The 72089-nt window shown below is 38.0% G+C and overlaps 5 protein-coding genes and 2 long non-coding RNA genes across 7 annotated transcripts in view; 5 read left to right on the forward strand and 2 right to left on the reverse strand.

Moving 5' to 3' along the window:
* Nucleotides 1–6529: 6529 nt before the first annotated feature.
* Nucleotides 6530–13739, forward strand: LOC122305480 (receptor-like protein 7). Its single transcript, XM_043118042.1, has 2 exons — nucleotides 6530–7634; nucleotides 11680–13739. Exons 1-2 carry the CDS (start codon nucleotides 6625–6627, stop codon nucleotides 13664–13666), a joined length of 2997 nt encoding a protein of 998 aa, XP_042973976.1. The 5' UTR covers nucleotides 6530–6624; the 3' UTR covers nucleotides 13667–13739.
* A 4160-nt stretch (nucleotides 13740–17899) lies between these two features.
* On the forward strand, nucleotides 17900–18604 carry LOC122305006. The gene has a single exon (XM_043117268.1). The coding sequence runs from the start codon at nucleotides 17900–17902 to the stop codon at nucleotides 18602–18604; it is 705 nt and encodes a 234-aa protein (XP_042973202.1).
* Nucleotides 18605–24646: 6042 nt separating this feature from the next.
* On the reverse strand, nucleotides 24647–26916 carry LOC122302806. The gene is made up of 3 exons (XR_006240523.1): nucleotides 26735–26916; nucleotides 25640–25886; nucleotides 24647–24935 (listed from the first exon to the last, which is right to left on the reverse strand). It is a non-coding gene; the product is annotated as an uncharacterized LOC122302806 (long non-coding RNA).
* A 3127-nt stretch (nucleotides 26917–30043) lies between these two features.
* On the reverse strand, nucleotides 30044–37089 carry LOC122302885. The gene is made up of 3 exons (XR_006240539.1): nucleotides 37002–37089; nucleotides 30466–30568; nucleotides 30044–30277 (listed from the first exon to the last, which is right to left on the reverse strand). It is a non-coding gene; the product is annotated as an uncharacterized LOC122302885 (long non-coding RNA).
* Nucleotides 37090–53706: 16617 nt separating this feature from the next.
* On the forward strand, nucleotides 53707–68316 carry LOC122305007 (receptor-like protein 7). The gene is made up of 3 exons (XM_043117269.1): nucleotides 53707–53806; nucleotides 54281–54405; nucleotides 66295–68316. Exons 1-3 carry the CDS (start codon nucleotides 53707–53709, stop codon nucleotides 68314–68316), a joined length of 2247 nt encoding a protein of 748 aa, XP_042973203.1.
* Nucleotides 68317–68344: 28 nt separating this feature from the next.
* LOC122305481 (putative receptor like protein 25) lies at nucleotides 68345–68965 on the forward strand. Its single transcript, XM_043118044.1, has one exon. The coding sequence runs from the start codon at nucleotides 68345–68347 to the stop codon at nucleotides 68963–68965; it is 621 nt and encodes a 206-aa protein (XP_042973978.1).
* Nucleotides 68966–71416: 2451 nt separating this feature from the next.
* LOC122305008 (receptor-like protein 6) overlaps nucleotides 71417–72089 on the forward strand; it is a 2871-nt gene continuing 2198 nt past the window's right edge. The window contains exon 1 of the mRNA XM_043117270.1: nucleotides 71417–72089. This exon is cut by the window's right edge and continues 2198 nt beyond it. Within this exon, the coding sequence (XP_042973204.1) occupies nucleotides 71417–72089 (673 nt within the window).

Raw genomic sequence — 72089 nt, forward strand, 5'->3', positions numbered from 1 at the left:
CCAGCCGTGTCATTTAACCAGATTAAGACATCCTGACCCTCATTCCTCCTAGCCAAAAAATTACACAATTCAGAAGCTTTTTGGGTACCCAAAAGCCTCTCCATGAGAGGAACATCCCAACCATTGTCAAGGCGACATTCTTTAATTTCCAGCAAAGATTGCTCAATAACCGGATAAAGACTGCTGAGAGGGCCACCTTCAACCCAATTATCATGCCAAAAAGAGATATTACCATCTCGAACGAGCCACTTAGAGTTGTTTAAAACATCAGGAATACTTCTAACAATAGATTTCCAAAACCGAGTACCCATATTGGGCGCTAGTAGAGAGAGATGAGTACCCCTAACATACTTACCCCTAAAGAAATCCACCTATAAAGACTGTCCCATAACCATGCGCCAGGCAAGTTTCAAATGTAAAGCCCTTTGAGTATCACCAAAATCCCAGATACCCAAGCCACCTTCCTTAATAGGCCTACAGATATTATGCCAAGCAATCCATTTGCTCTTACTTTTACCTTCTGAATCACCCGGAAAGAAAGAACTCAGGAGTCTATTCAAAACTATAAGCACAGTTTTAGGAACATGTAAAACAGCTAAAAGATGGGTTGCCATACTCGACAAAACATGTCGAAGCAGAATAGTACGACCACGAACAGAAAAGCATTCTCATCTTCCAACCCACAATCTTCCGTTTAATCTTACCAAGCAACTCACCAAAATCACTAACTTTAAGCCTGCCATCCACAATCGGAACCCCCAAATATTTAAAAGGAAAAGAACCTTTATAAAAACCAGTGATACGAAGAATTGAAGATTTTCTAGAAAGAGAAATTCTTTTAGAAAAAAAGATAGCACTTTTTTCTCTACTAAGAACTTGCCCCGACCAAGTTTCATAAATATTCAGAACCTCCATCAAACCCCTCATGGACCTCTTACCACCATTACTAAAAATAACAATATCGTCTGCATACATAAGATGAGAAATAAGGGGGGTACCACGAGCTTGAACAAACTGACCAATTTTTCCGTTCCCGAAAGAAATCTTAAGAAGGCGAGAAAGCACCTCTTGCATAATGATAAATAAATAGGGAGAGAGCGGGTCTCCTTGTCTCAAACCACTCTCCCCTTTGAAGAAACCCAAAGAGGTGCCATTCATCATAACGGAATACCAAGGAGTGGTAATACAAGCCTTAATCAAAGTACAAAACTAAGAAGAGAAACCAAAGGCATCCAAGACATGTAAAAGAAAATTCCAATCAACACGGTCATACGCCTTGGACATATCAAGTTTAACCAAAACATTCCCTCCATTAATATTTTTATGAATAGAATGAACCATCTCTTGGGTAAGACTAATGTTCTCAAAAATACTATGCCCAGGAATGAACGCCCCTTGCTCCTGAGAAATAATCTTACTATGTAAATTCGTAAGACGGCCCACAATAATTTTAGCACAAATCTTATAGATCACCGAGCAGAGATTAATAGGCCGGAATTTATCGAAACCAGGGGGTTTATCCACCTTAGGAATTAAAACAATGAAAGACACAATATAAAATTTGGGGAGAGACTTATAATGAAAAAATTCAAAGATAGCACCCAACAAATCATCTTTAACCAAGTCCCAACAAACTCTATAGAAATCTGAGCCAAAACCATCCGAACCAGGACTACTGTCAATGGGAATACTGAAAAGAGCATCCTTAATTTCCTTAAGAGAAGGAGCTCGACAAAGTACCCTGTTCTCATCAATAGTAATCATAGGAGCAATCAAATCACTAAGATTGGGCAGCTCACTATGACCCCCAACCCCCAAGAAATTACTAAAATAGTCAACAGCAGCTTTATGAATTTCAAAAGGAGAATTTAAACAAGTACCATCAACCAAACGCATCTCTTTAATCTTCTTATGTTTTGGCATTCAGGTAAGCATGGTAAAATTTAGAATTTTGATCCCCATCTTTCAACCAACTTTTTTTAGCCATATGAGCGAGACGAGTATCTTCTCTATCCAGCCAAGTAGACAGATCCATTTTAGACATCAAGAGAGCATTTTCATCCTCTTGATTGAAACATGTTTGAAGCTGAACTTCCAAACTCTCAATGCGGTGCTCTAATTGATTGATGATGACCTCAATCCTGCCAAAAACAGTCCTATTCCAATTATTTAAAGCAACCTTGACCCTTTTCAATTTAATAGAAAGATTCACAAGGCCATGACCATACCCCTCTAATCTCCACATGCTCTCCACAAGGCGAAAAAAAATCACTATGATCAGTCCACATAAACTGAAACCGAAAAGGGCTAGGACCATACCTAAAAGGATCCTCACCCATTTGGATTACCAACAGAGAGTGATCAGAAGTATTACAAACCAAGACCTGAAAAAACACATTAGGAAAATAGTTAAGAAAATTAGAATTGATGAAACATCTATCTAACCTTGCCCAACTACAAGCCAATCCGCCTCGACCATTACACCAAGTCATACTCGGGCCCTTAGAGCACATGTCCAGCCAACCGTTATTATGAATGCACAGGTTAAAATCTTCCATAGCTGCAAAAGGACGTGGATGACCACCTCTTATTTCCGAATCATTTTTGATAATGGTGAAATCTCTGCATATGAGCCAAGGAAGATTATCACACCCAGAAGTTTCTAGGTCCTCCCACAACATTTTCCGTTCTAATTGAGTGCACTTAGCATACACAGTGGTAAGAACATAGACATGCCCATTATCTTCTATTTTTACTAACATAAATTGATTAGAAGCAGCCAACCAATGCACAGAAACTGCAGACTTCCAAAGTAACCAAGTTTTCTCATTTTGCGCTTCATTAGTGAGAAAAAACTCACACTTGAAGCGCCCCAACAAATTAGGAATTTCATCCGCCGTCACAAACTGTTCAGCCAAAGCAATAATATTAGGCCTAAATTTTTTTATAAGTTTCTTCAAACGCATGAAAGACGTACCAAGACCCCTAATATTTCAAAAAATAATTGGACTAATCATAAGTGCAATTTAGAAGGGCGAGTGACCACCCTAGTGGAGCTTCGTTTTTGAAACTTACCAACCGCATTATTTGGGCCTTTCGAATCAGAGTAATAATTTTTTGTCAGGTCACCTTTCAGCTTGTCACACTCACTTTCACAATCTGAATGAATGGCAATGCTCACGTCTTGCTCATCAACAACTACGCACCCCTCATGGACTATTTCTTCGTCACCTGCACCTTCAAGCTCCTAAATTTCAATCAGTTCCAATAGAACCTTACAATTAGGCCCAGTCTCAGCAGGACCCATGGCAACAGCCACAAGTCTAGAGCTCATTGAAGTCAATTCATTTGAACAACCCAGAGTCAGGTCAGCACTCGGATGAAGCTGCTTCCTTTCATGGTGGGCATTCACACTAAGACCCAAGGACATTATCTTCCTCATGCAACCCAGACGTAGACCTGCACGCAAGCCCTAGACTTGCATCACCTTCCTCGGCAACCCTTTCCAATGGTAGATCATCAAGTTTAACAGAATTCGGTACACCCTCTTGAATAGCTACAGTCAAGGACTCTCTAATCAACGTAGAGCCAACCTCAATCCCAGACTCCTTCTTAGGAAGAGCTTGCACCTGTTCAGAAACCCCCGAGCCATGGAGGCTTTCTGAATTAACCATGCCCAGCAGTGCTTTGCCATCAAAAACAACCGTATTAGAAAGATCCTCCCAATGTGCTTCTTTACTAGATTCTCCATGTTCAGTTATCACAACACAAACAAAAGGTTCCAAATTCTTCTCATGGTTGTCAGGCTTGTGCAAAACAGGTACAATCGGTAAACTTCCAGCCACGTTCTCCCCCTTGTCAATCGGTTTTTCAAGTTTCTTCAACCAGATCTTCCATCCTTTCACCTTTTGTTTTTTATCACTTTCATACCTGCAAGTCCTTTGGCTATGGCCTTGGCAGCAACATGTCAAACAGTAAGCCGGCAAAGTCTCGTAAATAATCTCCTGCCTACGGCTTTTTGGCATCCCAGGGATACTAATCCAAAAGTGAGAAATAGGCTCATGTGAAGCATCAATTTCTAAGCAAACCCGAGCCCCATCTATACGAGTAGCACAGGTCGTAGGATTGTCACGGCGGATATACCTCCCTATCGGTGATGTGAGTATCTTTAAGAGAGAAGAATGATAGAAGTTAGGCGGGAGGCCCAGCAAAAGAACCCAAACTAGAACAGAAGGCGGCTCACAGTCCTCATCAAACTCTAGTGACCAGGCAAAGGGGTGGTAAGGGACACCCTCGATATCACACGACTCCCTTGACAAGGCCTTATGAAAGTTAGATTCATTGGTCTCTGTTGTAGAAATTTCACTACCATTGAAAACCTAAATGGTTATGCAGTTTTAACAAACTCCTCGGATGAAAAAGTGAAAAACACTTCTCCATCCACATATTTCGGTTGCTAGAAAGGAACAACCATCTCCGGCAGTGGTTGGGGCACTGTCGAGACAAGATCAGAAAACAACCGAAGAGGACCTGCCATGGGAGGCTGGCCATCAACGGCCGCCATGTAGCATACGTGAAGTCTTATGAGAAAGAAACGGTGAAACCCTAGCAGAGCAATTTTTATGACGTTTAGGACATGTAAAAAAAATGATCGTTAACTAATACTTACTTGTATGTCATGTATTAATTGTTTAAGGTTTCGTTTGGAAACGTAAATCATTTCATCTTATCTAAATTAATTTTTTTTTTTTATAATTTTCTTTACAAATATTACTCAAAGACCATTTCGAATTTTCAATTTTTTTTCATTTGATTATTACCTAATCATTACAACTTTTTTAAATTTTTAAATAAAACATAAAAAATAATACAAATTTGTTAAATCTCAAAATAAAAATAATATTAAAGAATTATATTCTAACAATATTTTAATTTTATAGTATTTTTATTCAACTTATACTCTCACATTTTCCAAAATCCATTTAATTAATATTCACAAATCATTTCATTACAATTCACAAATCATTTTACTATTATTTACAGATTTCTCATCTCATCTTATTATCCAAACAGATCTAAACATTTTTTCATAAAATGTAAAAAAATATAAAAATAAAAATATTCTTTTAATCTTGAGGAATGATAACCTTTATATCTCAATTAACACCAAAATTAACTAGAGAGAATACAAAAAGTTAAAAATGGAATAATTAAGAGGCGAAATGAGTAAATGCCCATAAGTTAATAGCTATAATAATTACTTTAAAAAAAAAGAATTAAGGGGGTGGGAAAACGGAAAAGACAAAAATAATGAGAAATAATATATTATTTCTAAGACTAAGGCGGCTTACTTTATCATTTCATTTCATTCTATTTAATCATGATTTTAGAACTGTCCATTCCATCGGTCACCAGACACCATTTCTCAGTAATATATTTGAAATAATTTGTTGACCGTAAATATATATATATATATATTTCGGACCTGATTTGCAATCTCATGACTTCTCTTCAAGTCCTTGATCATGAATGCTTGCACGCACAACTGAAGTGATTATCTATATATCAGTATTAATATTCGACTTGCAAAGAAACGAATTTCATGTATGCATTCCACAAATTTGTACAACTGGAAGCAAAATTAAATTTGAGTTGGAACAACAAAGTCCAAGGGCAGCTACCAAAGTCATTGACCATTAATTGTACGTAAGTACGTGCCATGGTATGCATAACTGCTCCCTACTTTCCCTTCATTTTCTTTGGTCTAAGACTCTAATTCAAGTCATCAAACAAACTTTGAATAATGGTTATAACTCTATTCAACTCGTCGACTAAAAGAAAGTAGGACGGAAAACTAAGATCTCGTTTGTTTTCATATCCGTTCTCATCTCATCTCATATAATAATTACAATTTTTTTAAATTTTTACACAAAATAAAAAAAAAAAACAATTCAAATTTTTACAACAGTGGTAGTCTAAGGCTATCTAACACTCATAAGAATCGTCGGTTGTTTCCAACCATTGCTCATGATAGAGATTAATGTGTCATATAAGTTGCATACCCAATCTTTAGACTTTATTCTCGGTCACAAAATTAGAACAAAATTAATGGGCCTATACGCATTGATATTGAAACTTTTCTTGAAACTTTTTTAGAACAGATCTGTGCAAAATCAAGGTTTTCATTTCCCTTCATTTTCTTTAGGGCTAGATTGGTTCTTTAACCTATCTCAACTCATTTCATCTAATTAATAAATGAATAATTTAATATATGAATTTGATATAAATAGAATAGTTAAAATTAAATTAATCTCATATTAGCTAAAATAAGAGTTTGACTTTAGCTATTTTAATGAGAATGGTCTTTCAGCCCACTTTCCCTTCATTTTCTTTGGTCATCTGTCATCAAACAAACTTTGAATAATGGCCATAACTCTATTCAACTTGAACTCGTCGACTATTATTGTGCATTTGATGTTCTTACCGAAACATATATCTATTTTTTCACGTAGCTTGTGTTGTCCGAGAAATTTGGAAATCGGCCAAATGAAACAGACCCCACGCTCCAGTCTATAAAAACAGAAGCTCTGCTCTAAGATTCTATGCATCCAATAGTTCAACAATATGGGTTTATCGCTTTTCCCGTTCATGTTAATTCGTTTGCTTTTATTTTTCTCGCTGCTGCATATACTTATGCTCGCTTATGCTTCTTCTTTCACGGAAATCCTTTGCCGGGTTGATGAGAGCGCAGCCTTGCTGCAATTCAAGGAAAGCTTTGTCATCATTAATCAATCCAAATCTCACGATCCTTCTGCTTATCCAAAGGTCTCCTCTTGGACGCTGGAAGGAGACAATCGTGATTGCTGCTTATGGGATGGAGTTGAGTGCGATGAAGACACGGGTCATGTCATTGGCCTCGACCTCAGTAGCGGTCGTCTCTATGGTTCTCTTGCTCCCAACAGCAGCCTTTTCCGCCTTGTTCACCTTCAAAGCCTTAATCTCGCCTACAATCACTTTAACTACTCCCAAATCCCGTCCCAGGTAAGTAATCTTTCAAGACTCGCGTATCTCAATCTCTCTGCGTCTATGTTTTCGGGTCAAATTCCATCACAAATTTCACAATTATCACACTTGACATCCCTTGATCTGTCCGACAACTATGATCTCTATTCTGGAAAACAGCTTTTGAAACTCGAGTCTGGCCTAATAAGCCTATTTGGAAATTTGACTCGCCTACAAAGGCTTCATTTAAACTATGTGAACATAAACTCTGTGGTGCCTCGTGTCTTGGCAAGTTTGTCATCTTTGACGTCCATCCATCTTCAATATTGTGGATTGCAAGGAAATATTCCAGTAGGCATATTTAAGCTACCAAATTTGAAGGTTCTTGATGTGGCTTACAATGAAGGTCTCACTGGTTATTTGTCTGAGTTCACATGGAGTAGCGCCCTTGAGGTTTTGAACCTCGCATACACAAGTTTTTTAGGTGAGATACCCACTTCAATAGGAAACCTGGGCTCCCTGAATAAGTTGGATTTGCGAAGTTGCAACTTTTCGGGGTTCATTCCCTCTTCACTTGGTAACCTCACAAGCCTCATTTATCTTGAGATTTCAAATAATTCTTTCGTGGGTAAGTATTGACGATAATCAAGTCTTTATACCAACGGCTACAAAACCAAACATGGAAACTAAGGCAACTCAACCTCAATCTTACCAAGACCAAAGACAGCAGATCACACCAACGGACACAAAGCTATACAAGGAAACAATACTCAACGGCTACAATCCTAATATAGAAACAGAGACCTAATTTCCTTTCTAAATTCCAATTGTATAATGCCTAGTCTTTCCTACACCTTTGTACGTTATCTATATAAATGAAATGGCTCTCTAAAATGCTCTCACGCTTGGTGAGACATTGTGTCGAACAGTTTGCATTCAACTGTCTTTATGGTACTTAGAGCCTTGTGAGAGCAAGAGAGTCTTCCTCCCATGGCAGCTATTTCCCTATCTGTCAACAATTTTGTCACCCTCCGGCTCAAAATACACGGGCTGAACGTGACCCTCACCGTATACCCACTTGTCAAATATGTGGGAAACAAGGCCATACTGCGATTAAATGTTGGCACCGGTTTGATCATGCTCTCCAACCTGATGATATACCCCAAGCATTGGCTGCCCTGACACTTGAAAATAATATTCATGATGCTGAGTGGACAGCTGATACCGGTGCTTCTGCCCACATGACAGGTAATTCAGGTATGCTTTCAAATTTACGTCAATATCTTGGTCATGATGCTGTTCTAATTGGTGATGGTAGTCTCCACACAATAACTCATATTGGCGACACAATTATTCAATCTGGTCATTCTTTTATTAAATTGAAAGATGTTCTACTTGTTCCGGACTTAGCAAAAAATTTATTATCTATCAGTCAATTAACCTCAGATTATCCTTATAATTGTGACTTTTCTGGTGTTGGTTTTTCTATTAAGGAAAGGGCGACCAACCGCACATTACTGACCGGCCGACGGAAGGGTAATTTATATGTGTTGTCCCCACCCCTTGAGGCACACTTCTCGAACCGCTTTCGCACTGTTTCTGAGGAAGTGTGGCATCAACGGTTGGGACATCCTCAAGCCTCTACTCTTCAAGCTTTACATTCTAAAGGTCTTATTTCAGTTATTGGAAAAAATAAAACCAACTCTATTTGTGAGAGTTGTCAATTAGGAAAAATGAGTAAACTTCCTTTTTTACAATCTTCTAACAATATTTTTCATGTATTTGATAAAATTTATTGCGATTTATGGGGACCCGCTCCTATTTTATCTGTTGGTAAATTTCAATATTATGCATGTTTTGTTGATGCTTTCACTAAGTATATGTGGTTTATTCCTTTACGCAAAAAATCTGATTTTTTTAATGCTTTTATCTTATTTGAAAAATTAATTGAACGACAATTCAACAAAAAAATTAAAGTTTTTCAAACCGATGGTGGTGGTGAATTCACTAATCATCAACTAAACATGCATCTTCAAAACCAAGGCATTATCCATCAATATTCATGCCCTCACACTCCTGAGCAAAATGGTTTAGTTGAACGACGGCATCGTACCATTCGTGAACTAGGTATGACCTTACTTTTTCAAAGTGGAGTTCCTAAACGTTTTTGGGTCGAAGCTTTTTCAACTGCTGTTTTTTTAATAAATCGTCTTCCATCTACTACTTTGGAATTGGAATCTCCATTTTTCTTACTCTATGGCCATCAACCTGACTATACCTCTCTTCGAATTTTTGGCTCAAAATGTTATCCCTATACTTGGGATACTAAACAAAACAAGTTTGAACCCAAAACCCTTCCTTGTATTTTTATGGGCTATAGTGACAAACATCAAGGTTATAAATGTTATCATCCTATCTCTCGTCGTACTTTCATCTCACGACATGTTGTTTTTTATGAGTCCTTTTTTCCTTACAAACAACTTGGAAATCTTCATCTTCCTTCTCCTAACAATCAAATTTTATCTACCTTTATTGATTGGCGTTCTACTAATCCTATGGATGGTTCTAGTGCTTCCCCTATGCAGGTACCACTATCACCACCTACTCCCACCTCACACGAGATTGATCATATCCCTATTCCACCCTTGCCCTTTATACCCGAGGCACCTCCTATTCCTACACCAAACCCTCCACCCTCCCCTACTCATACACCTAACTCCCCCCCTCCTCCTCACCCCATGGTAACCCGATCTCAAGTTGGGATCCGCAAACCTAATCCCAAGTATGCCCACTATCACTCCCTAATTGAAATTCCCAATGAACCCAAGACTGTACGTTCCGCTCTTAAACATCCCGGTTGGACCCAAGCAATGAAGGAGGAAATTCAGGCACTTCATGCAAACAACACTTGGACTCTTGTCCCTCACCGACCAAACATGGATGTTATTGGATGCAAGTGGATCTTCAAAACAAAACTCAAGGCAGATGGTTCCTTAGATCGTCTTAAAGCTCGCCTTGTAGCCAAGGGCTTCCACCAAATTGATGGCATTAATTACACTGAGACCTTCTCTCCTGTCATTAAACCATGCACTATACGGATTGTCCTCAGCCTTGCTCTTGTTCATAATTGGGATATTCGTCAGCTCGATGTCAAGAATGCATTTCTCCATGGTGATCTCCAAGAAGACGTGTTTATGGAACAACCTCCAGGTTTTATCCATCCGACTCTTGACTCTCATGTGTGCAAATTAAATAAAGCTTTATATGGGTTAAAACAAGCACCTCGTGCTTGGTTTGATAAATTTAGTAATTTTTTAATTGCTTATGGTTTTACTTGTAGTTCTGCTGATACCTCCCTTTTTATTTACATTTCATCTCTAAGCACAATTTACTTACTACTTTATGTCGATGATATCATTCTCACGGGTTCCGACCCCACACACCTTACTACTTTTATTCATGTTCTTGGGCAACAATTTGCAATGAAAGATCTTGGTCCTTTACATTATTTTTTGGGTGTTCAAGTGACTCGCAATTCAGATGGCCTTACACTATCTCAGGCTAAGTATGCCCTTGAAATTTTGGATCGTGCTCAAATGAAAGATTGTAAACCTTTGGGTACACCTATGATGCCAAAAACTAAAGGACTCACAAGTGATGTTCCCTTTCCTGATCCGGCTCACTATCGTAGCATTGTTGGAGCCCTTCAATATCTCACTCTTACTCGCCCTGACTTGGCATTTAGTGTTAATTTTGTATCTCAATTTTTGCACTCTCCCAGTATGGCTCATTACAAAATGGTAAAGCGTATCCTTCGTTATTTGCATGGTACTCTTGATACTAGCCTTCATTTTAGTTCACATTCTACATTAAACCTGTGTGCCTTTTCCGATGCAGATTGGGCAGGCTGTCCTCTTACTCGTCGCTCTACTACAGGCTATTGCATTTTCTTAGGAAGTAACTGCATTTCCTGGTTTGCCAAGAAACAAAATACAGTATCTCGATCAAGTTCTGAAGCAGAATATCATGCGATGGCCAGCACCACTGCAGAACTCACTTGGATTTCTTTTCTACTGCGAGACCTTGGTGTTACTCTCCCTTCAGCACCAATTCTTTTTTGCGACAATCTCAGTGCATTACACATGACAGCCAATCCTGTTTTCCATGCACGCAGCAAACATATTGAAATCGATTATCATTTTGTACGCGAGCGTGTTGCTTTAGGTCTCCTCCATACTCGACACATTCCAGCCTCTTCACAACTTGCGGATATTTTCACCAAGCCTCTTGGACGTCCTGCGCTTCAATCTTTACGGACCAAACTTGGCCTTATACTTCGGCTCAGTTTGCGGGGGACTATTGATGATAATCAAGTCTTTACACCAACGGCTACAAAACCAAACATGGAAACTAAGGCAACTCAACCTCAATCTTACCAAGACCAAAGACAGCAGATCACACCAACGGATACAAAGCTATACAAGGAAACAATACTCAACGGCTACAATCCTAATATAGAAACAGAGACCTAATTTCCTTTCTAAATTCCAATTGTATAATGCCTAGTCTTTCCTACACCTTTGTACGTTATCTATATAAATGAAATGGCTCTCTAAAATGCTCTCACGCTTGGTGAGACATTGTGTCGAACAGTTTGCATTCAACTGTCTTTAGTAAGATCCCATCATCAATTGGAAACCTCATCCAACTCTCCGTTCTAGATCTCTTCATCAATGAATTGATAGGTCGAATCCCGTTTGAACTTGGAAATCTAACACAACTAAGTTACTTTTCTCTAGGCTATAACCTACTTGAGGGAGAAATTCCTTTCCCTCTAATGAATCTCACAAAGTTAACTTCATTAGAACTTGGGAACAACAACCTTCAAGGTCGAATTCCAGATTCAATCTTTAATCTCAAGAATCTTAAATACCTTGATCTTGCTAGTAACACCTTTAGTGGCAGTGTGGAGTTTGGCAAGTTTGTTAAGCTCAAATATTTAACTTTTTTGCGTCTATCGAATAATCAATTATCCGTAGAAGATGCCAGTGCCAATGCGAGTCTGCCGAAGTTCCAGCTTTTGGGATTATCTTCGTGCAACTTGAACAAGTTTCCAGATTTCGTAAAAAATCAAGATCGATTAGTGTGTTTAGATCTGTCCAACAACAACATCCATGGCATGTTACCGGAATGGATCTGGGACACGAGCAAATTGAGTCTTGTGTCTCTTTGCCTTTCGAAAAACTTTATAACAAGCTTGGGTCAATATCCAATGCCTCTTCCATGGACTCGTCTTCGTGGTTTGGACCTCAGGTCTAATTTGCTTCAAGGGTCACTTCCCATTCCACCAGCCACCATTGCTCATTATTATATTTCAAACAACTCACTGACTGGAAATATTTCGGAATTGATTTGCATTCTCACTGCTATTCGAGTCCTTGATTTGGCAAAAAACAACTTGAGTGGTTCACTTCCTAGATGTATGCAAAACTTTGGTGCTTCTCTCTTAGTGATTGACCTGGAAAGGAACAAATTTCGAGGAAGCATTCCACAAACATGGATACAAGGAACCGAGTTAAGGATAATCAATTTTAGACAGAACAGATTCCAAGGACAGTTACCAAGATCGTTGGTCAAGTGTATGAGGTTGGAGGTTGCTGACTTCAGTAACAATAAATTGCATGATTTATTTCCCTCTTGGTTGGAAAATCTTCCAAATCTAAAGGTTCTCAATTTGCGCTCAAACAACTTCCACGGTCAGATAGGAGCTTCGAAAGCTGGCTATAAGTTTCCCAACTTGCGAGTCATTGACCTTTCCCTCAATGGTTTTACTGGGAAACTGCCATTTGAAATTTTTGGAAATTGGAAGCAGCCTCGTGAATTTGCTAATTCAGATATTTTGTCATATATCCAAGTAAACTCATCTATCGTACCACAAAGATTTTTGTGTAATTCTTGGCTCTATGATTATAATTACACCATGACAATGACAAATAAGGGAGTCGCTGTCTTTTACGAGAAGGTCCTAGAATTATTCAAAGCCATTGATATCTCGAGCAACAGATTTGGTGGAGAGATTCCAGAATCCATTGAAAATTTAAGGGGGTTTCGTTTGCTCAATCTTTCTAATAATGTTCTCACAGGCCACATCCCACCATCATTAGCAAATCTTACAGAGCTGGAATCATTAGACTTTTCTAAAAACAACTTCTCTGGGGAGATACCACAACAACTAACACAACTCACCTTCTTGGGATTTTTCAATGTTTCAAACAATCTTCTCACAGGACCTATACCACAAGGGGACCAGTTTGGTACATTTGGAAACAATTCATTTGAGGGGAATTCCGGGCTTTGTGGTAGACCTCTCTCAAAGAACTGTGAGGATTCTAATGCTTATTTGCCAGCACCTCCTTCAATCTCTGTAGATCAAAGTCAAGAATCGGGATCTGCATTTGAATTTGGTTGGGAAATTCTTGTGGTAGTTGTGGTAGGTTATGCATTTGGACAAGTTGTTGGAGTGACAATTGGGCATATTGTGATTACAAGAAAACATGATTGGTTCATGAACATCTTTGGAAAAAATTCCTTACTTATAACCTCTATTTTGTTTAGCGGTTGCGTGGTCTTGAATGTAATCGTCTTTTGGCTTTATTTGAAGTAGAGAAATACTTTAGTCAGAAATAGATTATACAAAAATAATCCAATAAACTGATGTGGTTTATCAGATTACAAAGTTACTTTTTATAAGGTAGATTTTTGTGTAATTATTTTTATAGCTGTATCGCTACTTTAAATAATAATGTTGCAGGCAGATTTTATATATAATTTTCTGTGTAAAATTTCTAATTTATGAAATTCTGTCAGAAGTTTTACAAATATCAATTGACGTCCCACTTGCATGTTCTCCCTCAATCAATCTCGGTAACGTTTATTTTTTGAATGAAATCTTGCATTCCATGTTAAGATCTGGAACTCAAAAAGCTAACTGAACCACTTGAAAATTTAATCCACCTTCAAAATCTTCATTTGTTAACGATTAAGTACCCGTCTTGATCATATCTGGCTTATTTTGGTCATTTAAAGAAAAACAAAAGAAAATACCATGGGTTTCAACTTCAAGAAGCAAGCCATAAATAAAGGACAATGATACACCACCAACTACATTACAACCCATTTACCAGTTATGTGCATTTTAAATTTTTTTATTTTTATTTCATTTTCTTTTAAGTATTTTTTTAACATCCTTAATCATTAAGAAAAAATTTAAAAAAAATATAATTTTATTAATACTCACTTCCTTAATCATTAAGTAAAATAAAAAATTAAAAAAAAAATCAAATACAAAAAAAGTTGTAGATAAGTTGTAGTTTAGTAGTAATAATATCATTTTCCATAAATTAACATAAACCAATAAAATTGATTCTTTCATGATCAACCTGTCATCCACAACCTAAAAGACACGCAATGTCAGCGCCAATAGATACCCGATCTTTGCCTCCATCCATGTCAACTTAGGACCACTTTTACGATATTTATTCTCACATTGCTTGCAATGACAACCAAAATTCAGATGGAGGTGCATTTTGACACAAGGATGGAACAATTATTTTCCTTCAAAGTACAAAACTTGAGGCCCCCTGTTTTTCACTTTTGATGGAGAAATACATTTTTACTAGAAAAGCTTGAGGGCCCCTGTTAATTGACCATTTATGTGCTGTATCTTTCTATCAAGAATTTACTTACCTTGCCAAAAAAAAAAAGGAAGAAAAGAATTGCATAAGACAAGGAATGCCCGACAAATCGTAATCCATCAATGAGCAAGACAACAGATAAAACATACAACCATTTCTATCGAAAAGCAATGAAAGATTCAGATTCCAAAATCCATGGCTTGTAGCTAGAGAGCAGTTAGCTAGGGAAGGATGTCATCTTTAGCTAGCATAGATTTTTTAGAACTTAATTCGGCTGGAGTTTCATTGTTTTGCTTGCAATTCTCTTCTTCTGTTTACATGCGTATTAGTTTGTTTTCTACGTTTCATAACAAACTTTGGACCTCCCTAACTTGATCTCTACTGCTGAAGCATAAGATAGCAGGCACTAAAATGCAATGTTCTGCTGAACCAAAACACCACGTATCACTTTATTGAAACGACAAGCCTTCCATCAGTAATTTAAACTTGTGTTCCATTGTCACATTGCACTTCATTTCTTCAACAAATGGCATTGTCCAGAGATCCTTGGCATCATTTCTTAAATTCCCTTTCGGTTCAACACTTCACTTTTGTCTTCCTTCATCTTTCTTCCATCTAGGGTTCTTGACAATTCCCCCATTCTTCACAGCACCTTGCCCACAAGGTGTGGGTATTGCTGTTGAAGCTTCCAAAAATTCTCTCATGTGTTGTCCTCTTCATTTGCACCGATCCACTTGACCAACACCTCCGTCGTGGCTTAGTCTTCATGTCAATTCATACGCCGATTCACAATAGACTCTGGTTCGAGCTGCACCTCTACTTGGGGATTGACTATTGGAAGGGTCACTAGAGGCAACCTTCTGTTTGAGGCAAGAAAAATGGAAGGTTGGATGTATCTTGGAGTTCATCGGCAACCGGAGACGGTATGCGACTTCACCTATCTTCTTCTCCACTTGGAAAGGCCTATAGTAACGGGGAGCAAGCTTCAGAGTTCGGCGAGCAGCTATCAAGCTCCGGCATTAGGGTTGTAACTGCAGGTACACCCAATCCCCAATCTCTTTTTTTTTTTTATGGAATATGCTTCATTGCATTCATTCATAAACGAAGTTACAACTGTGACTTATCAATACAGGAGAACCAGACTATAAGTCAACTAACGCAACTGCTCAGGAGCTTCCCCGCCAACAAATTTCTTTGTGACGGACATTGTCTAAACTTCTACACCTTCTCTTCTGACAGCAGTCAACAGAGAAGGCGCTCTGTCAAACCAGAGCTAAAACAACCTATCTTCCGAAGAAGAGAGGTACACCACGCTCCACCCTCTCCAGGAGGAGGAGTACAACCACACTCTCTCCTCCTAAGGAGGAAGAGTACTAAAACCTACCTTCCTCTAAAAGAGGAGTAGGACAACCACCCAACTTCCTTCAAAAGAGGAGTGGGAGACTAGTCTTTTTTTTTTATTATTTAATAAAACTAAAACAGAACAAAAAAAACTGATAAAGGACTGTAAGACAAAAGAGCCCAACCCGAGCTAAAGGCCCAGCTTGTTTCTGTAGGTGCATTGGGGCCCAACCCGTTAGAGTTTTATCTCAACAATATGCCGCCGCCGCCCAACACTAGCCTCTGCACTGCCCAGCCCTGCATCTTCCCCCGCCCGGCTCCTGCCCAGCCCCGCACTGCTCTCATCAATGCCGGTTTTGAGGACAGCCCACACCACAACCTTCACGCCGCAACCTAGGATCTTTCTGCCCAGTCGCGCCCCGTAACCTCCACGCCGCAACCTCCGGCCCCACATTCCAGCAGCACCTACACCAGCGGCCCTTTGTACTCCACAGTTATAACCCGAAAACAGAGCAACTGGTAGAAACGTCCTCAAAAGCCACCGCCCAACCCCTCACCCCAATGGACCCGAGGCCAAACCTCTGGCCACCGAAAACCTCACCGCTAACACACCACCATAAACGACCGGAGAGAGGGGTTTTAGGGTAAGCCGAGGCAAGGCCATTGCGTAAGAGCCACGGTGATACAGCTCCCCTCTTCAGTCCTTCACCGAGAGCTTATCCAACAACCAGATAGAGAATAAAACAAACACAAATCTAAAACAAACTACAAAAACAGTTACTAAGAAAGAAAAGGAAAGAGAAGGGAGGGAAAGAAGGGAGGATGAAGCCGAAGCCTCAATCCCGCCCCCCCCCCCCACCCTCCCCCCGGCGGCGCTAGTTTCTTTGGTTAGGTTTCTAGAGAGAAGGGAGGGCTTTTCTAAAAGAGAGTAGTCCTATTGCGAGGAATGTTAGAAATAATTTTTCCCAATCCCCAATCTCAAAGTTCCTTTCTGATGTGTGTTTATTGAATTGGACTTTCATCCGGTTTCTTGCTGCTTCTAAATTCTCTTTTAAAACTTTGATAATCTGCTCCCTAGCTCTTAGTGTTATGTCAACTAAAATATTTAATAATATTCCTGGAATGTAAGATGATAACTGGGTTGGGGGGTAACCATACAATGCTTCAAAAGGAGTTAGCTTAGTGGCTGTGTGTAGAGGTGTAAAACAAAATTGGTAAACCGGTAAACCAGACCGAACCAGTGGGTTGGTTCAGTCCCGAATTTGGTTCGGTCCAATGCCAATTTTTTAAAAAAAAAAAAAAAATTGGTCAAAATTAGTCCAGTTTCGGTTTTTCTTTTATTAAAACTAGACTGGACCGGTTTATATATATTTTTAATTTTTTTATATTGTATATAATTTTTATATATAATATATAATTATATATAAAATAGTTTTGTATTATATAATAAATTACTAATTAATATAATATTAAATTTTAAAATCTTATATCACTATAATTTATTGTATTAATATTATATATTGCATATTAATAGTTATACTAATATTATATCACTATATATTGTAATATACTATAATATATTATCACTCTGAGTGCAAAATTAGGTCCTCCTCGTTTGAGTGAGGTTTTTCTGCTTTGTCTCGCGACAAAGCTCCAGTCTCTTGGACGTTGGTCTTGAGAGGGTCACCAGGGAAGAAGAGATCACGAAGAGATGGAGCTCCCTGAAACTCACAGAAGCAGAACAACAGGAGCTGTTCTTACCGGAGGAAGACATACTGTCATCCAAGCTGAGAGGCAACTCATGCCTCCTAGCTTCTATACTAAATGACAGAACATCGAACCGAGAAGCCTTCAAAAACACTATGGCCAAGGTATGGAACACTTTCGGTTGGATAACCTTCAAAGAATTTGGTCCCAATAAGTTCCTACTGGAGTTCCAACTTTTGTCCGACAAGAAGAAAGTCCTGCATGGCAGGCCTTGGTCCTTCGACCGCCATCTTGTATGCCTTAAGGAGTTTGAGAGTGACTTGTCTCCCTCCGAAGTGCAGTTCAATTCAGAACCCTTCTGGGTACAAGCCCACAATCTCCCCTTCGCAGGCATGAACAGACAATTGGGAGAAAGAATAGGGGAAGCAATTGGTAAGGTTCATACGGTGGAAGTAGATGACCAGGGTCATGGGTGGGGAAGCTATCTAAGAATAAAAGTAGACGTGGATGTAAACAAGCCTCTGGTGCGAGGCAGGATGGTAAACTTGGGAGGCAAACAATCTTGGTCACACTTCAAATACGAACAACTGCCCAACTTTTGCTTCAAATGTGGTCTACTCAAACATGTTAATGGAAAATGCCCCAACTTTGATCTGTCTAACCAATCCCAAGAGCAGTACGGGCAATGGATGAGAGCTCCCAACTCATTCCCACCTCAAGTTTCTGTGAAGAAGTATGGAGGGACACCGGTAAACCCAACTCAGGGATCACCTCACCGGAAGCAGTCAGAGAGAGAAGGTGAAGAGAGAGAGGGCCAAGGGACGTCACAATCAGAAGAAGTGGTTGAGGAGGCATGGTAGGACACCCCTGCCTGTGTCAACGCCTCAAAAAGCACCCAGGCCATCCCTAGTCAACCAAGCCAGAGCATGGACATGTCAGTCGAGCAACTTTCCAACAACCCAAGAATACTTGTAGACCCCTTAAAACCTGGGATACATGCAGAACCAACAGAGGATCATCTCAGGCCCACCCAGGAAACAACTCAGGTTTGTCTCTCTAGACACCCTCTTCCTTCGTATGCACATGTCAATTACAAGCCAAGTGTAGAGCCTATCCCAGGCAAGGCCCTTTCCCCTTTGAAACCAATTATTTCCTTTCCTGGAAACCCTACCAATGTTTCCCGCCCAACTCATACCCTTCCTACCAAAGGCAGTACCTGGAAAAGAAAGGCAAGAAACCAAAACTCAACCCTCTCAGACATCACCAACAACCAAAATGCTATCCCCTCCCTTACCAAAGAAAAAAGACCTACATCTTTTATAGAGACAAGGTCCCACACCCGTGGCAATGAAAGATACAAAAACAAGCTCATCCCTATCAGGAGCCAGATCTAGGGACCTGAGGTGGAGGCTGCTCAACAGCACCACCATACCAAATGAATTGCCTCAGTTGGAATTGCCGGGGGCTTGGGAACCCCTGGACAATTCATGAACTTCACCTGCTGGTGAAGACCAAGTCCCCACAATTGGTCTTTCTCATTGAGATCAAGTGTAGTAGCAACAGGATGGAGACCATTCAACATAAATTGGGTTTTGACAATTGTTTCACAGTCAACAGTAGGGGTAAAAGTGGTGGTTTGGCCTTCCTTTGGAACTCTAAAATCGAGCTTAATATTGCCACATACACCAACTGGCACATCTCAGCTTACATCAAATTACCTAGTGACAAAGCACCCTGGATGATCACAGGTTTTTATGGGCACCCTAACACAGCCAAAAGAAGAGAAACTTGGCACTTAGAGAACTAATCCCTACAACTAGCGCCCCTTGGATTTGTTTTGGTGACTTCAATGAGATCACCAACATTGATGAGAAACTTGGGGCTGCTTTCAGACCCTACAGACAAATTAGGGAATTCAGAACAGTCCTAGATTAGTGTGACCTATATGATTTAGGATTCCAATGGGACAAGTTCACATGGGCAAACAACAGGGAGGGAGAGCAGTTTACAAAAGAAAGGTTAGACAGGGCACTCGGGAATACCTCATGGATAGCTAATTTTGAAAACCACTCAGTATACCACTTGACAGCAGCCTCCTCAGACCACAGACCCCTATTGATCCAAATTCAGACCAACACTGTATTATCAAGAAGAGCTAGGCCCTTCAAGTATGAAGCATCTTGGAGCAAAAAGGAGGGTTGTGAGGCCCTGATAAAACAATCCTGGGAGAAGGTAACAGGCCAGTCAGGCCCTCTAACTGACTCCCTCACTGGGCTAAGGTTTTGCCAAGAGGGATTGAATAGCTGGAGTATGGAAATGAGGAGAAGTCAAGTGGCACTCATTAAGGAAAAACTAACAACTCTCAACTCTCTCAAATAAGCTAATGAGGGGCACCTCTACACAGGCATCAAAAAGCTTCAGAAGGAGGTTAACCTGATGCTAGAGGCAGAAAATACAAAGTGGCAGCAAAGAGCCAAGCAGAATTGGTTGAAAGGAGGAGACAGGAACATCTCATTCCTCCATAAATGTGCCAGTCAAAGAAGAAAACAAAACCTCATCAGCAGCATTAAAGATGAAGCAGGAAATGAGATCACTTGTCAGAAGGGGATTAGCCAAATCTTTCAGGAATTTTACCAAGGGCTCTTCACTTCATCTAGCCCAACAGGCATCGCTGAGTGCACAATGGCTATGCCAAGGAAGTTAACAACAGAAATGAACTCTATCCTAGCTAGACCATTTACTGAAATTGAAGAAAAAGAAGCCTTGTTCAGCATGAACCCTCTGGGTTCACCTGGACTAGATGGGTTCCCTACATGTTTCTACCAAGATCACTGGTCCATCATTGGACCACGAGTCTCCTCTGCAGTTCTAGAAGCCCTGAACAAAGGCCAGTGTTCAAAAGGCCTGAATGATACCCTCATTGCCCTGATCCCTAAGAAATCTTCCCCTGTCCTAGTGACTGACTTCAGGCCCAGCAGTCTCTGCAATGTCCTCTACAAGATCATAGCAAAGACCTTGGCAAACAGGCTGAAATTAGTGCTTCCAGACATAATTTCCCCAACCCAAACAGCCTTTGTCCCAGGCAGATTGATAACAGATAACATTGTAGTGGCCTTTGAGTCACTCCACACAATGAAGGCCAGGTTGAAAGGTAGAGATGGATTCATGGCCCTCAAGCTTGATGTGAGCAAAGCTTATGACAGAATTGAGTGGCCCTTTCTAAAATCTGTTCTGCAGCAAGTTGGATTAGACCAGAAATGGGTTAACCTGATCATGAAATGTGTAGAATCAGTATCATACTCCCTCATCCTCAATGGTTCCCCTCAAGACAACTTCTATCCAACAAGAGGGTTGAGGCAAGGGGATCCCCTATCCCCCTACCTTTTCATCTTATGCTCAGAAGTACTAAGTTGCATGCTAAACAAGGCTGAGAGCTCTGGTCTTATCACTGGTCTACCCATCAGAAGGAAGGTTCTCTCAATTAACCACTTTTTCTTTGCAGACGACAGTCTACTATTCTGTAAAGCAAACCCATTAGAGTGGAGCGGGCTTTACAACCTGTTGGAAGCCTTTGAACTTGCCTCTGGCCAAAGACTCAACAAGGATAAAACCTCAATATACTTCAGCAGGAACACCAAAGAGGAAGCCAAGGAATTCATCACCAGTATAGCAGGGATAAGGGGTACTTCCTCATATGAGAAATACTTGGGCCTACCTGCTCTCATAGGTAGGTCTCAAGCTTAGTCTTTCAAAGAAATCCTGGACAAGGTTCAGGGAAGAATCTCTAATTGGAAGAACAAGTTTCTTTCCCAATCTGGGAAAGAAGTTCTCATCAAATCCATTATCCAAGCCATCCCCACCTACAGTATGGGGATCTTCAAGCTCCCAAAAGTTCTGTTACAGGAACTCAACAAGCTGGTAAGGAGCTTCTGGTGGGGCCATAACCCACAGGAACACAAAATACACTGGAATCAACTGAAGAAAGCAAAGAGCCATGGAGGCTTGGGCCTAAGGGATTCTTCCAACTTCAACTTAGCCTTGCTAGCCAAACAAGGATGGAGGCTCGTTAACAACCCTTCTAAGGTGGCTTGTCCAGATGGCTTCCAAGGCAACCGATCTTCAAACCTCTCAACTCTATCAGGTTCCTGCAGGCTGACACCAAAGTCTCCTTCCTCATCAATGGAACAACTAAACAGTGGAAGAGAGAACTGGTTTATGCAATGTTCTCAAAGGAAGAAGCTGAGAGTATCATTGCCATACCCCTCAGTCCATACCCCAAACCAGACAAAAGAATTTGGAAATGCACCTCGGGTATCTTCAGTGTCAAAAGTGCCTACCATCTACTAACTGAGAGGGATGAACAAATGAATGGCCAATCCTCCACCTCAAACTATCTCAGCCTCCCTGGACCAAAATCTAGAACCTGAACATCCCAAATGCTACCAAAACCTTCATCTGGAGGGCTTGCCTTAATGGACTTCCCACCCGAGACAACCTACTGAAAAGAAAAGCCATAGAAGACCCTGCTTGCCCAATCTGTAGCCTACAACCAGAAACTGTGGAGCACATTCTATGGAGCTGTCCTTCAGCTAGGGACGTGTGGTCACTTAGTACAAGGAAGCTTCAGAAAGCTAGCCCCCTTTTCCATCATTTCCAAGACCTGGTAGAAGGCTTCTTAGAGCACCTGAACACAGATGAACTGAAGGTCTTTGCTGTCACCTTGTGGTTCATATGGAAGAGAAGAAATGAAATGGTTTTTAAGGAAACCTTCCAACACCCTTCTAAGGTGTCCCAGCTTTCAGCTTATCTAATGGAGGAACTTCAGCTTTTGCCTCAACAAGTAAAGACTCAAACTAACTCCAGTCTGGACCAGACAAGATGGGAAGCACCACCACAAGGCAAAATCAAGCTGAATTGGGATGCATCTATTTCTAAAGCCACTTGCAAAGTGGGAGTGGAAGCAGTCGTAAGAGATTGTGAAGGAAAAGTGTTGGCCACACTCAGAATGCAGCATGACCTCTTCCCTGATCCACTCATGGCAGAAGCATTTACTGTACTCCAAGCCTCCCTTGTTTGCAAGGCTATCGGTCATAGAGATATCATCATAGAAGGGGATTCACTACAGGTGGTGTCAGGCCTCAACTCATCAACCGAAGTCCATACATACACAGGCCAGCTCATTTCAAATACAAGATCAACTCTTGATTCCTTTTCAGTCTGGTCAGCAAGGCACACTGTGAGAGCAAATAATTCTGTTGCTCATGCCTTAAGTAGGGATGCTCTAAGCATCAGTGGTTATACCACATCTTTTGATTTCATTCCCTATTGTATTAAAGACTTGGTTTAAGCATTATCAATATAGTCCTTGTTTCAAAATATATATATATATATATTATCACTCGAATATACTATTTATATATATTATATAATATATAATAAATTACTATTTATATATATTATATAATATATAATAAATGCACTATGATAACTGGAACCAGGTTCATCAATTAACTTTGAATTCAGATCTAAAAGTAGACTAAAACCAGTTTGTTTGGTAAATAGTGTTTGGTTGAATTGGTGAGATAGTCCACTGATTCAAATCAACAGAAGAATTAGTTTCTTCAACAGAAAAATCTTCCTCATTAATGATATCAGGGGGTTCAATCCTAAAACTGGAACTAATAGTTGAATTAGATCTGGTTAGATATTCATACTAATCTTGTTAAACAAATCAAGGCACATGTCAAAACTCTCCCATGCCTTGGTATTCCTACTTCTAATTCCTTCAAAATTGTTGAAACAGATGCCTCAGGATTACAACATTGGTTATCATTCACACTAACACTACAACAGAAAGCATTTTTGCCAGCGATTTAAAAGCGCCGGAAAAACCACAAAAATCGCCGCTATATCTGTATCCCAGCGATTCTATACTCGCCGGATAATCGTCGGTATTATTCAACCATTTCTTCTATACGGCAGCGAAGCTCAAAAATCGCCGTCAAATACATGCTCATTACCAGCGATTTTCTAATCGCCGGAATATAATTTCAAAAATATAAAAGTAAATGCCGGCGATAAATAAATCGCTGTAAAATCATTTACCGGCGATTTATAAAACGCCGGTAAATAAATGATAAAACCGGAATTTATTAACCGGCGTTTGGAAAATCGCTGGTAAATTATTTACCGCCGTTTGTGAGGTCGCTGGTAATTTATTAAGCGGCGTTTCATAAATCGCCGGAAATTTATTAACCGGCGTTTAGGAAATCGCTGGGAAATTTATTCTCCGGCGTTTTGGAAATCGCTGGAATATTACTAACCGGCGATTTATGAAACGCCGGAGAACTATTTACCGGCGTTTATTAAATCGCCGGTTAATGAATTACCAGCGATTACATAAACGTCGGTATATATGTTACAGTTTATAATTTGTATTCCGGCGTTTAGAAAATCGCTGGTAATTCATTAACCGGCGATTTAATAAACGCCGGTAAATAGCAACACTGCCATTAAATTAGGTTCCAGAATTTTCCCCATCGCCGTGGTGTAATATAGCAGCGATTTGAAAATCGCCGGTAAATAATATAATGGCCATTTCATTATATTCCAGCGATTTGAAAATCGCTGGAATGGGAATTACCAGCATTTTTTTTATAATTTTTTTTATGGTGTTTTGTAAGTTTTTGGCTGCGATTGAAAAATCGCTGGAAAAGCCTAAGAATTCCAAATTTTAATAACCCAATATTCCTACATGGGTCTCATTTAAATGAGACCAATGAGTTCTCATTTAAATGAAACCCAGTAAGGATACTGGGTCTCATCTTTCACCCATGGATTAATCATGAAGATCAAATATTTGCCCGTCATTCGTCCAAATGTACCTGATTGACATCAGTAGCTAATTAATTATCCATACATCAACAAATTTGGAATATATCAATATTCAAGTAAAGTCGTCAATGAGACCAAAGTCATATATATTTTTACACTGGGTGGTGCATTATACTGTCATATCAAGTACAAGCTGAGCTACTGATTATGTGAAGAGAGAATAATCACTAATATTTGATACATGTTCAAGCCTCTACTACATCCAAAATCAAAGAGCTACCAAGTTGTGCTTGTTGGTGTCTTCAGTGCACGCCAATGAACATCACTAGTACAGAAGTTTAGCCAGAGTGTTCCCATCTGTTTAAAATTACCAAAACAGAGACAAACTCATGAGCACCCTATATGACATAAATAGTTCTTTCTTAATTTGGAAATAGCATGTACAAATTATTTAAATATCGATAAGTTGGAATGTGACTCTACAATAATTCCATATATCGATAAATAAACTAGAAACTCCGTCATAAAACCATATTGGGATGGAAGTACCTCAGGCACCTCAGAACTCTTACTTTCAATAGTTCACACCACAACAAAAGCCTCATTCACTAATATTTGTTGCACTTGTTCCTTGCACTCCTTGCAATATCATAAAATCAGTATACACTCATCCTAAGGAAGTCACTACAATGTTATGTTGCAGGAAGAACTCTCAAACCCCTATTGGAGCAAACACTCTGATGTTAACCTACCCCGGAATTACATTAAATTAGTGATGAGTTGCATGACTAATGATTTTTTGTGTTCTCCTTCAAGGCTAAAGTAAGAGAGACCAGATGGGTATCAACATCTAATAAATCATTCCAACAACAATCTAAAAACTGTTCTAAGATATTTCCTCAAATTATCTTACAAGCATCTCAACAACTCAAATCTTTAGTTAACTAAACGAACCCTAAACTACACATTCCTACCAAAAAGGTGGACTTGGAGGTCCACATTATTATGATAATTGAGGTTAGCTGAAACCTGAAACACACCATCATGGATTGGAGGAAAACCTTGATGAAGTCTCAGCTTATCGTGGCTGTTGATGCGTCGCCCAGCATGAAAATGGCTGCTGTCAAAGACATGACAGCATCTGTCCAGCCACCCAATCTGCTTCTGCAGATCTTGATTGTTCCTGGTCATGGTACGCAAAAGCTATAATAGACAGCAAATCATTTTCTTTTCTGGTTCATAGTCCACAAATTTGTAAATGCTGCACTTCCGTGTAGATGACATCTCCAAGAATTTACACGGAAACTTCTGGCATGCCAAACAAGTATAGGCTGAAACATTTTAATTCATCTCAAAAGAAGATTAAAGAGTCAAGAAAATGTGCCCATAAACATAATGTCAGTGTTCGCATTTGCATATGCATGTATTCATATGCATATGTGTGTGCCCGCCAATATACAAGAACACTCCGCCTGTGAGATATTTAATTTTTTAATTTTTTTTTACCACACAGCTGTAGTTGGTAAAATAAATTCTTTTTTTTTTTTACACGGGTAAGAAAGTATATTAATAAATGTATAGACAAATGCCAAGTTCAGTACAAAGAATGTCCTAGCTACGTAAAAGTAATATATTGGAAAGCACTCAAAAGTATCATTGATCAACAATTGGTTTGAAGTCAAAGGCTGTTGAATACTATCTTAAAAAAAAAAAAAGCTTGAAAAAAAAAGTCTAAATAAATATAAAAAATTGAGTTTTTTTAAATCAAGAACTAGGCATAGCCCAAGTACACAGAAAGTAAACATCCGAGAACACCTAGTTACACTTAGGCGCTACAGATGGATACAAGGAATACACATGAATATTATCTAAAAAAAGACCCAGAAAATTCGCAACAAAATCTCAATGGTAACCTCTAAAAATCCCAGTTTGCATAGACAGCTTTCAGAAAGGTTTCAACAGCTCCCAACACATACCCAATAACCACAAGCAGATGAAAGCACAAAGTCAACGACTAAACTGTATTCATAAAATAGGCAAAGTGATCAAAAGTAGAACAATTATTGCATTCCCAAACTCCATTCTTCTCAAGGATGTCAACTGTCAACCATATATATCATGGTGTTATCAGATCTAAGTTCATAGAATACACTCACAGAGCTCCAGCAACTGCATTGCCAAGGAAAAAACATAGTCCAATGCTAACTCCAACTTCTGGACCAAGGGCACGACCAATGAGACAGTAAGGTCCCCCACCCTAAAAGCAAAGTAAATAAACTAAGATCACTTGGCATTAATTTGAACATGACCTATCTTTTCAAAGCCCTTCAAAACAATTATAAAGAATAATACTCAACCGACCTCAGGAATCAACAGACTAACAAACAAGTTTCATAAAATTTAAAAACAGAGTCTAATACGTTCCATGACAAAAGAAATCATTATACTTTTCAAGTCACTGCTGAAAACTGGGGACCCCGCTAGATAATGTATGAGGCAGAAATCTGATTCTGCCAAATAATCCTCAAACAGTAGATAATGAGACGGGCACGTGAAGTCATGAGTTTTAGGGAAGATGAAACTCCTAAAACTAGCATCCTTGGTCAACTACGGTTATATCTCATCAGGAATCTGAATTAAATCTAAGTTTCAGATTAGCAAAAATAATATTCATTAAAATCATTATTGTGTGCCTAAATCCTACAACTTTAAAAAACATTTCAAAATCTGATATGTATCTCTAACCGAGAACTTGGATTGAACATTCAAGGGGAAAACAAACCGGACACAGGTAATGAGGCAATATGAAAAGCCAAAGTGCAATTCTATGCTGACTCGACATTAGATTTAACTCTCTATTATGTAAAAATCTGAAAACCTTACCCAAATGATGCTCCTCCCAAGTCACTTGAGATGGTACTGCAAAAAACAATTAAAAAAGAAGCTTCAATATCATTGATCAACATCTAACAATGATATTAAAAATAGAAATCAAACTTTACTCGTAATACCCGTTGAAACAGTAAATTAACAGCAACAATCAGGTTTCACAATGACTGAAGGTGAAATAATAACAAATATAACTGGCTATGCCTATTTACTTGTCTTAGTATAAATTTCTTATAAATTTTTCTAGCATATAAAAAAGGGCTATAAAAAAATCTGCATTACCTATTTTATTTGTCTTAAATTGAGTTCTAGGAAATATCTATAAGGAAAGGGCTAGACCAACAAATAAACGTAAAATTATATTAGTGTGCATGCAAATTCATATGTAAATCCTTAAAACTAGGTCTGTGGCCAACTCGGCCAAGTTTATTTGAAGATTATTGTGAGTACTTACCTGTTGGTTTTGAAGTCCTTCGAAATTGCCATTGAAACAACGAACTGGAACCATCGAATAAATATCAAATAGTAATGAAGTGTTAACCATTTGCGCAAAACTCTCTAACGATCCAGTCGTCGGGCCTAAACTTCCCCAATATCCCCAGTGTTGGCATATACCCCTTACTATATATATATAGTAATATATATATATATATTACTTACTGCCCAGCTGTCTTTTTGACTAACAAAAAAGCACCCAAAATGCCAAAAAACACTCGACCCCACCTTATGGGTCGGGGGTATCATTACACTGAGTTTGGCGATATGACTCAGTGAATGTGGGATGATCCTTAAAGAACGCTTGCAGCAGCCTGTCAGTTTGAATCGCATGCTCCCTAAGAGCCCGCACCTCTGATCTCACTTCATCCAGCTGACTCTTATAGTCTTCGGCATCTTTCTTATGTTGTTCAGCATCTTTCTTGTATCTTTCAATCTCTGACTGGTAGCATTGCATTTTAACTTGGTCACGTTGTCTACTTGACTCGGGGATGACCATCTCCCCAAGTCCTCGTGCATATCCAGGTCGATGTCCGAGGACCTCCCTAAAGACCGTCGCTGCTGCCTCACCACTTCGTTCCTCTGGTTCTAGGCCATCCAATCTACCTTGCATCTACTTCTGCACAAATGCAAAATAACGATGATTAACAATCGTTAACAACCTTATGCTCTTATTTATTATTATCAGAAATAAACATAGATCAAGTAGCCAAGACTATAAGTACTAGTACTACTGTACATTTGCAAAGTACTAGTGTACTACTCACGTAAGTATCTTCAGTAGCATCTGTCACGAACTTATTCTTTTTCTTCGACCAGCGTGTCTCCTTATAGAAGTCCACCAAATTTCCATTCTCAGCACGCTACATGTGTGACATATGGGGAATAGGTAAATATGTTTGAAGTTTGAAAAATTATTTTATTGTGGTTGCCATTTGCAAATTAATCTCAATTTTGGGGAAATGAGACCTCAAACCAATCAATAAGGAAAAACATATCGGCTGCTTAAAAGGGAATCTAATTTCAATGGATTAGGATGCCAATATTTATTGTGGCGTATGAGTTCGGAATTCCCCGGAAAGTGTATTGAAGTGTATTGATTTATATAGGGCGGCATCCTCATACCTTTGCCTCAAGTATTCAGACGAATGATTTACGTCCTGATGTGTGATTAATTGTTTGCTTCTTTCGGTTCTCCCGGTTCTGAGATGACATTTTCTGCAATGCACGCATGAACGCCTTGTTAGCAATAATATACAACCGGATTTGCCTCAACTATATTGCTCCACTATTTAATGGAAGGATTTATGGTAATTAATAGTTTGAGAGCATATATACCTTAAAGGCATCACTGCCCCACCTGCCACACAACTTCACCCATACAAGTGGGTCCACCATGCTTGTGCCATTAGCTAAAGCTTCTTCATGGCTTCCAAAGGATTGGTAAATCTTGTGCAAGTCATGATGGAAAGAGTTGAAGCGCTTACGAAGTGCCTTTGTCACCGTCAACCGGTGGTTTTCCCTTTCCCAGTCTAACACAAAGTCAGCCTACAATAATCGGCGAATTAGTATTTGTGCTACGGTTATACTATATAACACACTTCCATAGTAACATTACACTACTAATGATTAAAACTTACCCGAACACGGTCAATTAGCTCCTCTTTCATCGCTTGTGGGACATCAGTCCATCGGGCATAACTCATGTCACAATATTGTTTCACAATCCATGATACTCGTGTTGTGAACATAGGGGCATGATCACAACAAGGGGCCGTCTCACCATCGTTTATCCTTAAAAGTACTTTCCCATTCTTTCGCACCTTCTCAAACTCAATGCATCGAGCGAGCCCACGTTTTCGTTTCCTTTGTTGCTGCGTTAGTACGAGCTCCGTGGGGCCGTCTGCCTCTGTATTGCAAAATTCAGATGATTAGTGTATGTAATTATAAATTATCTAAACTCTTACAAATGGGTTTAATATGTCAATGCATTAAACATGTATATGAAAAACATCCACCAGTTTGGGGTAGAACCTCGTCTTCCAATCTTGGGGCTTCTCTAGTAGGTGATTGTTCCCGCACCGGTGAGGGTTGTCGAATAGGCGCTGGTGTGGGAATTGGGTTGGTGGATGGTGGGGGGCTTGGGGGCTGTGTGGAATCATCCGAGGACTCTTGATTACACTCCTCAGGGCTATGATATGAGGAGATTTTTGCTCCCCATGGTCGGTTGTGGCGAGCCGAGTAGGGTACATGGCGCCTTGCCCGAATACCCCGGATTCTCCCTCCCCCTCTAGAACTGGGTCCCGCTCGATCACCTGCATGTGTATGGGTTATGAGGATTGTAATAAAAATCGATCTCATTCCACAAAATAATCTGAAAATCACAGACATGGTTCGAATAACTCCAAATATCCTACATTTTTAATTACTTTTGGCAAGAAAATCCCTTAAATTATGAGCATACTATAGACAAATGAATAACTTCTCGATCATTAATAGTTACCTTGATAATTCCACGGCCTCCTCATGCCTCCAGCTTCAAGATGGGATTGCATGATAATGTGTAAAGCCAAGAAGATGACAACACAGTTTTGTTTTCTTGTAACCTGACCAAGAATAATATGATACACATTATAAGTCAAACAAGTTTATTATGTATTAAATATAAGAAAACATAAATGTTATATTCAACATATTAGTTCATTCCTAGAATTAAAACATTCGATACTTGATGGTTTAAAGCAAGTGCTCAGAAATTGGTATTTCATACAGAATAACCATTGTGCTGTCTGTGTACTAGCACCAATTTGAAGCTGGTAAATGAATGTACCAACCTCAACTCATGTGAAGTTTCTAGCTTTTGATTATAAATCTGACATAGACTCTTCGTCTGTTGATAGGTCATCCTCATCTGAATATTCCCCCTCACTATCCGCATTTCCCGAACCAGACGTAAGCATGTCATCATTAATAAACCTGGATGAGGAGTTGGGATGACCATCACTAGCCATGACTTCTCGTGCATCAATATGGCTAGGTGGTATATCAAGCCTATCAAGTGGAGTTGACACTGGATTTTCATCGTCACTCTGCACTGGTTCATAATAATGTGATGACTCATTTTCTTGATCGGCCTCATTAATACTTGAATCGCCATCATTTATATCTTCTATAGAAGTCGACACTGACGGAATGTTGTATACATTCCTATTTGTATAGTTCTGCACAACACCCCAATTCCCTTTCGCCCTTAAATCTCTTATGTAGAAACATTGATCTGCCTGACTCGCCAACACGAATGGTTCATCCTTATACCAAGTCCTGTTCATGTTGACACTAATCATATGGTCATCCACCCGCACCCCTCATTTTTTATCACCAACGTCAAACCAATCACATTGAAATAGGTACACCCGACGCCACTCCATGTAGCGTAACTCTATGATATTATTAATAACACCGTAAAAGTTGGCATTATTTGTATCCTCGTCCCCAGTCACCAACACCCCAGAATTTTGCGTACGACGACGAAGTTCATGCTGCTTCGTATGAAACCTTTTTCCATTTATTATGCTTGCAGCATATGATGCAAGCCAACGATTAGGCCCGCAAGCTAACGCATAAAGATCAGCGGACACATCATGTGGATTCTTGATACGATGTTCCTGGATCTATACCAAAATTGTTGAAAATTCACAATGTGATTAATTGTCATCGTTAAAAAACATATCGAGGAAACATGTTTGTTTTCAGTACGTAGATAAGGTTGGAAAATAACTTACACGGTGCTTGAACCACGTTGGAAAGTCAGTTTGATGTGTGCGATCGATGCAATTTGGGTGTTGCACCTTACATTTCTCGTAGTGTTCCCTACATATGGAGCACAGAATCGCAAAGCAAAATATTGAATGTTATGGGCATTGCATGTATAAAATTTTGTATATGGAGAAATAGAAGTAGATAATCAAGGAAATTAGTTGATTCTTACTGTATATAGGGTCTAATCTCCGGGCAATTGTTGAGCACATACCAGATGGCTGCCTTAAAGAGTTTGTCTTCTAATTGCACATTAGAAGCTATACCCAAGGGACAGACCTTCTGGTTGAAAATTTTGAATCCATCTATAGTTTCCTCTTCGTCAGCATCAATGTTTCGGTCCGCTCGATTGAACCTCGTCTCAACATCTTGGAGGTACATGGAGCAAAATGTCAGGCATTCAGTGTGAATGTAGGCCTCGGCTATTGAACCTTCTGGTCGGGCTTTATTTTTAACATACCGCTTGAATTTTCCGAGATATCTCTCAAATGGGTACATCCACCTATATTGTACTGGACCCCCAAGTATGGCCTCACGGGGCAAATGAACAGCTAGGTGGACCATGACATCGAAAAATGATGGAGGGAATATCATCTCCAGTTTGCATAGAATGGTTACGATATCAGTTTGGAGCTGTGATAGGCGATTGACATCCAGTGTTCGAGCGCACAACTCTTTGAAGAAAGTGCTAAGTTCAGTCAAAGCCAAGGCAATGTCACTTCTTAAAAACCCCCCAGCAGCAATTGGGAGTAGTCTATGAAGGAAAACGTGACAGTCGTGGCTTTTCATCCCACTGATTTTGCCATCACGTAAAGAAACACAGTTCAAGATATTAGAAGAGAACCCATCTGGGAATTTGATATCGGACAGCCACTCACAAAATTTATTCCTTTCATCTCCGTGTAATGTGTACAGTGCATGTGGCATTGTTACATGATCACCTTCACGCCTCAAATGTAATTCTTTTCTATAGCCCAAAGACTCAAGATCACGTCTTGAATTGATATTATCCTTAGTTTTTCCTAGAGTGTTCATTAAAGTGAATAAGATGTTTTCGGCAATATTCTTCTCTATATGCATAACATCTAAATTATGCCGAAGTCGAAGTATTGACCAATAAGGTAACGTGAAGAATATGCTAGACTTTGTCCAGTTAAGCTCTTCAGCAGTACGTTTTCTCTTCCTACGAGATTTGCCAAATTGAACATCCCCAATCATCTGCAATTGACCTAGAATATCGTATCCTCCTATATCCCTTGGTGGTATACGATGATCTTCCTTGCCATTAAACAACCCTTTCCTCCTTCGCCACATGTGATCTGGCGGTAAGAAACGGCGGTGTCCCATATAACAATGTTTTCGGTCGTATTTCAACCAATTGGAGTCTGTGTCAGCATTACAAGATGGACAAGCTAATTTTCCCTTTGTTGACCAGCCAGAGAGATTCCCGTAGGCAGGGAAGTCATTTATTGTCCACAACAATGCAGCATGCAACATAAACGTCTCCTTAGTTGCTGCATCATATGTAAGGACCCCATATTCCCAAAGTTCAAGCAGTTCATCGATCAACGGCTGCAAGTAAACATCAATCTCATTCCCTGGTGACTTTGGACCAGGAATAATCAAAGATGTCATAAAGAATTGATCTTTCATGCATGACCACGGCGGCAAGTTATATGGGACCAGGATCACTGGCCAAATGCTATGAGGTTTAGCCAAGTTGTTGAAGGGAGTGAAACCGTCACAGGCCAAACCAAGCCGAACATTGCGCGAATCCGCAGCGAACCAACTATGATGTTCATCAAATTTCTGCCAACACTCAGAGTCAGCCGGATGTCTCAGGCTGATATCATCTATCGGCCGTTGATTTTTATGCCATCTCATATCACCTGCTATCTTCGCTGACATAAAGAGACGCTGCAATCTCGGTTTCAACGGGAAATGACGCAACACTTTTTGAGGTATAACTCGTGAGTCGTGTGTATTTGGCATCCACCTCGAAGCCTTACATACAGGGCATTCATTAAGAGAGGCATTTTCCTTCCAGAATAAGATGCAGTCGTTAGGACATGCATGGATTTTGTGATAATTGAAACCCAACCCGCGCTCCAAAGACTTTGACTCCTCATATGATTGTGGCAAGAGTGCATCAGGGAAGGCAGACCGCAACAGATCAAGTAGCATGTTAAATGACTTAATTGACCATCCACCGATTGATTTGATGTGTAATAACTTGACAATGAATGACAACTTCGTAAATTTTGTACACCCCTCGAAAAGAGGACGTTGGGCATCCTCCAATAGCTTGTCAAAAGTAGTGGCTGGTGAATCTTCAGGTATTGGTGGCCTACTTGGCGTAGCAGTGTTGTGTTGGGGCACATCAATAAAGGTCCCTACTCGGATGTCATCCAACATATGCTGCATGTCATCTATGTAAGCATCTTCTAGTATAACCTCATCACTAATATCATCATCACTGACGTAGTCGGTTGTCTCATCCTCCCCATGAAATATCCACTGCGTGTAATCTGGATTGATCCCTTTGATAAACAAATGGGTTTCCACCTCAAATATAGGCAGCCACAGATTGTTAAGGCATGTACGGCATGGACACCGAATTCGATCTCGTCCACTTGCATGATTTCGTGCTTGTGTGAGGAAATTTTTAACACCCTCGGCATATACAGGTGATAAGAGTCTATCGGGCTCGTTCATCCAATTTCTGTCCATCTAAAGAAAAATATGGTGGGAAAGAAATTTAGATAAACAAAACTCCGTCAACATAGATAGTTGATGAAGGCTGAAAACTATATTGATTCATTCTCATAAAGGCATGGCATAAAAACAGGAGATTTTGCTAGAATGTGGACTCGCAAGTGTATTTTGAATTGAGTTCGGGTCATACGAGTAAGGTGGGCATGTTACAAAGGGTTATATCCATGAGTCCACTAAGAGGTGCATGGATTGAGTGATGTTGCGCAATCATGATGGTTTCATCGAATATAGTCATGGCTCAGACCATGATAAAGTTTTAACTTCAGCATAAATTGCCAAATGTTTATAACTCCATATTTCATATCATGGTAAAGGAAATGAGGACAGGAAATTAATAGCTTGATTGCTATCCAGTGATCTTCCTTCTTACTGTATACATTCCAAATAAATGAAGAAAAGGGTGATAAGAATTTTATAATGATTGGAAATTAATTAGAAATGAAGGGGAACAAGTAAGCTTCTATCAAGCAGAAAATTTAACAATAATGTGCAAGGCTGATAGTTTATTAGGTACAACTGCACAAAATATATAATGAGGAGCTAGAGCTTGAAGATGGTGTGTTTCATTTCCCTTGTATGTTATGGTTTTTCATAGTAACATAGCATCCTTTGAACTTACGTATTTGTATCCTGGTAAGGGTTTGCAATTATTTTTATAGCAGTTTAATTTAATATTTGCAGAAGTAAACATACGAACCCAAAGTGCGTTTTTATATTACACACTTGTTATGCACCTATGATTCAAGGCTAGACCAATGCAGCTTATTTAAATTCCTAAGCCCATAAGGATTCGATGGGAGTAACCAAATGGGTAGCAGATTTAATCTTGCTGTTTTTGGTGCATTATACTCTTCAATAATAATTTGCAATTGGTAGAATGTGGATGAAGCCCAAGAACTGGCCATTCAAGTGAAGTTGGGAAAGTTGGGCAGATTTGGTGCAGTAATGGGTATTAAGGGAATCTGTTTTGATTTGATGAGTAACAAATTTAGTCTCAATGCATATCATTTTAGAGTCTCACCATTGCACTTTTGATTACTAATTACATTTGTGAAGAGTACGAGCCATTAATTCCTTTGTTCTTTTTCCAGCTAATTTCATAAACTTTTTTATGAAAATTAATCTCATCCATAGATCTAAGTTTCGATCACAATCCCCTTTTTCAAGAATTAACTTAAGTTTAACCTGCATGGTGAAATAAAATTAGCAATAATGGAAGGGACCGAGAGTTCCTTGGTGTCTAGTGAACCAGAATCAATTCTTGAGCATATTTGAATTTTGGACCAATGAATTGGTAGATTATATAACAGAGTTGATGAACTGGTAGGCCAATTGCTAAACTTCACATAATTGTTTCTTATATATACTGAAAACTAATACCTGCTCCAACCTACTCAAGTTTTAATTTTAATTGGGGAGACAGAAATGAAAGCATAAAAAGTAATCCATAAATTGTTACCAGTCGGTGACAATAGAGACTAAAGAAAAGCATTATATTTGTTCAGAAAAAGTGCGTTTTATTTTTCATTCAAAGCAACAAAACTATTTTAGAGCCACACAGCAGCAACAGATTAGACTTGGCAATTCAGCATGTTGAGAAGATCTAAAAGCCAGACAAATCAGAGAGAATGAGTTTTCTAACCCAGAGCCGGTCATTTCACAGACTTAATGGGTACCAAGTAATTAGAATAGATGAACAAATGAACATGTATTCAATAATATATAGTAAGATTACCTGATATGAAAATCTAAACTTCTATTCCCAATAAAATTCTGATGTTTTCAATAAATATTTAGAAAAAATTCGAGTTATAAATAAGGTATGAGACTAAATAAAATTAATATATATATAATTATAAAATGAATTCTAATAATTGAGTTTTTAATGCATGCAACATTTATTATTTCCTAACCAGTGTTTTATTCCTTCATAAGTTTATATACACCAAGTGGCTATGGGTTTTAGAAACAAAATTCTGAGTTGGTCCAGGTTTTAAAACACTGACATCATGATAAAATCGTTTGCCAAAAAGAGATAAAGAGTTTTCACATCTAGTATGCACATATAAAATTCAGATTTTTCATATGTGGAAAGATATTGACAACTTGCTTTATTAAAAGAAATGCAAGTCAAATGGTAAAAAGTGGTCACAATATCTCAAAAAGGAAAAGGAAAAAATGCATTAAGCGACAAAATTAAACTTTACATTACCTAAGGAAGTACACCACCACAACAAAGTCACCCAATAACCACATGCTCCACAGCTAAACCAATTAACCAAGTTCCTAATGCAACAGATTAGGTTGGCATATTTGTGCAGTACATATATAAGATTATTCCAAACAACATTATCATCTGAAGATTAAAGATCAGCTCAATTCAACTATAACAAGCTCTGTGGCATCATAACCACCAGTCAGGTACTAATTGGGTTCAGAATACGGTACCTGCACAGACCCAAGTCTAATTTGCACACGCCTTCTCTAATGCTCAGTTTCTATAACCGAGTACGAGCAACTTCCATTATATTACGTTCAAGTTACATGCTGCAGCTGATCTGGGTAGCTGAAAAAATTCATTTTGAGTTAATATATAGAATGGACTTCTATATATTAAAAAAATAAAGAACAGGAAAAAGGGTTGCATGGTAATGCTTGCATGAACCACCATAAATAATCAAGTCTAAATAAAAAAGTAACATGACCCATTTCAGGGTTTATGCTGTAAATATATATTTATTTTGAATCGATTAACATAATAAGTTCATATACAATGCAATTACAACTATATAACCCAAAATGCAATTACAAACTCATTACAATTTCTACATTTTGTGTATTGATAGGAACATAGGATGCGTCTTGGACAAAAAGCCATATTTCACATTTGAAGGTACTTGACTGTTGTAACCGTTTGAAATAATGAAGCCACACAAAAGCATAGACAATATTTTAATTGCTTGTTCCACTTTTATGCTCTGTTCTGTACTTCGCAAATTCTATAAACAAAATGATTTAAAGATGCTAAAATTTATGCTCCAATTTCTTGTGGGTTACATTTTCTATTCTGAACATTATAGTTCAGCTTAATAAAATTGTTAGAAAAAATATCTTTAGAGGTTTCATCCTCACCATATAGATTGAAGCCAAGTTGAAGCCCAAGTTGTTTTCATATAACCTTTGTAAATTCAGTACATATACATGCAGAACAGTCCTACTCCCCTTTTAGCCCTTTTTTTTTTCTAAACTAAAACCCCTTTTTTGCATTTAATTATGTGACTTGTGCTGAATGTTCACAATTGTTCCAGTTTTTGGTCCTTAGACATTATTTTAAAATCAATTTTTGCTATCTACATGTATTTGTGGAGTTTTAAAAAATGAAATCTCTACTTTGTTGCAGTTATATTATTTTATAGCTAGTTTACATCTAGAATTCTTGATTTCTGTACCTCATTTGTACCACAGTAATCTTGATTACACTGTTTTACACCCTGAAGGTGATATTTTCAGTCTAATAGAAACATGACTATTATATGAGCCACGCTAGTGTGTTAATTTTGACATGCACACAGATCTATTTATTTAGTCTATGTTTATATTTAATCATAGGGTATATTTCTCAAACTCGACAATTCTGTGGAGTCCCATGTCTAGAGATTTTGAAAATGAAGGGTCATGTGACTAATCATGCCAATAAGCAAGATTAACTCTCAAATCCAACTTGATTGAGTGCCTATGGCTTCCAGCCATTTAGGTCCCTCCTATTCAATTTTCAGTAGATAGGATTCAGACTATGGTTTAAATCAAATAGAGAGGTGGTTGCATCCGATTGCCCTCCTCTTCTATCTTAGAAAAAAGGCAAATTTAATTGTATGACATGATAATGATAATTGATAGGATACAAGTGACATCAATTGAACTTAATTATTTGTCATAATTAATATCATTCCCAGAAAGTTACAAATTTGACTAGCCCATGAATTTGTGCCTATCAATATTAAGATGGTAATCTAAATAAACAAAAACACAAAGGGTTAACTGTTTCAATAATTTATTATTGTTACTATTATTAGCTATCTACAATAATGAGTTTAGACCTTACTAAGTAGGAATTTATGTGATGACTTGGAATAAATGCTCCTAATTAGATCTCACATTGGACTAAAATACCCATGTTACAGATACTGATCAGCCTAACAACATAGCAAATTAGAGAGAAATAACCCTACAATAGACAGCAAATTAGAGAGAAATAACCTAACAACATAGCAAATTAGAGAGAAATAACCCAACAACATGACCATAATCCTTAACGTAACTATGTGCAAGGACCACATGAGCACAGTTCAAGGGTCCAACTCTGAGAAATGTTGCATACCACCAGATACCCCTAAATGGCAATTTATCAAGCACTTGAGGTGCATTATTCACCCTTTCATCCAAATTATCACCAACATTTGAAAGAGATTCTTGCCACTTAATAACCAACCAACAAACACTAGTTATCCTAGTGGCTTCAAACTCAACAATTTCCAGCAGCCCCCCAAGTGTATATACGAGGAACTTAGGCTCACATGAATCGGCAAGAGGCACAAAAATGTGATCAGAAAAACAAAAACACCAGAAAACAAGAAAAGAAATTGCAAACCCTAAAAGAAGTGGCAGTGATCAGAAGTCCAAAGAAGAAGCCACAACACAAAAATGGGAATAACCTTTCATCTGTTGTGAGGAGAAACGACTGGCCTTCTTCCTCGGCAGCCGGCATGTAGCATCCAGGGACTGAAATGTCAGTGGAATTTTGGAGATAGTGAAACAAGGGAATCAACAGAACGGGAAGGAGAACATCGGTGTGGGTCAACGAGAAGTGAAAAAAGGGCTACCAATGAGGCGGGGTTTCAGTCGGGGGAGGTTGCCGGGGGGGATTTTGGTCACTGCTTCCTCCACTTCGATATTCCGGAGATGGTCGTGCGATGGTCAGGGCGGGGGAAATAATTTGGGGGGAAAGAGTTTTGGCGCCCTGGGTTTGTATCCCGACAATTAATGAAAATATGGATGTTGCGGCGTAGAATGTCGTTGTAATATAGTTTTTTAGTCGCCGCTGAAAAGGTTAAATTAGATGGCGCCAGGTTATTTATAGAATTCCCCGGCGAGTTTATAATCGCAGGCAAAAACAACATATAGCAGCGTTTGATATTGTGGCGATTATAAAATCGTCAGTAAAACTACGATTTCTTGTAGTGTGATTCACATTGATTTATCATTTTTCTCACTCCTTACTCCTTCTGAAGTAAGGAGTGAGACCAAAAAGAGCGGAAGTAAGAACAAAGTGGAAATAAAGAAATAACAGAGTAGAAAACTTAAACGTGAACAAAATATGTGGCTGTAGAGCCGGTCGATGCATGAATGCAATACAGAAATGTAAACATGTTTGTAGAAATTAAATAAGCAGTAGAACCTGCCTGTATGAATGTATGCAGAGAATTTTAATAATGAAAATAAATAACTTATATTAAAATATAAACAAATTACAAGTGAACAGGATTACAACAAGTGGAGATGTTAGGGATGAAGAAGAAGACTAGAAGAGAAGGAAGGTGAAAGGAAATTAGTGAGGCTCTGGAAATGATACCTAGAGTCGTGAAGCAAATGCTCTAATGAGTTCTGCCTAAGTCTAAAACCAGGCGTTCCTTTTATAGAAAGGAAGCACTGTATACAATTATTAAAGTAAATAGTGAAAGTAATACAGTGAAAGAAAATAGTATTGGTCCGTGATTGAACAGTATATTCATTCACGTGAAAGCATTGTGGCTGTTATTCAATGTCTTAAATTGTCAGCCTGTGAAGCATAATTGGATTAGTCATCAGATAGTTTTTGAGTGTCTTCTGAGTCATGTCCAAAGAAGTTATTGTATGAGGCAATAGAAGATGCTTCTGAATTATCTGAGTCAGACTTATCTTCTTTCACCGATTGTTGAAGCAAGTAAATCAGATCCTTCTTTGTAAGTCACTTAAGAACATTCTTCTTTTTGAACTTAGAGGTTTTAACATATTTTTCAGACTTTTGTTGAAACAGTTGGTGCCTGGATTAACGGATATCCAGGTGTTGATGATCGGTCAATAGCAGGAAAATCTTTGGAGTTCTTTAGATCTGGAACAGTTTGTGAGAACTCTTTAATAACAGCATTAACAATGTTTTTCATGTGAGGGAACCTATCCCACCACTTGACAAAAGCATATCTCATTAATAAATCTCCATTTTTCTCATAAGACCATTTTTAGATCCATGGAGTTTTGAACCATTTGCAAAAGTGGAGAGAGTATGGAAATTTTGCCATGTATGCATCCAATCTTGCAGGGATTTCACTTTGGAAACATTTGAAGGCCTGTTGTAGCTCTTCAGGGAAAATCTCAAGAAAAAGGCCAAATTGGTGCCACCATTTGTTGAACTACAGTGGAATCATTCTTTTGAAATTTTTGTCAAAGTTAAGAAACCATGAATGAGACATATCAGATGTTTAAAACAACATAAATTTGAACCAGGCATTAATATAATCATAATAATTGTAGATTATATTAGAATCAAGGAGTTTTTTAGAAGTAGAGGGGTGTGTGCCCCAATCTTCTTCAGTTATTAAATGGGAAATATATGCACTATGATAAATCAATTTGGAACTGTCGGTTTTATCATAGATTGGTTTTATAACGAGGGAATCAGTGTGAATCAGTATACTGGAGATTCTTGGATAGATTCTCTGGGATCCAGTGGAAATTTGGGGAAAAATATCGAGTAGCAATTTTGTATGGGTCTGTATCATTTGATCGGTTGGATTCAATGTAAAACAGATTCCATGAATACATCTTTTTGATGTATTGGGTTTTTGAAACAGGTAAGAAATATTGCATGGATTTTGCTGTTGCTGATGCAACAGCTTTAGCATAAGGATCATATGGGGTGGAAACACTTGAAACAAATGAAGCAGGTTTATAAATACTACCTAAAGTAGTAAATCTATTAGCAATTTCAAGAGGTGAAGCAGGTTTGGTTGAAACAGGTTTTGGTGGTGTAACAACGATCTGTTTTCCTTTGTCTTTCTTTGCTCATGGTTGCTGCAAAAATTCACGGGTAAGGAAATCAGGATAGAGTTGTCTGTACCTTTAATATATTCAATATCAAAATCAAATACACTTAAAATAGCTTGCCACTAGGCAAAAATATGTTTGATGCAATGCTTTGAACATTTTTTTATAAAACATATTTAGCACTCTTGCAATCAATGCATAATAAAAATTTTTGTTTAACAAATCACTTTGAAATTTTGAAATGCGTAGTACTATAGATAGTATTTATTTCTTAATAGTACTATAATATAGTATTGCATTCATGCATCGGCCAGCTCTACTGCCACATATTCTGTTCCCGTTTAAATTTTCTGCTCTGTTCTTTCTTTATTTCCACTCTGTTCTTACTTCCGCTCTTTTTGGTATCAAAGCCATATTTTTTTCCATTTATATAACCAATTATGAACATTATTTTTTCAACTCTTTTGTTGAAACATTTGGTGCCTGGATTAACGGATATCCAGGTGTTGATGATCGGTCAATAGCAGGAAAATTTTCAGAGTTCTTTAGATCTGGAGCAGTGTAAGAACTCTTTAATAACAACATTAACAATATTATATATTATATATTATATTAAAACTGAAAAACCGGACCGAATCAGACCGGAATTGATAAAACCGGAAGAACCGATTTAGGGAAGTAACCGGTGCGGAATCGGTTCTTGAAAATGCAAAACCGGTTCAGCCCCAAACTTTATCCAAAATTTGACCAAACTGGACACGTTACACCCCTAGTTGTGTGGTATGAGGTGTTGTACCACCATTTTGCAAATGGTAGCCACTGTGCCCATTTCTGAGGTTTATGGCTTGTGTAACACCTTAGGTAACCCTCCACGCATTTGTTTAGGGCCTTTGTTTGACCATCGGTCTACGGGTGGTACCCAGAATTGTGGTTTAGTGTAGTTCCTTGCAGCAAGAAAAAATCCTTCCAGAACGAACTTACAAACACTAGGTCCCTGTCAGTGAAAATAGTGTGGGGAAGACCATGTAATTTAAAAACATGGTTCAAGAAGATAGTGGCCACCACAAAAACTGTGTAAGGATGAGAGAGAGGTATGAAGTGGCCAGATTTTGTAAACATGTCGATTATGACTAAAATCACATTATGGCCTTAAGACATGGGTAGCCCCTCTATGAAATCCATAGAGATGTAGCTCTAAGCCTGCTTTGGAACTGGTAAGGGTTGCAGCAACTCTGCTGGTGGAGTTGTTTCATACTTCACTATTTGACAAATGCTACACTCTCGAACTAGTTTCTTCAGGTCATTCTTCATCCCTTTCCAATAGAGATCTCTTTTAGCTCTTTGGTAGTTCTTCAAGTAACCAGAGTGCCCTCCAAATGGGTGGTCATGAATATAATGCATTACCTTACTCTTGAATGAAGAGTTAGGCACAATCACAATACTTGCCTTCCTTAATAACAATCCTTGTTGTAATTGATATCCCTTGGGGGGATCCATGTTTTCTTGCAACTGTTTAATGATCTCCTTAACCTTATTGGACTCTTTATAGCTGCCCTTTAATTCAGCCAACCAATCAAGGCTCGGAAAAGTTACCATAGCCAGTGACCCCTCCACAATCTCACATTCCTCCCATTTTCTCAATAAAGCATTTGCAACTAGATTCATCTTGCCCTTTTTACAGGCAATTACAAAATTATAACCCATCAATTTGCTCACTCACTTTTGTTGAGCCACGGCTCCAACCTGTTGTTTCAGTAGAAATTTTAAAGCCAGCTAGCCAGTTTTGACCACAAACAACTAGCCTAAAAGATAAGGCCTCCACTTCTACACCACAGTGACCAAGGCTATAAGTTCATTCTCATAAGTTGATAAGAGAAGGGCCTTACCCTTGAGTGCATTGCTCATATAAGCAAGGGGCTGCCTTGACTGCATTAGAACTACTCACATCCCCCTCCCACTAGAGTTACACTCAATAGTAAAAGACTGGGAAAAATCAAGCAGCCTAAGGGACCGAGGCATTGGTTACTGCTGCCTTCGACTCATTAAAGGCTCCCAAGGCTTTTTCATTTCATAGCAATGAGTTCTTTTTCAACAAATCTGTAAGTGGGGCAACAATGGTTTTGTAATTTTTAATAACCTTACGGTAATACCCCATATGACGAAAAAACCTCTTAGAGATTTCACATTTGCTGGAACAGGCCACTCTAGCATTGCACTCACTTTGCTTGGGTCAGCCATTACCCTTTTTGCATTTATCACATTCCCCAATTAATAAACTTCCGGCACCCCAAACTGGCATTTAGAGAACTTTGCATACAACTGGTTTCCTCTTAAAACTTCTAGCTCCTTCAAGTGCTCTAAGTGTTCAACCTACCTTTTGTTGTACACTAGCATATCGTCAAAGAATACTGGTACAAATTGTTGCGACTAAACTCTGACTCAAATTAATGAACCAAAAATTTAGTGCAGTTTTACCTGCAAGTATACAGGTGTTGTAGTATCTTACAGGATCGAATCCACAGGGATTGACTTTTGTGATAAAGAAAATAAATTCAGACAATGAAATGAAATTACTAAAAGAAACGTACTATCGAATATAAAGATATGGAGAAAAACTAAGGTTTCGAGGATCCATCTAATGATTTATGATATTGTTTCCGATTGATTTACTTCAATTAAACTAGAATAATGATTCCGTTTAATTGGAAGATTTAGCATTTAAGATCAAGAAAAATAGACGCTTATGATCGAGTGTGAATGATTGATTGATTAAAACATTTACAAATCTATTTGAATACCACAGGGATTCCTCAAGCATTCACTGTATTCGAAAATTACAATGAATCAAGACGAGTATATAGATAATCAAATTATCCAAATAAAATCTTTTAATCAAACAAGCTCGCAAAATAGATTTTACGTGGATTCGGAAACAATATTTAAATCATTAAACTTCACCTCTAACCTTAGTATGAAAATTTAGCCAAACATATTTATTACAAATAATATAGAAATCACATAAATATTGTTTATTAGAAAACTAAAATAAGACATAAGAAATACTAAGTAACAATTTAGAAATAACAGAATTTGGAATTCAGTTGATGTCGAGAGAATAAAATCCACGCTGTTGTTGAACTGCAGAAAATAAAAGATAAAACCAGCAGCTCCTCTGTTCTTCATCCGAACCAACCAACATCAATGCTCTACTCGGCCAAATAACACTCCAACTCCACCAACCGACTCTCCCTTATCCAACTTGAACGAGAAAACACTTCTTTTCTTTCTTTAATGAGAGCTCTTTGTAATCTCCCTCTCTCACCAGCTGGTCTCACTCCAGCTAGAAGGGGACTTCCCTTCTACTCTCCTGGAAAAGCAACCCCCCCTTTCTTTCCTTTCACAACTCTTAAACCAATCGGCACTTTCCTTCTCTACCCAAACCGACCCCACACTTCTCTTCTCACACTCACTATATTCATGCACTGACCAAATGCTTTCTTTCACTTTCAGCACAATTCTACTTCAGACCCCACTCCTTTCACTCCTTCAATCTCGGCGCACCTTCTACCATCAATTATTCCATTCTCTCATCTCACCTTCTTTTCTTTAATGAGGGCCCACGTTAATTCCTATCTCAACTCTCTTCTATCTCTTACGTAACCTGCCCCTCAATTTCTCACCTATCCCTTTCACCCTTTCCTATCTCTTCTCTCTCTCTTCAACCGATTCTTTCCTCCCCATGCTTTCTTCCCTTTCCTATCTCTTTGTCGTCGGTTAACTAGATGCCTCTTATTTAATTCCACCGGTTGGTCTCTCAAATCATGCACTGAATATTTAATTAATCCCAGCCAACTACTCCACTTAGCTGCCTCTTGAAGAATCATTTAAATATTGAATCAATTTCCTTCAATTCCGGTTCCACGTTCCCCTCTCTCTTCCACTAACTTTGTTGAAAATTCATACACACTCATCCACTCTCCTATCATTTTATTCCACATTTCTTGTTTCAACTTTTGCACCCACCGGTCCCTCTTTCCCTTTACTTTCCAGCATTCCACAAACATGGACACAAGGAACCGAATTAAGGATAATCAATCTCAGACAGAACAGATTCCAAGGACAGTTACCAAGATCGTTGGCCAAGTGTATGATGTTGGAGGTTGCTGACTTCAGTGACAACAAATTGCATGATTTATTTCCCTCTTGGTTGGAAAATCTTCCAAATCTGAAGGTTCTCAATTTGCGCTCAAACAACTTCCATGGTCAGATAGGAGCATCGAAACCTGGCTGTAAGTTTCCCAACTTGCGAGTCATTGACCTTTCCCACAATGGTTTTACTGGGAAACTGCCATTAGAAATTTTTGGAAATTGGAAGCAGCCTCGTGAATTTGCTAATTCAGATATTTTGTCATATATCCAAGTAAACTCATCTATCGTACCACGAAGATATACGTGTAATTCTTGGCTCTATGCTTATAATTACACCATGACAATTACAAATAAGGGAGTCGCTGTCTTTTACGAGAAGGTCCGAGAATTATTCAAAGCCATTGATATCTCAAGCAACAAATTTGGTGGAGAGATTTCCGAATCCATTGAAAATTTAAAGGGGTTTAATTTGCACAATCTTTCTAATAATGTTCTCACGGGCCACATCCCACCATCATTAGCAAATCTTACAGAGCTGGAATCATTAGACCTTTTTGAAAACAACTTGTCTGGGGAGATCCCACAGCAACTAACACAACTCACCTTCTTGGGATTTTTCAATGTTTCAAACAATCTTCTCACAGGACCTATACCACAAGGGAACCAGTTTGGTACATTTGGAAACAATTCATATGAGGGAATTCAGAGCTATGTGGGAGACCTCTCTCAAAGAACTTCGAGGATTCTAATGCTTCGCCAGCACCTCCTTCATTAATCCCTGTAGATCAAAGTCAAAAATCGGGATCTCCATTTCAGTTTGGTTGGGAAATTCTTGTTGTAGTTGTGGTAGGTTATGCATCTGGACTAGTTGTTGGAGTGACAATTGGGCATATTGTTATTACAAGAAAACGTGATTGGTTCATGAACATCTTTGGAATAAAGCAGCTGGCAAGATGAAGGATGATTTTGATTTGTTTATGGTTTTATTTATACCTATGTTTTGGGTTTTTCTTTAGTATTTGTAACTCCTAGGTATTTGATTTGTTATCACGGTTTTCCTCCGCTATAAGGGAGGACTACTAATAAAATTGAGATACCGTCTTCTTTTTTTTTTAAAAAAAAAAAAAAAAAAAAGATGAAGGATGATATGTGGGATCTAGTTCCCTCCTTTTAACATTTTTTTTTTTTTCCTACGGGTTGCATCATCTTGAGTGTAATCGTTCACTCCTTTTTAACTAGAGAAATACTTTAGCAATAAATTGATTATACAAAAGTAATCACACAAGCTGATATGACTTGATGTGGTTTATCAAATTACGAAATTACTTTTTGTAAAGTAGATTTGACGGATCAAATGAAACCACGTTAATTTATAATATTATTTTTATGTAATCTCTTTGTAGCTATATCACTTCTTTAAATAATACTATTTCAGGCAAATTTTGTATATAATTTCTTGTGTAAAATTTCTAAATAATGAAATTCTATTAAAAGTTTCATATATATTAATTGACGTCCCACTTGCATGTTCTTTCTCAATCAATGTCAGTAACGTTTATTTTTGGAAATCTTGCATTCCATGTTAAGATCTGGAAATCTTCATTTATTAACGGTTAAGTACCCGTCTTGATCATGTTCGGCGTAATTTGGTCATTTAAAGAAAAAGAAAATACCATGGAAGCAATCAATAAATTAAATATTGTTTGAAGCATATATCAACTTCAAGTGAAAAAGTGTCTATATTGTCACATGTCGACATAAGGATTCTCGAAGCACTAGAAGTAGGGGTGACAATATGTTACACAACCCATTAACCCAACACGAATATGACACGATAATAGCGGGTTATGATTTAATCTTAACGGGTTCGGATCAAAACAGGTTGACCCGTTAAGACACGATTGTTTATTGGGTTGATAACGGGTCAACCTGTTATAACACCTGTTATAACACGTTAAGAAAGTTAAAATTATAATTATACCATCTTTATTGTTTGAATTGTAAATTTGGACTTGTAATTAGTTTTATAGTTTTTATGAATATTGTGATTTTAACATTTAGATAAAATTATGCTAAATTTAATAGATCAAATGGGTTAATTTCAGGTTTATTAAACCTATTTACATAAATATTTTGAAAGATCGTATTGTGTTGTGTTACCCTAGTTTGTAATATTCACTGATGAGTCAAAATAGATTGACACGATACAACCCGTTATGTTAATGGGTCGGGTTATGATTGACCTATATAGTATAATATACATGCTTTGACATGACATGAACACAACCCGTTAACACAATTTGACACCCCTAACTGGAAGTTCCCGTTTGTCCTATTAAGAGAAGACTGCCCCAATTGATTAAGTGGACACGGCCTACTATGGGGTGGTTCAAGCGGCCATTAATGGCAAAGACAAAGTGCCATGGCAATGCTACCCTACTCTGCATACCGTGCAATGCTATACCATGACACTAGCACAGTGCCGAGCTAGCATTACACTCTCGCTGCCTGCGTGCATTGCACCCAACTGGTGCATGCTGCGCCATGGGCGACGCTACACCTACCTGTTGTGTGCAATATTGACATGTTTTTGCCTCTGCCATCTTTTACCCCAAGGCACAGCTTGCAGTGGTGCCGCCACCTACAATAGAGGACGATGCTTACAGTACAAATATGCACATATCTAAACCCGTAGCAGAGCCTGTGGCTCCATCTTGTTATGTGGCTCATGTGTAGCAGAGGTGGCCCCACCACACCTTGGGTGCTCCCCTCACCTCCAGGTGCGCATTACACTAAGTTGGTGAGCATAGCATCACAAGCAATGCCTCGTAGTACTACGGTTACTATGCTTGGCACCTGCACGATCTGCGATGCACTACCCGCAACAATGTCCATGTGTGCACACGATGCTATTATGTTGTGCGTTATTGTGCTAATAGTAGTCTTTAGGCCATCGAGTTGTTTTACTGCATAGAGCTACACCAACCTTGTCCAGAAAACATTGCCAAAAAATTTTCTGCAAGAATGAAAAAATTATTGAAATACTAAAAGATCAGAATATAGAAAAATAAATAATAAGTGAGATTTTTGAGAGAGTAGGCTTTTTTTTTTTTTTGAAGTTTTTAATAGGATAAATTGTCTTCCTACTAAAGACATTTTTAAGAAAACTATATATTATTTTGAAAATGTTTTAGAGGCTATATTCCCCCAAGCTCCAACCCTCAATGTAGGTCTACCCCTGGATCGATGGTGGCTAACTCCATAAACGATCTAAAGCCAAGCATCTTATTCAAGCCTCCTTAGTTGCTTAGGGCTAGCTAGCTAGGTCTAGGTACGTAGAGCAAAGCAAGAATTTTAGACATGACATGATGAATGCATCTAATATATATCTTAATTCACTATTCTTTCAGGACCTTTCTTTAGAGGGTAATGATACCCTTACTAATTCCCACTACTCCTTTACTACCCAAGCCTACATGGCTTTATTTTTTTCTTTTCTGCTCTGCTTCTCCCTTCTGCTCTACTTTATCTAAGATTTGATTTAGATTCTAACAATCCCTCCACTCTGAAAATTCCTTCGTTTTCTCCTTTTGAAATTCAAAACCACAACCTCAAGCTTTCATTCTTGCACCTCTCCTCCTCTCAATCGCGAACCCAACTTTGGCCCACATCTACTCTCAGTCTCAGCCAAGTTTCTTTAGTGTTTTATGTAGTGTAATGTTGACTTGTTATTTGTTTCTCTCTTTGAGGGATTTTTGGAATGGGTCATCAGTATTGGGAAGAGTGTGAATGGAATTCCATTGGTAATCTTTTGATAGGAGTTGGATCTATCTCTTTAAGTGTTTTCTTGTTGGCTCAGTGCGTTAAACTTGCATGTAGAAAGAAAGATATTGAGACGAAAAATGCTCATTTTAACTTACATAATCATAGATTACAAACAAAGTTTTCGACTTTGATGATTAATGCCATTAAAAGAACCCAACAAATCCTATTGAAATAAAAAAGATATATGGAGGACCAAAGTTTTACCTTTACTTTGGTAAGCCACCAATGCTTCTTTCCACTAGTTGTGTGGCATGGACAACTTTTCCTTTGGCCATGCCTAGATAGACAGTCTTGATTACTACTTTTCACTTAGATAGGTAGTCTTGATTATTAGCTTTGGTCCTCTATAGTTTCTAGTGCTATTGGCGATGATCACTCAAGCCATAAAAAAAAAAAAAAAAAAAAAAAAAAAAAAAAAAAAGCGAAGCAAAGGTGGTGTCTATGAGAAAGAGAGATGAGAGAGAGAGAGAGAGAGAGAGAGAGAGAGTTCGTGTACGAGAGTAGAGGGTGCTGTTTACGGTGGCTCATTCTCAATGGGAAGAAGAGTTCGCACTTATTACAAATAATTATTTTTTTAGTATAATATGACTAGTAATAATAATAGTGAGACAACTCTCGATCTGCATATACCTTATAATATTAAGGAAGTCTAGTACATAGTACTTGTGTCTTTCAGTGAGACCACTCATCACCATTACTCATGATCAATATCAATGTTAATGTTATTTAAATTATTGGACCTACATGGATTAGGAATCCCACATTGTATAATTGCCTAATATAAAGTTTGGATAATGTTTATAAGCCCCAATAATTGTGATCAATAAAGTGACATAACCAGACCAATACATCTCTAGAAGCCCATGATTTTGGTCAGGGCATGAGCATATAGTGATACGGGCCCAATTCATGTATAGAGACCCATTAAGGACCTATGTAATTCTATTGTTTTATGATGGGCAAAACTGGAATTCAGGGTGTTATATAAAGGTCATGGTCCCCAATCCAGATTTACTTTCCACTCTACACATCCCATCATTGTGAGTTTTTACAAAAATTGAATATTAGACGTTGAAGATCACACTCCTACGCTCTTCTATCCAATGGCTACATGTATGCACTCACTATTATATTTCTACATGGGTTTGACAAGAGATCTTAGAGTTATTTGGATTTTATTCAAAAACCAACAAGTGGTATCAGAGCCAAGTTATATAAATATTTTTAGATTAGCCTATGCATTCAATAGTCGGCCCTAAGGAAGGCTATTGTTTAGCTAGACCAGTTTTTCATTATTCATGATAACCAACCTTATTGGAAGAGGACCACTTGCATGTTGTAATTACTATCCAAAGACTTGATTGCAATGATGCACTAAGTCTCTCTTATGGGCCCACTTTTATAGAACCATAATTTTTGGATTTAATTTTGTCATATTGTCTAATTGTTTTTTGTTGTTCAATTGGATTAAAGTTTGCATGACAAAATTATGGTTTGTTTAGTTATATTTCAAGATTGATGGGATATTTGTTTATTGTGAGTTTTCTTTTGTTTTCTTATAGTGAATGCATCCTCGATATCTGCAATTTTAATAACATTCAAGTTCTTACTGAATCAAATTTTACAAAATGGAAAGAGCATGTTACTATTGTTCTTAGGTGTATGCATTCAAACTATGTGCTTCGGGTTGATGAGCCACCCAAACCTACTGATCAGAGTTCCGCTAATCAGTAGACAACTTATGAAAACTGGGAGCACTCTAATCGCATGAGTCTTATGATAATGAAGTATTCTATTCCTGATTCTATTCGAGGTGCAATGCCTGAAGAGGAAAATGCCAAAAAGTACCTAAGCCAAATAGTAGACCGATTTGTTGCATTGGAAAAGGTAGAGACAAGTACGCTTCTTAGCAAACTTGTCTCAATGCAGTATAATGGCAAAGGGAACATAAGGGAGTATATTATGGAAATGTTCAATCTTGTTACTAAATTGAGAACATTGAAGTTAGAATTTTCTGATGAAATTTTTGTGCATCTCATTTTGATTTCTCTTCCTGCACAATTTGGTCATTTCAAAATTAATTATAATACTCAAAGGGAGAAATAGACTATTAATGAGCTCATTATTCATTGTGTGCAACAAAAAGAGAGATTGAAACAAGAAATGACAGAAAGTGCTCATATGGCAGTTTTCCATCATGGAAAGGCACTAAGAAAAGAAAGAAGATTGATAAAGTTAAGGTAATTGTGGATGCTGAAACTACACAGCCAATTATGCAACAAGAACAAGATAAGGTTTCTACCTATTACTTTTGCAAAAAAGATGGCCATTTGAAGAAGAATTGTTTCCATTATAAAAAGTGGCTTGCAAAGAAAGGTGATTTTTCTATCTTTGTTTGTACAGAAATAAATTTGGCTATTGGATCACCTAATACTCGGTGGATAGAATCTGTGCAACTATTCACATAATTGTTACTATGCAGGGTTACCCAAAGTGCCGAAAACCAAGTGATGCAGAAAACTTTATTTACTTGGGAGATGGCAATAAAGTTAGTGTTAAGGCAATTAGAGTCTACAAATTAAAATTGGAGTCTGGTTTTTATTTAGATTTGGATGAGACTTTTTATGTGCCATCATTTAGATGGAATTTAATTTCTGTTTCTTGTTTGGACAAATCTGGTTTTTCTTATTCATTTAGAAATGAGAAATTTAGTCTTTTTCGAGATTAAAATATTGTTGGTACTGGCTCTTTGATTGATAATCTTTATTTATTAGACTTGGATGCCTCTTACTTAAAGACAAACGAAACCCTGCATGTAAATAGCTATGCTACGAAGAAGAGATTGATCAATGAGAATTCATCTATATTGTGGCACAAGCAGGTTGAGACATATCTCGAAATAGAGAATTGAAAGGCTTGTATCAACTGGAATTCTTGATCCTCTAAATTTTTCATATTCTAAAATCTGTGTTGAATGTATAAAAGGAAAGCAAACAAATATAAGGAAAATAGGTGCCAACAGAAGTTCAGGTGTCTTAGAAGTGATTCATACTGACATTTGTAGTCCATTCCCTACGATATCTTGGAATGGTCAACAGTTTTTTATCGCTTTTATAGATTCTTATTCTCGTTATGGGTATCTAATTTTAATACATGAAAAATCACATGCACTTGACGTTTTTAAGGCTTATAAAACTGAAGTTAAAAATCAGCTTGATAAGAAAATTAAGGCCATTAGCTCTAACCGTAGTGGTGAAAACTTTGGTAGATATGACGGATTAGGTGAACAACCTCTTGGGCCTTTTGCAAGGTACTTGCAAGATTGTGGTATCGTTCCTCAGTACACCATGCCAGGAACTCCATGTCAAAACGATGTAGTTGAGAGATGAAATTAGACCCTAAAAGGCATGGTTAGAAGTATGATATCTCATTTTTCTAGGGAAAGGCCTTAAAGACCGCAGTTTACATTCTCAATCAAGTACCTAGTAAAGCAGTAGCTAAAACCCCTTATGAGTTATAGATTGGAAAGAGGCCTAGTATTAGGCATTTACATGTTTGGGGTTATCCAGTTGAGGCTAGGTCCTATAAGCCAAATGAAAAGAAACTAGACTCAAGAGTAGTTAGCTGCTTCTTTATTGGATATTCTGAGAGATTGAGGGGTTTCAAGTTTATTGCCCTTCAAAAAATACCATTATTGAGACAGGTAATGTCAAATTCATTGAGGATATTCAGGATAGTGGGAGTACACAACCCATAAGTATTGTATTTGAAGATGAACATATTGAATTACCTCTGACAAATACTGAGGGTGGTGAGATGGTCACACTTGTCATAGTACAGGATGCGGATGTAGATCATCAAATCATTTTTGAGTTGCCTCTCACTAATACAAAAGTACCTGAGCAGCCTCAACAGAAAGTGCCATTAAGGAGATCAAAGAGATCGGCAATTCTAAATGATTACATTGTTTATCTCTAAGAGCATGAGTTTGATATAGGATTGGAAGATGATCCAATCTCTTACAATCAAGCCAAAAAAAGTGGTAACTCCCAAAAATGGATAGATGCAATGCTAGATGAGCTAAAGTCTATGAAATACAATGGTGTTTGGGACCTTGTCAAATTACCTGACAGTATTAAACCAATTGGTTGTAAATGAGTCTTCAAAACGAAGTGAGACTCTAAAGGCAATGTCGAAAGGTATAAAGCATGTCTAGTTGCAAAAGGCTTTACTCAAAAGGAAGGCATTGACTATAAAGAGACTTTTTCTCCGGTTTTATCGAAAGACTCTTTTAGAACCATTATGGCACTTGTAGCTTACTATGATTTAGAGCTTTATCAGATGGATGTGAATACCGCTTTTCTCAACAGTGACATTAAGGAAACAATATATATGATGCAACATGGCTTTAAGACTAAAGAATTGAATCATTTGATTTGCAAATTAAAGAAATCTATCTATGGTTTAAAGCAGACATCTCGCTAATGGTATTAAAAGTTTGATCGAATAGTTTCCTCTTTTGGTTTTAAGGAAAATACTGTGGATCAATGCATTTATCATAAGATCGATGGGAGCAAATTTATAATTTTGGTACTATATGTAGATGAAATGAAAGAAATTTTTTTCAAAACACTTTGAAATGAAAGATCTTGATGAAGCATCTTTTGTGTTAGGCATTCAGATTCATCATGATAGATCACATGGTACAGTTGGCCTATCACAAAGGGCATATGTCGAGAAAATACTCAGTAGGGTTGGCATACAAAATTGTGCATTTGGGGATGTGCCCATTGCAAAGGTGATAGTTTAAGTTTGCTCCATTGCCCAAAGAAGAATATTGAAAAGAAACAAATGGAGGATATCCCTTATGCATTAGCTATAGGGAGCCTTATGTATGCTCAAGCTTGCACACGCCCAGATATTGTGTAGGCAGTTGGAATGCTCGGCAGATATTTGAGTAATCCAGGCATGTATCTCTAGAAAGCTACTAAAAGGATAATGCGGTACTTGCAAAGAACAACAAATTAGATGCTCATATATGGGAGGTCAGAACATCTTGAGATCATTGGATTCTCAGACTCCGATTTTGCAGGTTGCCTCGATAGTAGGAGATCCATTTCAGAGTATGTTTTCATGTTGGTTGGAGGAGCTGTGTCATAGCAAAGTGTCAAACAGATGCTTATAGCTTCTTTTGCCGTGGAAGCAGAGTTTATTGCTTGTTATGAGGCATCCAATCAAGCAATATAGTTGCAGAATTTTATCACCAGTCTTCAAGTCGTGGATTGTATTGACAATCCATTAAAAATTATTGTGATAATAAGGCCGCTAAGTTATATTCTAAGAACGGCAGGAGTTCATCAAAATCTAAACACATTGACATAAAGTTTCTTGTCGTGAAAGAAAGGGTTCAAAATCATCATGTGTCAATTGAGTACATTAGTACGAATCTCATGGTTGCGGATCCGCTCACTAAGGGCTTTCCACCTAAAGTGTTTAAGAAGCATGTAGCTCATATGGGAGTGGTTAGTTCTAGTGACATATTTTATTAAGTGAGAGTTTATTTGTTATGTACTTGATTTATTTGACATATACTACGATCGGGTTTTGGTTTATTGATGATTCTAAAATTGCATTTCTTTCAAATTGTGGTAATACGTAAAGCTTGAAAAAATAATGTAGGGACTAGTTGGAAAGAGGCATGATAATGGATCACATTACATGAAATTTCCGTACTACACATCTGTACTAGATCTATGTTTTGATGATATTAGTGTTTGTGACGGATGGGTCCTGTCACGATAAATGTGACAATGACTGCCATGATCTCATACTAATATTATTCAATGAACCAAATTGTTTTGAGATGATATCCATAACGTTTGGCAATTATAGTTTGAGCTCATAAAGTTTACAATATTTGATTTTTCAAAAATCTATGTGGTCCAAGTGGGATATTGTTAGCGTTATTTAAATTATTGGACCTACATAGATTAGGAATCTCACATTATATAATTGCCTAATATAAAGTTGGGACAATATTTATAATGTCCAATAATTATGATCAATAAAGTGATATAACTAGGCCAATACGTCTCTAGAAGCCCATGATTTTGGTCAAGGCATGAGCATATAGTGGTATTGGCTCAATTCATGTGTAGAGACCCATTAAAGACCTATATAATTCTATTGTTTTATGATGGGTAAAATTGAAATTCAGGGTGTTATATAAAGGTCATGGTCCCCACTCCAGTTTCACTTTTCACTCTACACATCTCATCATTGTGAGTTTTTACAGAGATTGAATATTAGACGTGGAAAATCATACCGTTGTACTTTTCTAGCTAATGGCTACAAGTATGCACTCATTATTATATTTCTACATGGGTTTTACAAGAGATATTGGAGTTATTCGGTTTGGATTCGAAAACCAACAATCAATTGTCAATCCGCACAATTGTGCATGAATAATTAATACTTATATGTCATGTATTAATTGTTTAAGGTCTCGTTTGGAAATATAAATCATCTCAATTGATCTGAATTTTTTTTTTTAATTTTTTTTACAAATATTACTCAAAGACAATTTTCAATTTTTTTCATTTGATCATTACCTAATTATTACAACTTTTTCAAATTTCTAAATAAAACACAAAAAAATACAAATTTTTTAAATCCTAAAACAAAAATAATATTAAATAATTATATTCTAATAATATTTTAATTTTATAGTATTTTTATTCAACTTATACTCTCACATTTTCCAAAACCTATTTTACTACTATTCACAAATCATTTCACTATAATTCACAAATCATTTCACTATTATTATTTACAGATTTTTCATCTCATTTCATTATCCAAACAGACCTAAACATTTTTCATACAATGTAAAAAAATATAAAAAAAAAATATTCTTTTAATCTTGAGGAATGAAAACTTTTATATCTCAATTAAAATCAAAATTAACTACAGAGAATACAAAAAGTTGAAAATGGAATAATAAAGAGGCCAAATGAGTAAATGTCGATAAGTCAATATATAGCTATAATAATTACTCAAAAAAAATTATAATAAGGTAAATAGTCTTTTTTTTCCTTTCTTTATTGGAAGAATGATAATTAAAATTATATAAGGATTAAGAGGGTGGGAAAGCAGAAAAGACAAAAATAATTAGAAATAATAACTATAGCAGGTAGAAGACTAAGCTTAGTTTATCGTCACATCTCATTCTATTTAATTATTATAATTTTTTTAAATTTTTAAATAAAATATAAAAAATAATTTAATATTTTCAAGTTTCAAAATAAAAATTATATTAAAAAATTATATTCTAACAATATTATTTTATTCAATTCTCATATTATCTCATCTCATATACATAACTAAACGTGCGAGTTCATGATTTTAGAACTTCATATTCCGTCGGTGACCATTTCTTAGTAATATATTTGAAATAATAATTTGTTGACCGTATATATATATATATATACTCGGACCTGATTTGCAATCTCATCAAGTCCTTGATCAACAACAAAGTCCAAGGGCAGCTACCAAAGTCATTGACAATTAATTGTACATAAGACGTGCCATGGTAGATCATATCAGGTTCAAGATCTCAGTGAACCCCAATTCAACGGTATGCGTAACTGCTCCCGACTTTCCCTTCAATTTTTTGGTCTAATTCAAGTCATCAAACAAACTTTGATTAATGGTTATAACTCTATTCAACTTGTCGACTAAAAGAAAGTAGATCGGAAGACATCTAATTTGTTTTCACAACCGTTCTTATCGCATCCTATTTAATTATTACAATTTTCTCAAATTTTTATATAAAATATAATAAATAATTCAATTTTTTTTAATTTCAAAATAAAAATAATATTAAAAATATATATTCTAACAATATTTTATTCAATTTTTATATTAACTTATCTCATCTGTGAAAACAAACGAGATTGTGAAAATGTGTTTCCATGAGTTTATTTTGTGCATTTGATATCGTTACCAAAACATATATCCTTGCTATTTTTTCATGTAGTTTGTGTTGTCCGAGAAATTTGAAAATTGGCCCAAGTGTAATAGACCCCGGCTCCAATCTATAAAAATAGAAGCTCTAAGATTCTATGCATCCAATAGATCAACTTCTCCATTCATGTGAGCAAGATTATCATTGCTAATACCACAAAAATGTGTACTGAAAAACCTTTTAAATCAACGTGTCTATCAAGAATGTCCTCAACACTCTTGCATATTTAGATTTTAATGCTATACTTACCAGACGTACTAGCAAGTTTTAGAGTGTATATACATATCTGTGAGTCAATCTAAGTTGCTTTAAGATTATAATACTTAGGCTCAAATTTGGGAGGACTTAATCTTTGCGTTACAAAAAAAAAATAAAAAAATAAAAAACACAACTTCCGTGATTACCCACAAGATTCTCAAAGGTAAAATAGTGGTTTAGCTCTATGAGTTAGTCACTCCCTTCAACTTCTAAGAAAATGCAGTGCATGTGTCCCAATTTCACTCAAGACCTTTTAGAGGTTTTTACAACAGTGATGATCCAAGGCTCTCTGACACTCATAAGAATTGTCGTTTACTTCCAACCATTGCTCAAGGTAAAGATTAATGCGTCATATAAGCCACATACCCAATCTCTAGGTTTTCTTCTTGGTTATCTCAAAAGTTGTTATCCTATATGCATTAAACTGTACACACATCTAAGAAACTCTCCACATCAACCTAAATTAGAACAAAAATAATTAACACAAGTAGCAATATCTAAAATACGCCAAGCTTCCTAATTATCTCTTGCGCCATAATACTTATTATTAACTTCTAACTTAATTTTTGCTCGAATTTATATCATATGACACATTGTAATAAGATTGTGTTTTGTTTTTAAATATAACATGTGCCAGTTTTAAAAAAAAAAAAAAAAATCTAAAAAATCTAAAAAATAGGCTCTTTTTGACTCCAGATGAAAAGATTTGTTTTAAAACAAACCCTAATATGTTTCAAGCTCAAAAACGTTTGCCACCATGGCAATGCTGCTCTACTTAGCAAATCGTGCAACGCTATGACATGACACTAGCATAGTGCCAGGGCAGCATTACACTCACGCGCTACCTGTGTGAGCTGCACTCTGTTGGTGCATGCTGCGCCATGGGTGACGCTACATCTAGCTTCTGTGTGCGATATTGGCATGCTCTGCCGCCACCATCTCTTACCCCAAGGCATAGCTTGTAGTGGTGCCAGCAGGTGTGTCTTCATTACAATAGAGGACAATGCTCAGCTTGCAAATATAAACCCGTAGCGGAGCCTGCGGCTCCATCTTGTTGCACGGCTCATTTGTAGCAGTTGGTGCTAATGTTAACTTTCAGTTGGAACAACAAAGTCCAAGGGCAGCTACCAAAGTCATTGAGCAACTGTATGTACGTACGATGGTAGATCAAGTTTAAGATCTCGGCGAAACCCAATTCAGTGGTATGCAGAACTATTTCTAGCTTTGGCCCACTTTCCCTTCATTTTCTTTGGTTTAATTCAAGTCATGAAACAAACTTTGTTTAATTCAAGTCATGAAACAAACTTTGAATAATGGTAATAACTCTATTCAACTCGTCGACTAAAAGAAAGTAGACCGGAACGCTAGCTATCGGGTTTGTTTTCATAATCATTATCATTTTTTTTCATCTCATCATTACAACATTTTCACATTTTTATACAAAATAAAATAAATAATTCAATTTTTTCAAATCACAAAAAAAAATTAATATCAAAATAATATATTCTAACAATATTTCATTTAACTTTTAACTTTTATCTGAACTTAGTTCAACTATAAAAACAAATGAGGCCAGTTTGAAAATATGTTTCCATGAGTTTATTGTACATTTGATGTCGTAAGCTAAACATACATCCTTGCTATTTTTTCTTGTAGCTTGTGTTGTCCGAGAAATTTAGAAATCTGCCCAAGTGCAACAGACCCCCACTCCAGTCTATAAAAACAGAGGCTATAAGATTCTCTGCATCCAATAGGGCCTGGATTGGTTACACAAAATCAAAAATCTCATCTCATCTCTTTTTATCTCAACTCATTATTACAACTTTTTCAAATCCTCGTACAAAATATAATAAACAATTTAACTTTTTCAAATTCTAATACAAAATTAATATTAAAAATTATATTATAACAATATTTTATTTATTACTATTTAAAACATCTCATCTCATCTGTGTTAAAAAATATTACTATTCATTACTATTACTATTTAAAAAATATTATCGCTTTTCCCGTTCATGTTAATGCGTTTGCTTTTATTTTTCTCGCTGCTGCATATACGCATGCTCACATATGCTTCTTCTTTCACACGAATCGTTTGCCGGAATGATGAGAGCGCAGCCTTGCTGCAATTCCAGGAAAGCTTTGTCATCATTAATCAATCCAAATCTCACGATCCTTCTGCTTATCCAAAGGTCTCCTCTTGCACGCTGGAAGGAAAGTTGGGAATGGTTTGGTCAAATGGTAAAAGATATGAAGGGATTGCTTAAGAATAGACCAAGATGGATAGTTCAGCATACTTTTAGGGTACGTAATCAAGTTGCATATGCTTGATAAAATTTCTTTTTCTTTCGTTGAAGAATAGATCTGGATGGAAAGTTGTCCACCAGAAGTTCAAAAAGTTGTTATACAAGATTGTTCGTATACAGTTAATTCATAAGTAATACAAATTAAGAGGTTTTCTTTTCAAAAAAATAAATAAATAAATAAATAAATAATCTAATATATGAATTTGATATGAATAGAATAGTCAAAATTAAACTCATTTCATATTAGCTAAAGTCATAGCTAAAACAAGAGTTTGACTTTAGCTATTTTAATTAGAATGCTCTTTCCGCCCACTTTCCCTTCATTTTCTTTAGTCGTCTGTTACCAAACAAACTTTGAATAATGGCAGTAACTCTATTCAACTTGACCTCGTCAACTATTAAAAGAAAGTAGGCTGGAAGATTATCTGGTTTGTTTTCACAACTGTTTTTATTTCATCTCATCTCATAATTACTATTTTTTAAATTTTCACATGAAATAAAATAAACAATTCAATATTTTCAAATCTCAAAATAAAAATAATATTAAAAAAATATATTCTAATAATATATTATTCAACTTGTAACTTTTATCTTAATTCATCTCATCAATGAATACAATCAAGGTTTGAAAATGTGTTTCCACGAGTTTATTACGCATTTGATGTTGTTACTGAAACATATATCTATTTGTTCACGTAGCTTGTGTTGTCCGAGAAATTTGGAAATCGGCCAAGTGAAACAGACCCCCGCTCCAGTCTATAAAAACAGAAGCTCTGCTCTAAGATTCTATGCATCCAATAGTTCAACAATATGGGTTTATCGCTTTTCCCGTTCATGTTAATGCGTTTGCTTTTATTTTTCTCGCTGGTGCATATACTTATGCTCGCATATGCTTCTTCTTTCACGGAAATCCTTTGCCGGGATGATGAGAGCGCAGCTTTGCTGCAATTCAAGGAAAGCTTTGTTGAGTAATGTGGAGTCTGGTCCACACCGCTCGAGCGGAGGCATTGGCCGCTCGAGCGAAGTCAGGCAGAGTCGAACGCTCGATGTTGGCTCGACAATGAGCTCGAGCAGGAGGAGTTCGCTCGAGCGGAGGCATTGGCCGCTCGAGCGAAATCAGGCAGAGTCGAACGCTCGACGTCAGCTCGACAGTGGGCTCGAGCGGGATGCGGAAGGGAAGTTCGCTCGACGCGCGCTCGACACGCCGCTCGAGCGAACATGCGATTTAGGGATTCCGCCGTTTGAACTATAAATATGATTTTTGCCTCTTAAGTCTGTAACAGAGCAGCTACGAAAACACTGTGGATGAACAGTGTTGTGACCCATCTTGTAGTGTGATTCCTCAATAATAAAAATCCTCTGCAGCTCCCGTGGACGTAGGCAATTTGCCGAACCACGTACATCTTGTGTCGTGTGTGATTGCGTGTGTGATCGTTTTCTCATTCGGTGTTATTTTTCAATTCATTGTCATCGTTTCACACAACAATTGGTATCAAGAGCCAAGGTTCGGGTCTGAGGAGAAACGATGGCTGGAGATGAATTGAAGGTATCGGGGATTGAGAAGTTTGATGGCACGGATTTTGGATACTGGAGGATGCAGATAGAGGACTACCTCTATGGGAAGAAACTCCATCTTCCACTATTGGGGCAGCAACCGGAAAAGATGGATGATGCTAGTTGGAATCTGTTGGATCGACAGGTTCTGGGGGTTATTCGATTAACCCTGTCGAGATCCGTTGCACACAACGTCATCAAGGAGAAGACGACGGCGGATCTCATGGCGGCTTTGTCAGGTATGTATGAAAAGCCGTCAGAGAATAACAAGGTACATCTGATGAAAAAGTTATTCAATTTGAAAATGACAGATAGTACGTCTGTTGCACAACATCTGAATGATTTTAATACTATCACAAATCAATTGTCGTCTGTTGAAATTGAATTTGATGATGAGATACGTGCACTGATACTATTGGCTTCATTGCCAAATAGTTGGGAAGCCATGAGAATGGCTGTTAGTAATCCTGCTGGTAAAAATAAACTGAAGTATGATGATATTCGTGATTTGATTTTGGCTGAGGAGGTGTGCAGGAAAGATTCAGGCGAGACCTCGGGTTTGAGTTCAGCCCTGAATGTTGAATCTCGAGGGAGATCACATGACAGGAATTCAAACAGAGGAAGATCAAAATCAAAGTATAGGGGCAAGAGCAAGTCGAGGCCTGGTCAGCAGGCAACTTGCTGGAATTGTGGTAAAGCTGGCCACATAAAGAAAAACTGCAAAAACCCCAAGAAGACGGAGAATGATAGTGCTAATGTGGTAACTGAAGAAGTACAGGATGCACTATTGCTTGCAGTTTATAGTCCAGTTGATGACTGGATACTGGATTCAGGGGCTTCCTTCCATACATCTTCCCACCGGGAACTAATGAGGAATTATGTTGCAGGTGATTTTGGGAAGGTATATTTGGCTGATGGTGAGGCTTTGAACGTAGTGGGGATGGGAGACATTGACATTGCACTCCCTGGCAAGAACAAATGGACCTTGCAAAAGGTCAGGCACATTCCTGAGTTGAAGAAGAACCTCATTTCTGTTGGGCAGCTTGATGAGTGTGGTCATTCAGTGGTGTTCTCAGATAGCACCTGGAAGGTCACAAAAGGGGCATTGGTACTAGCTCGGGGTAAGAAAACTGGTACACTTTATATGACTACTGGTTTAATTGACACTATTGCTACTACCGTTGTAGAGAGCACAGCAGATTTGTGGCATTGTAGGCTTGGCCATATGAGTCAGAAGGGCATGACGGAACTTCTGTCTAGAGGCAAGCTACCAGAACTGAAGACAGTTGATCTCGGTATGTGTGAGAGTTGTGTTATGGGGAAGCAAAAGAAGGTCAGCTTCTTGAAAAGTGGCAGGACGCCAAAGACAGGAAGACTTGATCTTGTGCACACAGATGTGTGGGGTCCTTCTCCAGTTGCATCTCTTGGAGGTTCTCGCTACTATGTTACGTTCATTGATGACCATAGTAGAAAGGTATGGATTTATTTTTTGAAACATAAATCTGAAGTATTTGATGTTTTCAAAATTTGGAAAGCCATGGTTGAGACAGAGACAGGCTTGAAACTGAAGTGTTTGAGGTCTGACAATGGTGGTGAGTATGTTGATGGCGGGTTCAAGGAGTACTGTGCAGCTCAGGGTATCAGAATGGAGAAGACCATTCCTGGGACACCACAGCAAAATGGAGTTGCTGAGTGTATGAACAGGACCATTAATGAGCGTGCTAGAAGCATGAGGTTGCACGCTGGACTACCACCCACTTTCTGGGCAGATGCAGTCAGCACTGCCGTTTATTTGATAAACAGAGGGCCATCAGTTCCACTGGATTGTGGATTGCCTGAGGAGGTTTGGAGCGGGAAAGAGGTTAAGTTTTCTCACCTTAAAACCTTTGGTTGTCTTTCTTATGTGCTTGTTGATTCTGATGCTCGCAGTAAGCTTGAGGCTAAGTCAAAGAAATGCTATTTCATTGGCTATGGAGACGAGGCATTTGGCTATCGTTTCTGGGATGATCAGGGTCGGAAAATCATAAGAAGCAGGAATGTGATTTTCAATGAGAAAATGATGTACAAGGATAAGTCGAGTACAGTTCCTGCAGTAGCTCCTCAGGAGTCCGAGTTTGTAGGATTGGATGACCTACCAGAGGTCACAGTGCAGTGTAGAGATGAGAGTGACGGGGAGAGTGGGTCCAGTACACCCATTCCTATTATTCCGCAAGCAGTTTCAGAACCGTCTACTCCTACAGTTGCAATTCGCAGGTCAGTTAGGACTATACGTCCCCCACAGCGTTTCTCACCTACTTTGAATTACATTCTGTTGACAGATGGTGGAGAACCGCAGAGTTATGAAGAAACCTTGCAAGATGAGAATTCTAGCAAGTGGGAGCTGGCCATGAAAGACGAGATGGATTCCTTGCTAGGAATCAGACATGGGAGTTGACAGAACTTCCATCAGGGAAGAAGGCATTACACAACAAGTGAGTGTACAGGGTGAAAACTGAGCATGATGGCAGTAAGAGGTACAAGGCTAGACTTGTTGTAAAAGGCTTTCAGCAAAAGCAGGGTATCGACTACTCTGAGATCTTTTCTCCTGTGGTAAAGATCACAACTATCAGGATGGTACTGGCTATGGTTGCCACTGAAGATCTATTTCTTGAGCAGTTAGATGTGAAGACAGCTTTTCTTCATGGAGACCTTGAAGAAGACATCTACATGCACCAGCCTGAGGGGTTTGTGGTACAGGGAAAGGAAGGTTCAGTTTGCAGACTGAAGAAGAGCTTGTATGGCCTGAAGCAAGCTCCTAGACAGTGGTACAAGAAATTTGACAACTTTATGCACAGTGCAGGGTATATTAGATGTCAGGCAGATCACTGTTGCTATGTTAGGCATTTTGGCAATTCTTACATTATTTTGCTGTTGTATGTGGATGACATGCTTATTGCAGGGGCTAGTATTGATGAGATTAATAATCTGAAGAAGCAGATGTCAGAGCACTTTGCAATGAAGGATTTGGGAGCTGCAAAGCAAATCCTTGGCATGAGAATTGTCAGAGACAGAGTCAGAGGTACGTTGAGACTCTCACAGGCTGAGTATGTGAAAAAGGTACTCAGCAGGTTCAACATGGACAAGGCCAAACCAGTTGGCACACCCTTGGGAAGTCACTTCAGACTCAGCAAAAATCAGTCACCAGAGTCAGAGGAGGAACGAGATTACATGAGTAAGGTTCCTTATGCCTCAGCCATTGGTTCACTTATGTATGCTATGGTTTGCACAAGACCGGATATTGCCCATGCAGTGGGAGTTGTGAGTAGATACATGAGTAACCCAGGAAAGCAACATTGGGAAGCAGTGAAGTGGATTTTGAGGTACCTAAAGGGTTCCTCAGAAACCTGTTTATGTTTCTCTGGAGAGAGCTTGGAGGTGCAGGGCTATGTTGATGCTGATTTAGCTGGAGATATTGACAGCAGAAAGAGTACCACGGGCTTTGTTTATACACTTGGTGGTACTGCAGTGTCATGGGGTTCTAATTTACAGAAAATAGTTTCTTTGTCTACAACAGAAGCTGAGTATATTGCAGTGTCAGAGGCTGCAAAGGAGATGGTATGGCTACAAGGCTTCTTGGAAGAATTGGGTAAGAAGAATCAGAAAGGCACTCTCTACAGTGACAGTCAGAGTGCCATATTCCTTGCCAAGAATCCAGCATTCCATTCCAGGACCAAGCACATTCAGATCAGGTATCACTTCATACGGTCATTGTTAGATGACGGACAGTTGTTACTTGAAAAGATATGTGGAAGCAAGAACCCTGCTGATATGTTGACAAAGGGTGTTACGCTTGAGAAACTGAAGTTGTGCGCAACTTCAGTTGGTCTTCTAGAATGAAGACAGGAGCAGTGAGTTGCAGAGGTGGAGGATATCATGGTTGAGGAAGACGGAGATACAGCGAGTGTACCAGTCTCCAAGTGGGAGAATTGTTGAGTAATGTGGAGTCTGGTCCACACCGCTCGAGCGGAGGCATTGGCCGCTCGAGCGAAGTCAGGCAGAGTCGAACACTCGATGTTGGCTCGACAGTGAGTTCGAGCAGGAGGAGTTCGCTCGAGCGGAGGCATTGGCCGCTCGAGCGAAATCAGGCAGAGTCGAACGCTCGACGTCAGCTCGACAGTGGGCTCGAGCGGGATGCGGAAGGGAAGTTCGCTCGATGCGCGCTCGACACGCCGCTCGAGCGAACATGCGATTTAGGGATTCCGCCGTTTGAACTATAAATATGATTTTTGCCTCTTAAGTCTGTAACAGAGCAGCTACGAAAACACTGTGGATGAACAGTGTTGTGACCCATCTTGTAGTGTGATTCCTCAATAATAAAAATCCTCTGCAGCTCCCGTGGACGTAGGCAATTTGCCGAACCACGTACATCTTGTGTCGTGTGTGATTGCGTGTGTGATCGTTTTCTCATTCGGTGTTATTTTTCAATTCATTGTCATCGTTTCACACAACAAGCTTTGTCATCATTAATCAATCCAAATCTCACGATCCTTCTGCTTATCCAAAGGTCTCCTCTTGGACGCTGGAAGGAGACAATCGTGATTGCTGCTTATGGGATGGAGTTGAGTGCGATGAAGACACAGGTCATGTCATTGGCCTCGACCTCAGTAGCGGTCGTCTCTATGGTTCTCTTGTTCCCAACAGCAGCCTTTTCCGCCTTGTTCACCTTCAAAGCCTTAATCTCGCCTACAATCACTTTAACTACTCCCAAATCCCGTCCCAGGTAAGTAATCTTTCAAGACTCGCGTATCTCAATCTCTCTGCTTCTATGTTTTCGGGTCAAATTCCATCACAAATTTCACAATTATCACACTTGTCATCCCTTGATCTGTCCGACAACTATGATATCTATTCTGGAAAACAGTTTTTGAAACTCGAGTCTGGCATAATAAGCCTAGTTGGAAATTTGACTCGCCTACAAAGGCTTCATTTAAACTATGTGAACATAAGCTCTGTGGTGCCTCGTATCTTGGCAAGTTTGTCATCTTTAACGTCCATCCATCTTCAATATTGTGGATTGCAAGGAAATATTCCAGTAGGCATATTTAAGTTACCAAATTTGAAGGTTCTTGATGTGGCTTACAATGAAGGTCTCACTGGTTATTTGTCTGAGTTCACATGGAGTAGCCCCCTTGAGGTATTGAACCTCGCATACACAAGTTTTTTAGGTGAGATACCCACTTCAATAGGAAACCTGGGCTCCCTGAAAAAGTTGGATTTGTGGAGTTGCAAATTTTCGGGGTCCATTCCCTCTTCACTTGGTAACCTCACAAGCCTCATTTATCTTGAGATTTCAAATAATTCTTTCGTGGGTAAGATCCCATCATCAATTGGAAATCTAACACAACTCACTTACCTTTCTCTACGCTATAACCTACTTGACGGAGAAATTCCTTTCCCTCTAATGAATCTCACAAAGTTAACTTCATTAGAACTCGGGAACAACAACCTTCAAGGTCGAATTCCAGATTCAATCTTTAATCTCAAGAATCTTAAATACCTTGATCTTGCTAGTAACACCTTTAGTGGCAGTGTGGAGTTTGGCAAGTTTGTTAAGCTCAAATATTTAACTATTTTGATTCTATCGAATAATCAAGTATCCGTACTTATCGAAGATGCCAGTGCCAATGCGAGTCTGCCAAAGTTTCAGTTTTTGGGATTATCTTCGTGCAACTTGAACAAGTTTCCAGATTTCGTAAAAAATCAAGATCGATTAGTGTGTTTAGATCTGTCCAACAACAAAATCCATGGCATGGTACCGGAATGGATCTGGGACACGAGCAAATTGAGTCTTGAGTTTCTTTGCCTTTCGAAAAACTTTATAACAAGCTTGGGTCAACATCCAAGGCCTCTTCCATGGACTCGTCTTCTTGGTTTGGACCTCAGGTCTAATTTGCTTCAAGGGTCGCTTCCCATTCCACCAGCCACCATTTCTCATTATTATATTTCAAAGAACTCACTGACTGGAAATATTTCGGAATTGATTTGCAGTCTCACTTCTATTCAAGTCCTTGATTTGGCAAATAACAACTTGAGTGGTTCACTTCCTAGATGTATGCAAAACTTTGGTGCTTCTGTCTCAGTGATTGACCTGCAAAGGAACAAATTTCGAGGAAGCATTCCACAAACATGGACACAAGGAACCAAGTTAAGGATAATCAATTTCAGACAGAACAGATTCCAAGGACCTTTACCAAGATCTTTGGCCAAGTGTATGATGTTGGAGGTTGCTGACTTCAGTAACAACAAATTGCATGATATATTTCCCTCTTGGTTGGAAAATCTTCCAAATCTGAAGGTTCTCAATTTGCGCTCAAACAACTTCCACGGTCAGATAGGAGCATCGAAAGCCGGCTATAAGTTTCCCAACTTGCGAGTCATTGACCTTTCCCACAATGGTTTTACTGGGAAACTGCCATTAGAAATTTTTGGAAATTGGAAGCCTGGTGAAGTTGCTAATTCACATAGTTTGTCATATATCCAAGTAAACTCATTACTCATCTATCGTACAACAAAGATATTTGTGTAATTCTTGGCTCTATGATTATAATTACACCATGACAATGACAAATAAGGGAATCGCTATCTTTTACGAGAAGGTCCAAGAATTATTGAAAGCCATTGATATCTCGAGTAACAGATTTGGTGGAGAAATTCCAGAATCCATTGGAAATTTAAGGGGGCTTCATTTTCTCAATCTTTCTAATAATGTTCTCACAGGCCACATCCCACCATCCTTAGCAAATCTTACAGAGCTGGAATCATTAGACCTTTCTAAAAACAACTTGTCTGGGGAGATCCCACAGCAACTAACACAACTGACCTTCTTGGGATTTTTCAATGTTTCAAACAATCTTCTCACAGGACCTATACCACAAGGAGACCAGTTTGGTACATTTGGAAACAGTTCGTATGAGGGGAATTCAGGGCTATGTGATAGACCGCTCTCCAAGAACTGTGAGGATTCCAATGCTTCACCAGCACCTCCTTCATTAATCCCTGCAGATCAAAGTCAAGAATCGGGATCTCTATTTCAGTTTGGTTGGGAAATTCTTGTGGTAGTTGTGGTAGGTTATGCATCTGGACTAGTTGTTGGAGTGACAATTGGGCATATTGTGATTACAAAAAAACTTGATTGGTTCATGAACATCTTTGGAATAAAGCAGCTGGCAAGATGAAGGATGATTTTGATTTGTTTATGGTTTTATTTATACCTGTGTTTTGGGTTTTCTTTAGTATTTGTAACTCCTAGGTTTTTTCTTCTTTTTTTTTTTTTAAGCGGTTGCATCATCTCATGTGTAATCATGTGTTTGCTCTTTTTTTAATAGAAAAATACTTTAGCTATAAAGTGATTACATAAAAGTAATATCACAAATTATCGTAGCTTGATGTGGTTTGTCTGATTGTAAAGTTACTTTTTGTAAAATAGATTTGACGGATCACATGAAACCACATTAATTTATAAGATTATTTTTAAGTAATCCTTTTTGTGACTGTAGAGCTCTTTAAATAATATTGTTTCGGGCATGTTTCATATATAATTTCCTGTGTGAAATTTATAATTAATGAAATTCTGTTAGAAGTTTCACAAATATCAATTGACGTCCCACTTGCATGTTCTCCCTCAATCAATCTCGATCAGTGACGTTTTTATTTAGAAATCTTGCATTCCATGTTAAGATCTGGAACTCAAAAGGCCAGCCCAGCTAACTAAACCACTTGAAAATTTAATCCACCTTCAGAATCTTCATTTATTAACGGTTAAGTACCCTTCTTGATAAAAAAAAAAAAAAAAAAAAAGTACCCTTCTTGTTTGAAAAAAAAAAAAAAAAAAAAAAAAAAAAAAGGCCCTCAATCCTGGAAGGTGGTGCCCAAACTGATATAGATGTCATGACAAATGAATTTCTTCCGCCTGATCATTATGGATATTTGCCAAAACCTTCATCCTCGAGAAGATTGGAGGATCAGAAAAATACAACAACTTCAAAATTGGTGCACACACTCTGGCGCAATGGGCAGCGATTAAATTGAATTTTGATCAAATACCCCTTCATAGTATCTCTAATTGTATTTTATATATACACAGTAAAAAGGATCCACCTTGAATTCGTTGTATTTCCTTCTAAATATAATGCATGCTTGTTGAGAAAAAAAAACGAAAGAATAGTTACCCGTCTTGATCATATTAGCCATAATATCTATCTATCTAAGGATTAAATATCCTACGGAAGTATACTTTACAATATGAAAGTAACATTCGTGGAAATCCAGTCTATTTCAAAGCATTAAACTTGCCTCAGCACTTCTTAAGAAATCCTCTAGCTTGCATATTTTACAGCTTGAAGAAAGTAACCTTCAAATAAAAACACATTCTGTATTTTTTTTTCATGCCCTAACTAAGCCATAATATCTATCTCACAAAATCCTAAATTCACCTATCTTAATACAACAAGAAGAACGTCCAGTATGCATATAAAAATGGATATTCAAATGTTACCACAGAAGCTGAGAAGGGGCAGCAGCGAAACAGAGCTCCACCGGAGCAGTGTCTTTGGCCTTCAAATCACAGTTGCTTCGTTCAACAGGCTGGCGGGGAGGGGCGGCGTTGGCCTGATGCTTTTATGTTCCTTTCTGATTTAGCATTAAATCACTATTGAAATTATAATTTTTTAATCTATAATTTAATTAGAACATGATTACTAATTAATATATAATCCGTAGAATGGTAAAATAGGATAAAATTAAATAAATTAAAAATTAACAAAAAATAAAATTAATTTTACTTTTTTATTATATAATGAATAAATAGATAATCTAATGTGGAGATTTGATGTGAATGGAATAGCTAAATTCAAATTCATTTCATATTATTTTATTATTACATAATAATCAATATTAACTAAAATAAGAGTTCGATTTTAGCTATTTTAAATTAGAATGGTCTTTCGGCCCACTTTCCCTTCATCTTCTTTTGTCATCTGTCATCAAACAAACTTTGAATAATGGACATAATTCTATTCAACTTTTCATTTTAATGAGAATGCTCTTCCGGTTCACTTTCCCTTCATTTTCTTTGGTCATTTGTCATTGTCATCAAACAAACTTTGAATAATGGCCATAACTCTATTCAACTTGAACTCGTCAACTATTAAAAGAAAGTAGGCCAGGAGACTATCTTGTTTGTTTTCGCAACTGTTCTTATTTTATCTCGTATCATAATTACAACTTTTCATATTTTCACATAAAACAAAACAAACAATCTAATTTTTTCAAATCTTAAAATAAAAATAATATTAAAAATATAAATTTTAATAATATTTATTCAACTTTTAACTTTTATCTCAATTCATCTCATCAACAAAAACAATCAAGGTTAGAAAATGTGTTACCACGGGTTTATTGTGCATTTGATGTTCTTACCGAAACATCTATCTATTTTTTCACGTAGCTTGTGTTGTCCGAGAAATTTGGAAATCGGCCAAATGAAACAGACCCCCCGCTCCAGTCTATAAAAACAGAAGCTCTGCTCTAAGATTCTATGCATCCAATAGTTCAACAATATGGGTTTATCGCTTTTCCCGTTCATGTTAATTCGTTCGCTTTTATTTTTCTCGCTGCTGCATATACTTATGCTCGCTTATGCTTCTTCTTTCACGGAAATCCTTTGCCGGGATGATGAGAGCGCAGCTTTGCTGCAATTCAAGGAAAGCTTTGTCATCATTAATCAATCCAAATCTCACGATCCTTCTGCTTATCCAAAGGTCTCCTCTTGGACGCTGGAAGGAGACAATCGTGATTGCTGCTTATGGGATGGAGTTGAGTGCGATGAAGACACAGGTCATGTCATTGGCCTCGACCTCAGTAGCGGTCGTCTCTATGGTTCTCTTGTTCCCAACAGCAGCCTTTTCCGCCTTGTTCACCTTCAAAGCCTTAATCTCGCCTACAATCACTTTAACTACTCCCAAATCCCGTCCCAGGTAAGTAATCTTTCAAGACTCGCGTATCTCAATCTCTCTGCTTCTATGTTTTCGGGTCAAATTCCATCACAAATTTCACAATTATCAAACTTGTCATCCCTTGATCTGTCCGACAACTATGATCTCTATTCTGGAAAACAGCTTTTGAAACTCGAGTCTGGCCTAATAAGCCTAGTTGGAAATTTGACTCGCCTACAAAGGCTTCATTTAAACTATGTGAACATAAGCTCTGTGGTGCCTCGTATCTTGGCAAGTTTGTCATCTTTGACGTCCGTCCATCTTCAATATTGTGGATTGCAAGGAAATATTCCAGTAGGCATATTTA

Source organism: Carya illinoinensis, chromosome 3 (assembly GCF_018687715.1).
Source record: "Carya illinoinensis cultivar Pawnee chromosome 3, C.illinoinensisPawnee_v1, whole genome shotgun sequence".
In the NCBI taxonomy this organism is placed as follows: domain Eukaryota; kingdom Viridiplantae; phylum Streptophyta; class Magnoliopsida; order Fagales; family Juglandaceae; genus Carya; species Carya illinoinensis.

What these genes read in the sequence shown, in the direction of transcription:
- LOC122305007 (XM_043117269.1), top strand. Translation starts at nt 53,707, where the DNA reads ATGGTGTTTGGGACCTTGTCAAATTACCTGACAGTATTAAACCAATTG. An exon ending in TCTAAAGGCAATGTCGAAAG is followed by an intron (nt 53,807 to 54,280) that starts GTATAAAGCATG and finishes CTTTTGTGTTAG; the next exon opens with GCATTCAGATTCATCATGAT. An exon ending in GGGATGTGCCCATTGCAAAG is followed by an intron (nt 54,406 to 66,294) that starts GTGATAGTTTAA and finishes GCTTATCCAAAG; the next exon opens with GTCTCCTCTTGGACGCTGGA.
- LOC122305481 (XM_043118044.1), top strand. Translation starts at nt 68,345, where the DNA reads ATGACAATGACAAATAAGGGAATCGCTATCTTTTACGAGAAGGTCCAA.
- LOC122305006 (XM_043117268.1), top strand. Translation starts at nt 17,900, where the DNA reads ATGGCCAAGGTATGGAACACTTTCGGTTGGATAACCTTCAAAGAATTT.
- LOC122305480 (XM_043118042.1), top strand. Translation starts at nt 6,625, where the DNA reads ATGGGTTTATCGCTTTTCCCGTTCATGTTAATTCGTTTGCTTTTATTT. An exon ending in AATAATTCTTTCGTGGGTAA is followed by an intron (nt 7,635 to 11,679) that starts GTATTGACGATA and finishes TGTCTTTAGTAA; the next exon opens with GATCCCATCATCAATTGGAA.